The following is a 72,089-nucleotide window of genomic DNA, read 5'->3' as shown; positions in this document are numbered from 1 at the left end:
GGCTGGCGGACTGGCTGGCTGACTCACTGTCTACCTGGCTCTCTTCCTCTGCCACCAGGGTAGATGGAGGCAGGGTCTGCCGGGGGACATTGCTGGACGTCTCACGGTCTATGATGAATGGGGTTAAAAACCCCATCACTGCCATGAAACGCCAGGGCTTGTACCCCCCTGCAGACCCTGCCCCGCTTCTTTTGGCCTCCTTCTCCATATTATTTTCCTTGCGGAACCTGTCCCTCAGACTCTTCCATCTCTTCTTGCAGACATTATCTAATAAAATGAAATGAAATAATAAAGTTAATAAATAATAAAGTGAATTTACTAAATTATTCCTCCATTAATGAATGCTATTTTTATGCTACATTCCATGCTGGCTAAATATACTGTCTATGCTTGATAGCTGTGAATCAAATCAAGTTTTATTTATATAGCACATTTATAAACGATTTTCGGTCGAGCCAAAGTGCTGTACATATAATAAAATTAGCCTACAGTAGAGACACTTTACAGCAAATACAACAGCACAGATTGTTCAGAATATCAGTATGAGAAAAACGACACCCTCTGCATGTATTATATATTATGCTTATACTTATTATATTATATATAATATTTTTTTATTAATATATATTATATGTTATGCTACATTACTAGCTGGCTAAATATACTGTCTATGCTTGATAGCTGTGCATGTATTATATGTTATGTTATATATTATGCTTATACTTATTATAATGTTTTTTTATTAATATATATTATATGTTATTATGCTACATTACTAGCTGTCCATTCAATGCTAAAACGAAGTAAACTGGATATAAACTCCCCAGAAAATCTACCAGTTTCACCAACTGTCTCTGCCACCTCCCGCCATGCCTGGTTCCTCCGGTTTAGGTCCCGGTAGGTGAACAGAGTACAGTCATACAAGACTGGGACATTTGCCACGGCAATGATTAATTTGTCCTCCATTTTATGACATATGGAAAATAGTCAAGACCTGCGGGATCAGCATACACGCGGTTTGATTGGCTAGCGCTTGTACTGGCGGGAATTGCAAAAACGGGATTTGATTGGCTGACGCCAGCTTCGAGCAAGCATCGAGCCTCAAAAGTTGAACATTGTTCAACTTTTGACGCCGATAGACGCTCGCGATGCTTGCAACGCCTTGCCATGCTACCCACAATGCAGTTCGGCGAAGTTTGAAAATATCCTACGTCACTCCATTCAAATGAATGGGCGAAGCGTTGAAAGCATTTTTTGACGCCTGTAGTGTAGACGGGCCGAAAGACGCCCGCAGACTTGAGAGCGAGGCGGGATGGGAAACGACTCGCTGGTACAGTGCCTTGCGAAAGTATTCACCCCCCTTGCCATTTTTCCTATTTTCTTGCATTAAAACCAAAAATAATATAATATTTTTGGGGGGATTTTATGGCAAGACCCCACACAAAATCAAGCAAAATTGGTGAAGTGAAAGGAACAAAAGGCACGTTTTAAAACATAACAAAAAATGTAAAACTGAAAAGTGGTGTGTGCATATGTATTCACCCCCTTTGCTATTGAGCCCAAACAAAGACCTTCAGAGTCACACAATTATTTAAATAAAGTTCACCTGTGTGCAATCAAGTGCCTCATTATCTCTAATTATTATATTAATTAATTATTATTATACAACTGTTGTAGAAGGCCTCCGTCTTCTATACCACAGTAAGTGGCCTTTCTAAGCAAGAAAACGACACCATGAAGACTAAAGAGCTCTCCAAACAGGTCAGGGACAAAGTTGTGGAAAAGTATGAGACAGGGTTGGGTTATAAAACAATCTCACAAACTTTGAACATCACGAAGCACCATTAAATCCATTATTTTAAAATGGAAAGAATATGCCACGACAACAAACCTGCCAAGAGAGGGCCGCCCACCAAAACTCTCACACTGTGCAAGGAGAGCATTGATCAGAGAGGCAACAAAAAGGCAGAGGATAACCCAGAAGGAGCTGGTAAGCTCCACAGCAGAGAGAGGAGAATCTGTACATAGGACCACAGTAAGCCGTACACTCCACAGAGCTGGGCTTTATGGAAGAGTCACAACAAAAATAAGAAAACATGTTTGGAGTTCGCCAAAAGGCATGTGGAAGATTCCCCAAACATGTGGAAGAAGGTCCTGTGGTCGGATGAGACTAAAATTGAACTTTTTGGCCATCAAGGTAAACGCTATATCTGGCGCAAACCCAACACCTCTGATCACCCTCAGAACACCATCCCCACAGTGAAGCAAGGTGGTGGCAGCATCATGTTGTGGGGATGTTTTTCATCGGCAGGGACTGGGAAGCTGGTAAAAATAGAAGGAGTGATGGATGGAGCTAAATACAGGGAAACTGTGTTTCAGTCTGCCAGAGATTTGAGGCTTGGGCAGAGGTTCACCTTCCAGCAGGACAATGACCCAAACCATACTTCTAAAGCAATGCCAGAGTGGTTTAAGGGGAAACATTTAAACGTTTTGGAGTGGCCTAGTCAAAGCCCTCAATCCAATCGAAAATCTGTGGTATGACCTAAAGATGGCTGTACACGAGCGGAACCCATCTAACCTAAAGGAGCTGGAGCAGTTTTGCCAAGAAGAATGGAAACAAATCCCAGTGGAAAGATGTGACAAGCTTATAGACACGACATACCCCAATAGACTTGCAGCTGTTATTGCTGCAAAAGGTGGCTCTACAAAGTATTGACTTTGGGGGGGTGAATAGTTATGCACGCTAGGGCTGTGCGATTATGGCAAAAATCATAATCACGATTATTTGGGTCAATAATTGATATCACGATTATTTTGACGATTATTCATTGACCATTTATTGAACTTTAAAACAAATAATATTTGACCAATAAACAAGATCAACAAATATGTTGGAGCGCACTTCCAAAACCATACTAAACATATATTATTAATATGATAAATAAAAATAAATTAGACCAAAATAAATGAAATCAAACATGTTGCAGTGCACTGTCACAACCTACTGAAAACTCCTTAACATATAGCCAACATTTTGGTAAAACATATTCAACATATTCCACTCAGTTAAACGTTGAAGGCTGGCCAACCGTCATGGTCCAGAAGTAACAGGAAATAAATGTTGAACTACAATTTAAGACCAAATAAAAATGTTTAGGCCACCATGGCAAATGCTGGTAGGGCTGCTCATGTCATCTCTTAAAGATGTTTTGCAAGAAACACCAGCCTGTTTACATGGTCTGGTTTCAGAGATGAGCGCAGGCAGGTGACAATTTTGCCACCTGTACTGAAGACCCTCAGCCACGCCCCGACACATGGGGTGACGCCGGCCAATCACAAAGCTTTGATGCGTTCAAGTGCATTATTCTGGCACAGGAAGATTATGTTACAGGACATTAACGATAAAACAGAATATTGTTGTTCTATTTTTAGACACATCTCGCGATCGACTGGTTGGGCACCCCTGGGCTAGACCATAGGTCTGTTGTGGTAGCAAAGTAGTCAGCTGAAGCCACATCTCTCTCAACTTCCCCACGGCATTTGTCATATAGCGCAGGCAGCTCAGACCTGCTGAAATAATACCGAGACGGCATCGCGTAACGCTTGTCCAACGTGTTGACAAGTTGCTTAAAGCCCTGGTTGCTAACAGTGCTAACTGGGCACATATCTTTAGCGATGTGAAATGTAATGGCACCTGTAATATCTCTGTGTCTCTGCGAGCTCGTCGCGTAGGCCGTTGCTCTGTACAATGCGTCCAGAATCGATGACTGTGATGATGTGGTGGATGAAGTCGAGCGGGCATCTGCTTTTTGTTGTATTATTGCCCGGTCGTATTGCACTTTGTGGTTGTATTTCAGCTGATTAAAGAGATTGGTTGTGTTAGCGTGTGGTGCCAACACAACCTGGTAACAAATCCTGCACTGTACTTTGTTTTGCTCCACGTCGGACTCCTGAAAGCCAAAGTACTTCCAAATAGTGGAAATAGTTTTACCCTTCTTTTTAACGAGTTGCTGCTCTTGATCTGACATCTTCGCTCGCGCTGAACACTCACAACACATGTCACTCCCACGTGGCCGAGTGGGCTTTCAGGGAGGGGCGAAAGCGCACCCAGCAAAAATAATCGTATTTTGTCAATTATGCTGTTTTCATAATCGTCGCAAACCATAATCGTAATCGCGATTAAAATACGATTAATTGCACAGCCCTAATGCACGCTCATGTTTTCTCTTTTTCATTATTATTTCTTGTTTGTTTCACAATAAAAAATATGTTTTGCATCTTCAAAGTTGTAGGCATATTGTGTATATCAAAATACAAATTCTCCAAAAATCTAATTAAATTAAATGTTTTAAAGCAATGAAACAAGAAAATGCCAAGGGGGGTGAATACTTTTGCAAGGCACTGTATATCGAGCTGAGTGCTCATTGGTGGTTTTTACCCCGTGCTGGTGATGAAACTCTCCATTGGCTCAGCAAAAGTTTGTCTTTTTGTGTCAGTTTTACGTCGCCACTTCCATTCACATTTTTCATCATTGTTCCACAAAGTTTATCATCATGAAATGAATATCTATATATTTTATACTATACTTGCACTGCTTACCGTTGTCATACTTTATATATATTGGCATATTCATACACACTGTTAATACTGTTCATAATGCTCATAGGCTACTGTGTCAAATCAAATCAAGTTTTATTTATATAGCACATTTATAAACGATTTTTGGTCAAGCCAAAGTGCTGTACATATAATAAAAATAGCCTACAGTAGAGACACTTTACAGCAAATACAACAGCACAGATTGTTCAGAATATCAGTATGAGAAAAACGACACCCTCTATCCTTAGACCCTCACATCGTACAAGGAAAAACTTCCAGAGAAAACCCACAGTTTAAGGGGAAAAAATGGGAGAAACCTCAGGGAGAGCAACAGAGGAGGGATCCCTCTCCCAGGACGGACAGACGTGCAATAGATGCCGTGTGTAAATTGAAAAGATAATACATTTGCAACATAGGTAGTCCAAATGTTTGGAAATGCATGTGTGTATAATAGGAAGATGAATCCACGAGGATATCCATCCAGGACCTATGATCCAGGACCACAGCGACGACTCAAGATCCAGGACAGAGGAGCGCAGGATCATCCATGACTCCGGATCCCGGCGTATACAGACACCAAAAAGAAAGACATTTGGGGAAGCTGGGTTAATCGGAACATGAGAGTACACAAGTATAGACAGAGAGAAGGAAGAAGTAAGATGTCCCCCGACAAACTAAGCCTATATCAGCAAAACTAGGGGCTGAATCTAATCAGCCCTAACTAGAAGCTTTATCAAAAAGGAAGGTCTTAAGCGCACTCTTAAAAACGGATAGGGTGTCTGCCGCCCGAACACAAACTGGAAGCTGATTCCACAAATGTGGAGCTTGATAAGAAAAGGCTCTGGCTCCCATTGTACTTTTAGAGACTCTAGGAACAACCAACAACCCTGCATTCTTGGAACGCAATGCCCTAGTAGGACAGTAGGGTATAATGAGTTCTTTAAGGTAAGATGGCGCCTGCCCATTAAGGGCTTTGTAGGCGAGAAGAAGAATTTAAAATTCTATCCTGTGTAAATCGAAGAGATAATACATTTTACAGCATATAGACCGAATGTTAGGAAATGCATGTGTCTGTAATAAGAAGATGAATACACGAGGATGTCAGCTACAATCCTGTGGAAGCCATCAGGGAAGCAGCATGACGAGACCCAAGGCAGGACCGCAGAGACAGGTTCAGCCACGACCCGAAGTCCACGACTTAATCCAGAACTCAGGATAGAGGATCCAAGACACAGGACTACAGCAAGAGGATCAGCCTCGACTCCGGATCCCAACGTAGATATAGATACAAAACAAGAAAAAAGATTTGGCTGGGTTAATCGGAACAAGAGAATACACAGACACAGACAGAGAGGGAAAAGGTCATTGGATAAAAGTTATTCTTGATAACCCTCCAGAAAGATCTGAAACTGTAGCATGTGTGCGTTTTTCCTTCTTATTAGCTGGTCATGGGTGGCCATTGACCTCTGACCCTCTTACATAAGCGTCCTTATTCCACTCAATCTATCAAGACCCGAGCAGTTCTATTAGATATAGGATAAGAAACAGAGATAGGGAGCACAACAACCTACAGTGGGGCAAAAAAGTATTTAGTCAGCCACCATTTGTGCAAGTTCTCCCACTTAAAAAGATGAGAGAGGCCTGTAATTTTCATCCTAGGTATACCTCAACTATGAGAGACAAAATGAGGAAAAAAAAATCCAGAGAATCACATTGTCTGATTTTTAAAGAATTTATTTGCAAATTATGGTGGAAAATAAGTATTTGGTCAATAACAAAAGTTAATCTCAATACTTTGTTATATACCCTTTGTTGGCAATGACAGAGGTCAAACGTTTTCTGTAAGTCTTCACAAGGTTTTCACACACTTGCTGGTATTTTGGCCCATTCCTCCATGCAGATCTCCTCTAGAGCAGTGATGTTTTGGGGCTGTCGCTGGGCAACACGGACTTTCAACTCCCTCCAAAGATTTTCTATGGGGTTGAGATCTGGAGACTGGCTAGGCCACTCCAGGACCTTGAAATGCTTCTTACGAAGCCACTCCTTCTATGCCCGGGCGGTGTGTTTGGGATCATTGTCATGCTGAAAGACCCAGCCACGTTTCATCTTCAATGCCCTTGCTAATGGAGGAGGTTGTCACTCAAAATCTCACGATACATGGCCCCATTCATTCTTTCCTTTACACGGATCAGTCGTCCTGGTCCCTTTGCAGTAAAACAGCCCCAAAGCATGATGTTTCCACCCCCATGTTTCACAGTAGGTATGGTGTTCTTTGGATGCAACTCAGCATTCTTTCTCCTCCAAACACGTCTAGTTGAGTTTTTACCAAAAAGGTCTATTTTGGTTTCATCTGACCATATGACATTCTCCTAATCCTCTTCTGGATCATCTAAATGCTCTCTAGCAAACTTCAGACGGGCCTGCCCATGACATGTACTGGCTTAAGCAGGGGGACACGTCTGGCACTGCAGGATTTAAGTCCCTGGCGGCGTAGTGTGTTACTGATGGTAGCCTTTGTTACTTTGGTCCCAGCTCTCTGCAGGTCATTGACTACTGTAGGTCCCCCCGTGTGGTTCTGGGATTTTTGCTCACCGTTCTTGTGATCATTTTTATTGCGTGGAGCCCCAGATCGAGGGAGATTATCAGTGGTCTTGTATGTCTTCCATTTTCTAATAATTGCTCCCACAGTTGATTTCTTCACACCAAGCTGCTTACCTATTGCAGATTCAGTCTTCCCAGCCTGGTGCAGGTCTACAATTTTGTTTCTGGTGTCCTTTGACAGCTCTTTGGTCTTGGCCATAGTGGAGTTTGGAGTGTGACTGTTTGAGGTTGTGGACAGGTGTCTTTTATACTGATAACAAGTTCAAACAAGTGCCATTAACACAGTTAACGAGTGGAGGACAGAGGAGGCTCTTAAAGAAGAAGTTACAGGTCTGTGCGAGCCAGACATCTTGTTTGTTTGTAGGTGACCAAATACTTATTTACCGAGGAATTTACCAATTAATTCATTAACTGTTAAGCAAAACGATGCAGAGAAACTAGTCCATGCATTTGTTACTTCAAGGCTGGATTATTGTAACTCTTTATTATCAGGGTGTACCAAGAAGTCAGTCAAGTCGCTTCAGCTGATTCAAAATGCTGCAGCTCGTGTACTAACCAGAGTTAGGAAAAGGGACCACATTACTCCTGTTCTGGCTGCCTTACACTGGCTCCCTATAGAACACAGGATAGAATTTTAAATTATTCTTCTCGCCTACAAAGCCCTTAATGGGCAGGCGCCATCTTACCTTAAAGAACTCATTATACTACTGTCCTACTAGGGCATTGCGTTCCAAGAATGCAGGGTTGTTGGTTGTTCCTAGAGTCTCTAAAAGTACAATGGGAGCCAGAGCCTTTTCTTATCAAGCTCCACATTTGTGGAATCAGCTTCCAGTTTGTGTTCGGGCGGCAGACACCCTATCCGTTTTTAAGAGTGCGCTTAAGACCTTCCTTTTTGATAAAGCTTCTAGTTAGGGCTGATTAGATTCAGCCCCTAGTTTTGCTGATATAGGCTTAGTTTGTCGGGGGACATCTTACTTCTTCCTTCTCTCTGTCTATACTTGTGTACTCTCATGTTCCGATTAACCCAGCTTCCCCAAATGTCTTTCTTTTTGGTGTCTGTATACGCCGGGATCCGGAGTCATGGATGATACTGCGCTCCTCTGTCCTGGATCTTGAGTCGTCGCTGTGGTCCTGGATCATAGGTCCTGGATGGATATCCTCGTGGATTCATCTTCCTATTATACACACATGCATTTCCAAACATTTGGACTACCTATGTTGCAAATGTATTATCTTTTCAATTTACACACGGCATCTATTGCACGTCTGTCCGTCCTGGGAGAGGGATCCCTCCTCTGTTGCTCTCCCTGAGGTTTCTCCCATTTTTCCCTTTAAACTGTGGGTTTTCTTCTGAAGTTTTTCCTTGTACGATGTGAGGGTCTAAGGACAGAGGGTATCGTATTGTCATACTGATATTTTGTACAAACTGTAAAGTCCACTGAGACAAATGTAACATTTGTGATATTGGGCTATATAAATAAACATTGATTGATTGATTGATTAAAAATCCTACAATGGGATTTCCTGGATTATTTCCCCCCATTCTGTCTCTCATAGTTGAAGTGTACCTAGGATGAAAATTACAGGCCTCTCTCATCTTTTTAAGTGGGAGATCTTGCACAATTGGTGGCTGACTAAATACTTTTTTGCCCCACTATATCTCTTCGTCAGATGCACTCCTCCGCTTATCTAAGCGACTCTGTACCCTGTTACCCTCTACAAGGCCATAGACCAGCAGAGGGAAAATGGGGAGTGGGTAAGGGTAAGGGTTTTTAAGAATAAACCGCAAGGGTCTAAAGGGACAAAAGATGAAATATAAGGTACTATATTTTAAGTAATCTTAGGGTGCATTCACACCTAATAGTCCGTTTTCTGGTGCGCACCAGACGACAGTTTGTTACATTGTTTCATTTTTCAGAAGGTTCGGTTTGCGTTCACATGGGCAAAACTCAAACGGACTATAAACTTTAAACACAAGTCATGTGCACGGAAATGCTGTTCAACCATTGGTCAGACATTAAGGGGGTAAAAACGCAAATCCCGGCAATTTCTACCGAAGCCTCCGCCATGGAGCATCGGCACTTTCGGCAGGTTATTCTCATGCTGCTGTTAATCTGGAGATCAACAGACACTAGCGGCCCGCGCATATGATTATATAATCAGACAACGTCCGTTAAAAAACATTATAACATAATGAGAGACGTTCTGCAGTAAGGAGGAGGTTTCACAGACGACAGGTGTTCTTACTTTTATGTAGCTGACGGAGAATTTTTACTTTACACAACACTGTTCAACACTTCATTCTGCTTCACTCTTTAACTAAACAACCTTGAAAGACTCTTTCGCTGAAGATTTTTGAAGACATCCGCGTTCTTGTGACACGTAAATACTACGCTTCGTATGTTTTGGTGCGGACTGCGTTCACACCAGCAATGAACCGCTCCAGAGTTCGCAAGCAAGCGTTCCGAGACCACCTATTTTAGCGGACCAGAGTCCGGTTGTTTAGTTCACTTAAGAGGTCTCGGACTGCGTTCACACCGACCCAAATGAACCAACAAGTCCTCCAACTCATACAACCAAATGGGTCGATTGTTCAAGCCCTTATTACGACCAAATATGTCGTTTGTTCAAGCGCTTAATACGACCTATAATTACGTTTTAAAGTTGTCGGCCTCTAGTGCTCCCGTTGAATGCAAACGTTACAGAGGGTCGTTTATTCACAAATAAAATAACCCTCTCTGTAAAATCCTAAATTGTAGAATAGTTTGGCCATTAAAACGCTTTTTGATTAGATTTATAGCGAGAAGTATATATTGTACTTTTAGAATCCACGTCCAGTCGATATGTAGGATCTATAGTTTGATAGATATTACGAAGATGATTTGAGGTTTCGTCAGGAGAACGTGTATATGCGGCAGCCTCCATGTAAAGTTACGGGTTGAAAACAGTATTTCCGGTCTCGACGTTTTCATAATAAAACCAATGATCAAATGATTTAACAGTGATATCTGCAGTACTCATCCACTAAAAAACATCAGTTTATCCTAGTTAATTATACGACATTAATTGGTTTAAATTGTGTACAATGCTTTTGTGTTTTTCCCATAGGTTTTTCTCTTTCGATTCTCAGAGACACATTTATTTTTTCAGAGGTTTTGATCACGCTGCAATGCACGTTGGGATATGGTGTTTATGTGATATGAAATCGGAAAACATTTAAATATAAAATAACACTTTATTCCGAGTGTTCTTGCTTTTCTCTTTGGAAGTCATCACATAACGGCATTGTAATACACGGTTCGGCTGCATTAAATATTACATATCTGCCGTAGATATTTATTTATATAGCCCTGATCAGAAGACCTTTTGACAAACTGGAAGAGATGCCGCCAAAACTGAATACGTGACGTGGACCATAAATATATCAACAATTAAACAACATCTTCCATTTCTTTTCACACAATACGTCTCCTTGCAGTATCAACACTAATTCGGCTGACTTTTATATTTGATTCAATTAGTAGATAGTCTGTATTTACACCATAACGGTGCACAGCTGAGAGAAAGGGACTTTTTTGTAGTTTTTAAAGATATTACTGATTTTCTGAACTATCTTTCCAACTCCTCATGCAGTTGACTGTTACATGGTACAATGCATAAGCTTCACATCGAGAGACTGAAACTGTATTTTCCTTTACCGTTCTGTTTTAATTTCACAATAAAGTGAATAGTCATATTATGTTTGATATTATTATGTTTTATTAACTAGACCACTGGTTTTTTAAACCGCACCGCCTAGTGGTTAAAGCACGTTATTGAATTTAGTTGTTGAATAAGTTATATTTGATGACAACATTTAAATATAAGAGTAGCCTACATACAAAATAGGGGTCAATGATAGAAATATAGAATAGAAAATATCAAGAAGATACTGTAGTGATCTCTACAATAAAACAGTTTAGTGCAGGACGTCCAAAGATATTAACAGGAGGATGTGCAAAACAGACAAACTGATAAGGCTGAATTTTACTCAGGTGTAACTAAAGTCTGATTTAAGGGTTGTTTATATTTCACATCATTAATCAGAATCTGCAAAGTAACAAAAATAAATGTAGTAGAGTAAAAATACCAGGTTAACCTCTGAATTGTAGTGGAGTAGAACAAAGTAGTACATGCTGCTGTAACAAAAACATTTCCCAACTTGGGATCAATAAAGTATCTTATCTTAAGATGATCGATGGCTACTGCCATATTTGCTAAATGTGCATCTGAACCTTGACAAGTGCATGTTTCAGGCTTATCAATTAACAACAGGAGGGGTCACAGACATAAGACCAGCTGTTAAATAAAGCTCTTCTGACCTTAGCTGTCATGTGGGTATATTAATGCTGCCCATTATGGACACAAGCAATTTTCACCCATGTATTAATTATATGTTTTAAATTTGATAACACCAATGTGTTTCGTATCCCCTAAACCTCCAGGGATGTATACAGTTTAATACTGGCAACTTCTAATTGTGGGAAATACGAAAACGTCTTTTAAAATTACAATTCCCAATAGAGACGTGCCATAGAACATGTTGCGAAACACACAATATCCAGCATGTGTAATTCTGGGGGGGAGGGCTGGGCTGGACCCGTCCAAGTCCAGTTTTGGATAGTCTGGCGTGGTTCCATTACATTTCAAAGAGCTGTTTGACACTCGGCGTAACCTTGTCGCACTGCCACTCCAACATCCAATCACAGAGCTTGAGGGCTAATCACGGGGTTTGTAAAGCAAGGCGGATGTTGTAGTCCCAAACGATAGCTGGGGATTCTGGGTAGTGTAGTGTCTTCAGAAACTCTGTAGTGTCTAAACTCCGAATAAACAATTTGTTTCTCCGAATCGAAGGTTAAAAACACAAAAGCATTGTACACAATTTAAACCAATCAATATTGTGAATTAACAAGGATAAACTGATGTTTTTTAGTGGATGAGTAATGGAGATATCACTGTGTAATCATTTGACAGTGTGGGGAATACTTCCGGTTTTATTATGAAAACTTCGAGACCGGAAATACTGTTTTCACCCACGCTAACTTTACATGGAAGCTGCCCCATATACAATACACGTTCTCCTGGCGAGACCTAAAATCATCTTCGTATATCTATCAAACTGTAGATCCTACACATCCACTGGACGTAGATTATAAAAGTACAATATACACTTCTCGCTAAAAATCTAATAAAAAAGCATTTTACTGGCCAAACTATTTCACAATTTAGGATTTTCCAGAGAGGGCTATTTGTGAATAAAAGAACCTCCGGAGCGTTTGCAATCGACAGAAGCATGTTGTTTCTTACACGACCACTAGAGGTGCTACACTTTAAAACGTGACTCTGGGTCGTATTTAGCTGCTGAACAATCGACCTATATGGTCGTTTTTTGTAGGACAGGCTGAAATGAACCGCACCAAGCGGCTAAACGCACCAGGGTTCGATTCAACCGGACTATACAAGGCAGGTGGGAACGTACCCTTATCTACTATTCCTATATTCGAATAATGTATAAACTATTTTAAAAATACTTTATGAAATCCTATGTTATGTTATAAATATTAAAATAAAGAACTAAAGGATATCTAATGTATTCATACCCCTCACTGTTTATTCATCATTCAATTCATTTTATATTGTATTCTGTAGATTGTGTACATTACTTTTCACTTTACTGCTTTTGCACTCCTGGTTAGAAGCTAAACTACATTTTGTTGTCTCAGTACCTGTAATCTGTGCAATAACAATGAAGTTGAATCTAATCTTGAGCAGGAACAAATGTATTTACTTAGTGCATATCTGACATTAACGATTAAACACATTTGTGAATTCTTTATAAATGCAAACGGAGTCAAGCCGACTCCGGAGGTGGCGGTATGCACCTTAAAGTTGTTTGCAATCCGCCAAAAAACGAGAGAAGAAGAAGAAGCCGACTCCGAGCTGTCCGACTTCAGGCGAGCTTTTTGAGACCTCCCCCGGCCTTCTTCATTCTTATCTCCTGTCATAATTACAGCTCTTTCACTTTATTTGTCTTTTACATCCTGCTCTTTCTCTGCCCTTTTATCTTCACCCTAAACTCTTTCTGCCCAGTTAATCCAAGTTCACAACTTTTTCAAATATTATTCTTTCGGCCGTTTCCTCCAAGAGGTCAATTTCCTCTTGGTGTGTCGTGCATCCTCTGTAAAATAAATCCTCAGAAAGAACAAAGGGAAATGTGGGGAATGAGAAGAAGTGCTGTATTAGGAAGCAGATAAATAAGAGACATGTGAAAAGATAAGAGATAAACACAATGTTCTTTAGTTTCATTGAAGACAGATATGATAACCCACTCAAAGCCACATGGAAACCTAAGCTTTGACAGAGAAAGAAAGAAAATGGTGTGTTATTTTAGTATCAGGTCTTATCCTTTGAAGAAGGTTTGTTCCCATTTGTCTTTGGAGAGAAAGGCTAGTAGCCTCACTATGACCTTTCCAACTGATTTCATCTTCTTTCAACCTTCTACTCTTCTTTTTTCCTCTCTACATCACGATCTTTCCTGCTTTTTGACCTTCCATTTCTTTGTCTTTCCATTCTACTTCTTCACTATTCTCTTATCCCTCTATCTCTCCATTAAATTGTAGCTCTTGATGCTGCAACCTCTTCCATATTTTTAACCACTTCTGCCTCATGGTTACTTAGAGCAGAGGTTCTCAATTGATTTTCAGCCAAGGACCCCTTACAAGATAGAGAATACACCAAGGACCCCCCTCATTCTGATTTGTGATTTTGGGCTATATAAATAAAAATGTACTTGATTTGACTTGTATGTCCCTTGGAATAATCTGACGTAGCCTATTTTTTACACTTCTATAGTCTTAGTTATGTGAAAGAACAACACAAGAGAAATGTATTAGAAAGATATTGGATATGTATTAAAAATATTTGCACCATCTCAACACAGAATATCCATAAAACAATCAATCAATTAGCTGCAAGTAACACTGTACCTAAAGAAAATATCAAAGGGAAATCAAGAGAAAAGTGATTATTTGAAGTGCATTTCAGAACATACACACACACACACACACACACACTCACACACACACACACACACACACACACACACACACACACACACACACACACACACACACACACACAGGGGTTAAAGTGGGCCGGAACGATCCAGAACAGCGTTCCGGCACCTTCGATTAATAAGTAAATAAATCTGATTGGCAGTTTCATACATAATAATGTCAAGCGAGTTCACAGGGCTGCCAACTCTCACACAATTGACATTTTTCACACGCTCTCAGCCACAAGTCCGTTTTCTCAAGCAGTGAAAAACAAATTCATAACTGATAATGTCATGGTGCGAAAAGAAGACACTACTGCACATTGCGCAACAGCAGCACCATGACCATCTGAATAGCGAGAAATATACACAAATGTATTATATTGTAACTTATTCCCATGCATGTTGCTCAAAGTAATCAGTCTCACTTCTGCGTCTCTCCCTCTCCTCTCGCGCCATGCGCACCAGGCAGGAGTGAGAGTGAGTTACCATGGTTACGGGGACGCTCTCCCCGTAACTTCTCGCGATTCCCAATAATACGTTTTTAGTAATATAACATAATTTTACAGTTTTGGTTAACATTATACAGGGTTAATGTTTCTTGATTAAATCCAAAGAGGGCAAGGTGGTGTAGACATGTAGGAAATGTGTTTTAAATTACAATTTGTTCACACACCACACAGCACACACACACACACACACACACACACACACACACACATACACACATACACACACACACACACACACACACACCACACAACACACACACCACAACACAGAGAGAGAGAGAGAGAGAGTTTGCGTCATGGACGTAACCGTTTCGTGCCTGCTTCATAAAGCCAAACCGCGCGATGAAATCAGTTGCATTCATTTCTTATGGCTCTATCTGCAGAGTCATTTCATTTCTGTGGTTTAGTTATATTCTTATAAAAAAGTGTACTCGTGTCAATAAAGGTTTTTTTAAAACACAACTGCTTACCGAGGTCGGTCCTTATTTCTTAAGGTGAACTGAACCATGAGTGTGGAGTAACGTTGTATCTTTCATTTAGATGAACTGTAAACCTTCACCCAGGTATGTAACAACTGTTCTCAAATGAACACGTGAAGTAAAGTTTAGATATGTATAGTTTTTATAGATGTATAATGAGTTATAATGATGATCCAACGTGAATGCTCAAGTTCCACCTTAACACGCAGACACGTTGCTTCAACCATGATCAGAAACCTTTATATATACAGTCTATGGGCAGAAACACTGAAAACTCTGAAACTCTGGTTAAGTTTCTCCATCGTTGTACAGAACTGGATAAAACGCGGGCTTTTGTTTGTTGTTCAGCGAGTTGATCTGTCTCTGCCCCCTGCCCCCCGGCCGTCAACGTAAGCGTGACGTAAGGTGGGGTGCTTTTGCCTTCTGGGCCGGACAATTTTTTGGTGCTTGAAACGTACCGGAGTCCGGAGCTAAAGAGGCTGCTTGCTCCGATGGCGGTGTGAACAGGAAAACCCGGTGCTTTCAAGTCTCCAGCTCCGAACCGGCCCTGAAACAAACACCGTTGGAGAGAGGAGAGAGAGAGAGAGATAGAGAGAGAGATAGAGAGAGAGAGAGATAGAGATGAGAGAGAGAGAGAGAGAAGAGAGAGCATAGGAGAGAGAGATGATATAGATCGAGTCTCTCGCTACCTCTCTTCGCTCGATCTCGCTAGCTCTATGCTCGAGATCTATCTCTACGCTCGCTTCTCTAGTCTCTACCTACTACATAGCTCTTGCGCTCTACTCTCTCTTCTCGCCTCTGTCTGGTCTCGTCCTCTCGCCTCTCGTCTGCTCGCTCATTCGTTCCTGTCAGTTCTCCTACTAAACCTGACACCTCGTACGACTGAAAGAAACTGGCCTGCTTAATTGCAATACTGTAGCTTATGCAATTTAGGCCTATAAATTGTTTATGTAACTTATGTGCCAGTGTGTCCATGGTTTTGAGTCTGTCTGTGTGTTGAGCGCAGCGCCGTCTGCTTTTTGCAGTACAGTAACTAAAGTAAGTTAGGACTAAGCATACCGGTAGTTTTCTGTGGACCTGTCTGTTTTTCATTTACTTCATTTGTAGCCGTAACCGGTCGTTTTAAAAATCTGTCCATCTTCGTAGTATGCTAGCCGTGTTAAATATCTATGATGCTTGCAGCGGCGCTCTTTGACTGACGTAACAGTTATTGTTGTTTCCACGGTAACGCGCTTGATTTTTAAATGTATCTATTTGTTAGATTTGAACGTAATCTATGAAATATTTTAGATTAAAAAATATATATATTATTTGTTGAAAAAAAAAAAAAATGATATCATGATAATTTAAATTAATGAATCTGAAAACTTTTCACGGACCCCCTGGCAGAGTGCCACGGACCCCCGGGGGGTAGCGGACCCCACTTTGAGAACCACTGACTTAGAGGACAGGAAAAAACGTACATAGGAAATAGGAGTGATACGTTTAGTGGGAAATAAGCTGAGCCACTAATGGCTTTTTTCCACTGCAACACGTAGCATGGCCTCAGATCTACTTCATATAGTAAACAAGTCTCTTCACTCAGGTGTTTTTCCACAGGCCCTGAAAACTGCAGTCATTAAACCGCTTTTAAAAAAGCATAATCTAGAGACTTCAGTAATGAACAATTACAGGCCCATATCAAACCTCCCATTTCTAAGTAAAATCAAAAAGTAGTTTTTCAACAGTTGAGTAATTTCTTGCTGAGCTTCAGTCTGCAATGTTCAAAACAACAGATAAAGCCAGAAATCTAGGTGTAGTCATGGACTCTGACCTGAGTGTCAACAGTAACATTAAAACAGTTACTAAATCAGCCTACTATCACCTAAAGAACATATCTAGGATTAAAAGACTAATGTCACAGCAGGATTTGGAAAAACTTGTCCATGCTTTTATCTTCAGTAGACTCGACTAATGCAATGGTGTATTCACATGTCTCACTAAAAAATCTATTAGAAAGCTGCAGCTGATTCAGAACGCCGCTGCTCGAGTCCTAACACTAAGAAAGTGGATCACATCACTCCTGTTCTGAAGTCTTTACACTGGCTTCCTGTGTGTCAAAGAATAGATTTCAAAATAATGCTGCTGGTTTATAAAGCTTTGAATGGTTTAGGCCCAAAATACATTTCTGATCTCCTGCTAAATTATGAACCATCCAGATCTCTCAGGTCTTCAGGGACGGGTCAGCTTTCTGAGTCAGATCTAAACATGGTAAAGCAGCGTTCAGTTATTATGCTCCAAATATCTGGAACAAGCTCCCAGAAACCTGCATGGGAGCCTGCCTGCAGACCTCCACTCTCAGGACAGTTCCGGTGCAGACTTCCACTCTCAGGACACTTCCACTGTCAGTAGGCCTACAGGAAGTGACGATTCTGACGCGTTTTTTTCCCCGTCCACCGAAGGACTCGTTTGATGGAAGTTTTCAAATCACAATGGAGACTCATCACGGAGGTGATGAGTCCGCCCACCGTGCACTTTGGGTCGGCCTTGGTCAAGCCCTTTTGACCCCCCCCCCCACCGCTCAAATGACACCATGGAGAAATGTAACGGGAGTTGACAGGGGACTCTGCCCGCGTCACGAGTGCCTATTTTTATTTTATTTATTATTTTTTTGGCTATTTCACCCGGTTTCTACCGGGGACATTGCCCGGTCTCGGGTGTCCCCCCACGGCCTGTGTCCAGCCTCCCCCCCCACTCATCCATATATTAACGGATTTTGACCATGTTTGTTGCATTTTTCTCCTCTCCTCTCACTGATCGAATGGCAAATGCGACCCACTGTCGGAGGGCCTCCACGCCGGCCCGGCCTAGTGCCGGTGCTCTGGCGGTCGGTTCCTCCGAACTGCGGGTTTGACCCTGATGGCCGGGAGGGTGTGCTGCGTTGGGGTGGGGGACTTCCCCCACTCTGCGTGCCTCTTCCTTCCCGGGCCGGCCGATATGAAGCGTGACCAAGACGCACCGTGGGACCCCTTCCCACGGGTCCCGCAGCGGGGTGGAGGTTCCCAGCTGGAACCTCCCCACCTCCGCCGCGGTGCACCCGGCAAACACGGTTGTTTCTCGAACCTTCCACTGTTGTCTAGCGGGTGCAACTAAAATACAAGATGTCGTATTTATATATATAGATAATAAGTGTCAGTACGATTTTATTTTGTATTTGCGTGCATTTCCTGTTCGGAAAGTGGCGCTGCGGCTGTATTGATAGTAACAACAATACAAGGTGTCCGTATATATCTATATATATATATATATATAGATATATACATATGTATATAATAAGTGTCACGATCCGTCACGATGCGATTTTATTTTGTATTTGCGTGCACTTCCTGTTTGGAAAGTGGCACTGTACTGATAGTGGTGATTTTATTTTGGAATTCTTAGCGTGCACTTCCTGTCCTGAGAGTGGAGGTGTCCTGAGAGTGGAGGTCTGCAGGCAGACCCCTCTCGAAACCTGCAGGTCCGCTGCAACTCTTACTACTTTTAAATCCAGGCTGAAGACTTATATTTTTGTCGCTGCTTTTAATTGAAACTGAGCCGCTGTGTTCACCAGTACAGTGCAACAGTCTGTGTGAACTATTCATATCTTAAACTGCACTGTAACTTTTTATTCGTGTACTGTTTTATTCATGTATTTTTTCTTTTAATGTTTCTTTAATTATCTTTTACTGTTTTTAAATGCCTTTGTCTGAATATCTTTCATTTTTGTAAAGCACCTTGAATTGCCTTGTGTTGAAAGGTGCTATATAAATAAACTTGCCTTGCCTTACACTTGCTTATGTTATGTATAGTTGAAGTTCTATTTCATATATGGCTTCGCCCTCTAAGTCTATCGCTATTGGGTTATCCCTCTGCGCCCCCGCGCAGCACTGAAACACTTGTAGTCCACGCCCACCCGCCAGTTGGGCCCCACCCTCGGGCCTCCTTCCGGTATAAATAGGAAGGGTGCCCGGCAATCTGCTCCCTCTTTTCTTCAGCAACCAGCAGTTTACTGAAGCACGAGAAAAGCAAGATCATGAGCAACAAAGAGTGTGTCCGTATGTGTCCTTCGTGCAATACGGGGTACATTATGAGCTATGATTTGCACCCGATATGCGCAGCCTGTCTGGGGCCAGAGCACGCGGACGCGGCTCTCAGCCAGCAGGTCGCATGTCCACTGTGTGCGTCTCCCTTCATCCGACAGGAAGCGAAGGGCGGACGCTCTAGCTACTGCGGGTGAGGAAGACGTCTGGGGGGGGGGCAGGAGCCCATCCAGAACAGAGACAGCCTGTTTCTGGAGGCGAGTGGGGGGCAGGAGTCGGACGACTCCTACCCCGCCTCCCTCCATGGCTCACCATGCGGCTCTCCCCTTCCCCCTCTTCCCCGGACGGGGAGACGGGGTCGGAGCGAGAGTCAGAGGTGGCGGTCGAGCACGTGGTCCCCTTCTCCGTGGCCACGGCGCTACCGGCGTTGGGGGGCATCATGCTGGAGCTGCCGGAAATAATCGGCAAGGCAGCGGCATGCAGAGGTCTCCCCGTTCCCCGAGTACGGGAGAGGGTGGCTCTGGATGACATGGCGGGAGTGTTTTCCCGGGTTCAGACGGGCAGGACGGATCCAATCTGGCCGCGCTTCCCCGCCATTAGGCGTTACCAAGAAGGTGCAGCGGCGAACCCGAGGAGCTTAAGGGCTCCGGTGGCCACCTTTGTCTCCTTCACCAAGGTGGAGGGGTTCACGGACGACGTTTTTCCAACCACCCCCACTCTGGAACCGAGCTTAACGGCGTTTTTCGGGGTTAGACAGGCCAACTTGGTCGCCGGACGGCGCCCTATGTTGGCCGACCCCAAGGACCAGTATGTCGCCCGCCAGGCACCAGTGTGCGTTCCAGGCGTCGGCAGCGGCGAATAATATTGCATTGCTGACCAACTCGGTGGTGACGTTGGTCGAACGGTCACCACCGTGGCTCCAGAGGAGGCGGAGGAGATCGCTAAGGCGGCCAGCACGGCGCTCACGCTGTGCGCAGCCGTGGCGGTCTAGAGTGTGTTCACCAGGGATATTGGTTCACCTCTATAGACCTAAAGGATGCATACTTCCATGTACCCATCATTCCGCAACACAGGAAATTCCTGCGGTTTTCATTCCAGGGAATAGCGTACCAGTACAACCGTCTGCCGTTCGACTATTCCCTGGCTCCTCGTACTTTTTCAAAGTGTGTAGAGACGGCGTTGCAGCCGCTACACAGAGGAGGGATGAGAGTACTATTTTACCTGGACGACCTGCTGCTGCTGGCTCGCTCCAGGGAGGAAGCGGCTTTACAGACGGTACAACTCATATCGCATCTGTCAAAGCTGGGTTTCATGATAAATTGGAAAAAGAGCTGTCCTATTCCAGCCCAGAGTATTGTTTACCTGGGGGTGGAATTGAACTCAGCCCGCATGAGAGCATGACTCTCACGGCAGAGAGTGGAAACGCTGACAGCTCTCCTTCGACCTGTCACACCCCGCAGCGTGGTGACGAAAAAGCCCCCACAGTTCAATGGGATACAGGAAACACTCCTGTCCTCCCAGAAGCTATGTATTGCGCTCCAATCCGAGCTGCTGGAACTCCTGTTGAAAGAGGATATTTCCAGGGTTCCTCAAAGGGAGGAAAATCAGGGGTTTTCACTCCCGTTATTTTTCTAATCCCGAAAAAGACTGGGGCAGTGAGACAGTGAGACATCCTCGATCTGTCAGTATTCCACATGCTGACGATCAAACAGATGCTGGAATGTGTTCACCAGGACGACTGGTTCACTTCCACCTGAATGATGCATACTTCCACGTACCCATCATCCCGAAACACAGGGAATTCCTGCGGTTTCTCATTTCAGGGATTATCAGACCAGACAATCGTCTGCCGTTTGGATATTTCCTGGCTCCTCCCATTTTTGTGTAGAGAAGGCTGGAGCCGCTACACAGAGGAGGGATGAGAGGGTGGTTTCCTGTGGATGACCTGCTAGTTGCTGGCTCGCTCCAGGGAGGAAGTCGCTTTACAGACGTTACATCTCGTATCGCATCTGTCAAAGCCTGGGTTTCATAATAAATTGGAAGAAGAGCTGTTCTCTTCCCTCTCAGACAAACGTTATCTGGAGTGGAATTAAAAACTCAGCCAGCAGCAGAGCGCGCTCTCGCGGCAGCGAGTGGAGAAACTGACAGCTCTCCTCCGGCGTGTCACAACCCACACAGCCCTCTCCGTGACGCAGCTGCGCGGCATTAGCGTCAGCTGGTCAAGGGGGGGGGGGATTCCCCTGGGTCTCCCACAGGTGGAGTCTCCAGAGGTGCTTCATTCACTGCAGAAGCCTGCTGTTTTAACCTATTGGTTTATAAACTGCAGAGCTCGAGGCATTCCTCTGTCCCAGATATGCCTTACACACGGTCATAATAAATCCACGAGCACTGTTATAACGCCTCGTGTGGACAGCATACACACACCTCTCATCCTCTGGGCGTGTACGCGCCTCATGATGAGAGACAGAGTGGAATGCAGCGTGTGGAAACTCCCTCGCAGCCTTTTTGCTTCACGGGCAGCAGCGGCGATGGCGTGGCACGTCACCATGACGACCATTACGGCACATCACAGAGAAGCCTCTCCCCCCAGCAGTTCCATGGGAGACAAGAAACACTCCCGTTATCCCAGGAACAGTGTTATTCCCGGCGAATTAAACCGAGGGGCTCACAGAACGCAGCAGCCGTGGTATGCGAGGAGTATGGAGACTCAGACCGGTGTCACGCACACTGGCGCCTCAGTGGGATTTTGCTTTGGTGTTACGCACACTAAAGAAAAACCCCATTTGAACCTGATCAGGTTCCCCTTAACTGTATTCAGCCAAAGTAGTACTGCTTTTGGCTCCATCAGAGGAAAGGGTGATCTGTCTGCGCTCCCTGTGGCTCCGTCATGTCTCTGGATCCATGATGCAGTTCAGCTGTTTTACGCCCTAACCCGGCTTCATGCCTATAAGGTCATCACAACTCTTTTAGGTCAAGAGTGATCACCCTGGCTGGCTTCTTCCCCCCTCCTTACAGGTCGGAGGAAGAAGCAACATCTCATCTCCTCTGTCCGGTGCGCGCGCTGTCCTGCTATGTGGCGCGCATGGCGGCATTGCGCCGTTCTCAGCGCCTGTTTGTGCATTACAGAGAGCGCTCGATCGGGCAACCTCTGTCTACACAACGGCTGTCACACTGGCTGTGTGAGGCTGTGTCACAGGCATATGTCTCCTCTGGGGTGGAGCCCCCGGAGCAGGGGCGGATCTAGACAAATATTCATGGGGTGGCAAGAGGGTGGCAGGAGATTTTGAGGGGTGGCATCCCCTGACAGAAGTATATGCTGATTTAAATCGCAATCATATCAATCAATTAGGGGTGTAACGGTACACGTACCCGTACTGAAATTATTCAGTACGGGCCCTTCGGTTCGGTACACGTGTGTACCGAACGAATATAGCGTTAAACGTAAACAAATTGAGAACATGAACAACTTTCTGGAAGTAATCTCAGGTATATATCATAGAGCGACCAAGTAATTTCATTGGACGAGAGGCATACTATGAGAGCTGGTCACAGGGATGCGTTCAAATGTAGTCAGTAATTTGAGGAACTGTCGAAATGGCGAACGCAGATAAAGTTGAGCTGAAAATCCTCCAGCATCATTGAAGTCTCCGGTTTGGGAACATTTTGGTTTCGTAGTTACGTACAAGGATGACGGACAAAGACAGGTGGACCGAACCAAAGCTGTTTGTCGGTATTGTTCAACTAACATTGGTTACGCGGCTGGCAATACATCACACTCATTTGAAAAGGCATCACCCGAATGTGAATATCGCCGGTACCAAAAGAAAAAAGACTGAAGTGCAAACCCAACTCCCACTAGCATTTAAGCCTCCACCACTTGCAGAAAGTTCAGACCGAGCCAAAGCTATTACAAACGCCAAGTATCCTTATGTTGCCATGTTAGCAAAGCGCTACCTGGCTGTGCTACCTCTGTCCCTAGAGAGGGTGTTCTCCACAGCAGGAGACATTGTTAGTGCCAGCAGATCTGCCATTTCAGCAAGCAATGTGGACAAGTTAATCTTTCTTTAAACAACATGAAAATACAATGACAAGCAAGTCCTAATGTCAAGCTGGCTGCTTAGGTACTAGTACAGTTCAAATACAGATTATTTCAGTTCATCGAAATGCTGCACCTTAATGTTTATTTGACTATATTTTGTATTTATTTGAATACATTAGTCACAGTTTAATAATAATTAAAAAAATGTTTTTAATGTTTTGTGATAATTTTTTCTGCTGTACCGAAAACGTACCGAACCGAACCGTGACCTAAAAACGAGTTACGTACTGAACCGAAATGTTTGTGAACCGTTACACCCCTACAATCAATGTTAACTTGGAAAGCCACAATATTAATATTTTAACTCAATCACATAGGTGATATTATTGTGGCACATCAGTAAAGCCTTACATATAAGGTGGCAGACGTAATTTAATGAATTTTAACTGAACAATAACTGAATGAGTTTGTCTCACTCTTAGACCAGCAGGGGTTCCAAATCTATGCAGACTGCTGCAATAAGTACATTAATTAACTGTCTCATCGATGTTTGTCTGAATGAATATGATACTATTAACAATCATATTATTCCTATAAGCTGTCAATCACTGTTAATAAATAATAATAATAATAGATTTAATTTGTTAGCGTTTTTACAGGTGCTCAAAGACGCTTTACAGATATAGTGAATAACTGTTATGATTCACATATTCATTTATTATTGAATAAACTATATTTATTTTTTGGAGGAGTTAATGATGAATGTTCATCAAGATGCTTGCTCACCCTCCTTCAAATTTGAAAAACAAGTAATTATATCATTATTGATATACAGTTACAACCTTGACTTTACATCAGAAAGAACAAACATTAAAGAAGTGACTAACTGCATCAGTTAGGGTTAAAAAACGTGTATTCAGCTAAAACATCGCTGCAGTTATTATCCAGTGGAAGGTCCTTACCTACTGGCCTAGTTAAATCAAAGTGGTTACTTTCTGTTGGCTGGGCAGTGTAGTTTTACACACCGTCTTATTTTACTTGTTCAGGACTTACAATTGTTTTTGGGGGGCAGACCCCCTCAAAGAAAAAAATATATACACGCATACAAGGTCATCATCTTAACAGTTTGTTATTCTCATCGAGTCATCCGTGAGCAGAGCATCAAGTTGGCATGTCTATTACAGCTGAATGCGGCGATTACTATTTTGTTCAGCAAAACGCCTCACAAACTTATTAAGATCAACAGCTGTAGTGCGTTTTGATTCACTGCTGAGTACAGCCAAACTTGACATTCTCTTCTCTGTCATTGTAGACCGCAACTACCTCATTCCTTTAGTGCTTGGTTCCGAAAGGCTTCTCGTTTTGCGTCGTCCCGTTCAAATGAATTCGCCACCAATCATATTTCCACTCTCGCGCCAGGACCGGGGGAGGGGTTACATGACGTGCATCTTGTGCTGCATTCACTTGCACTCGGACATTAGAGACTTTCTCTCATAAATGTCCGATGAGCAACAACTTTTCTTTCAAAACAAAGATGCCAACTGGGGTGGCAGCTGGGGTGGCAAGGCTATTGTTTAGGGTGGCAGTTGCCACCCCATGCCACCCCGGTAGATCCGCCCCTGCCCCGGAGAATATCAAAGCGCACTCAACCAGAGGAATTTCCTCCTCCTCGGTGTTGCGCAGAGGAATGTCAGTGGAAGATATTTGCACGGCTGCATCTTGGTCTTCCCCCTGTTCATTTATTCAATTTTATTTGAGGGATGTCTCCCTTTCCTCTCTGACACGCCCTGTACTGGGTGTCCTGTCAGAGTGAGTGACGTCAGGGATCCAGCTGTGCGCCTCTCTCCTGCCTTGCGGCACACAGAGAGCGGCCCTTTTTCCCCTCGTAGGAGAGGGATGTTCCCCTTCCTCTGACACACTTCGTACGGAGTGCCTGGTCAGAGTGAGTGATGTCAGGGATCCAGCTGAGCGCTCTCCTACCTGGCTGACACGGAGAGAGCGGTTGTTCCCCCTCTATGATCGCAGGACAAGGTGGGACCTTCGTCTCTACTTTCTCACAGCGGTCGGTATGTATTGTTCCCAGCCTTCACCCCGTCAGGAAAATAGGTATGTTTTGCTATGTTCCAGGGACGGTGATGCGCCATTACGCATGGCACAACAGGCAGGGGGGTGTTATTAAGCAGGTATGTCTGTGCTTCTAGTGCTGGACGGACCCAGTGGGGCGCAGACTACACCATGCTTCACCCTTAACCCAATAGCGATAGCCTTAGAGGGCCAAGCCATATACGAAATAGAACTGAGGTTACCTACTGTAACCCAGCTTCTATGAGTATTGGCGCAGCCCTCTAAGCGCTGGGCCCCACTGGCTCTACGAATAGCTGAAGAAAAGTTATATTGTATGGGAGCAGATTGCCGGGCACCCTTCCTATTTATACCGGAAGGAGGCCCGAGGGTGGGGCCCACCTGGCGGGTGGGCGTGGACTACAAGTGTTTCAGTGCTGCGCGGGGGCGCAGAGGGATAACCCAATATCGATAGCCTTAGAGGGCTGCGCCAATACTCATAGAAGCTGGGTTACAGTAGGTAACCTCAGTTTTGCTGTGTTTTACACTTTTGTATTTATGTTTATAGTTTACTTTGTTATTTGCACTTGTTCGATGATTAAACTGTTTGTTTGTAACACGTATTTTTATCGTGATTTCCTCTGTGTTAATAGTAGATCTAAACAAACAAAACAAACCACAAAACAACTTTCTTAATTTATTAGAAAGATTTTCTTTTCATGATTTGTTATTTTCTCAAATGTTGTTATTATGGGGCAGTACTTACAGGTGCTTGAAATTCAAATATGTACTAAATGGTCAATTCTGATAAACATTTTTTTAAGGCGAGACACCCCAGGTGAATAAGGTAATTTTTTTAACTTAAAGGTATCAGCTAGAAATTTCTCCAGTTAATTACTTACAATAAGGCAATTGTTTTTTGTATTACAAGTTTTCTTAAATATGCAAATGAGTCATTATCTCATTAAATATGCACATATTTTAACACATTTCAGGAATCGAAATCTGAACTTTGGATAAAGCCAGTTTCAAAATTCTTGTTTCATTTTGTAGTCATATTAGTATCTAAGGCTTTTACAGAAGGGATAACGGATATCTCTTGTTATCACTCCATAAATCAGAAAATACTGTCAACAGCCCTAAAATATCAATTTTCGCCATGTTTTTAGATATACAATGTTGTATAATTCAGGCTATGAATGATATATGAACAAACCCTTCTGTAAAAGCCTTCGTAATATTAATAGTAATAAAACTGGAAGGTTTGGTGAATGTAAGATCTACTGAAGTTGACATTTCGAACTCAGAGTAGGAGAAAAAACTCATTTTGAGAAAACGACCTTTAAAGATTGCAGTGAGGCGCTAGCTAAACCCTCCTGTTCTTTGGATGATAGCTTGCGCATTGACGCACTCCGTGAAGGTATTTCATGTTCGGAGTCATTTGTTTTTTGTATAACCTTGCTTCGTGCAAGTGACAATTGTTGTCGTCTTCTCTGTGAACGTTTTTTTCGCCGTTCTTTTGCCATTTTGAGATTTCAATTTTTAGCGGAAAGCTAACCAGGAAGTGTTTTAGCACACCACGTGACGCATCTGAACGAATCACGTTGTCAGAAATTTACACCAGCCAATGAGATTTTGTTTCTTGGTTTAAGACCCCTTTGTGCTTTCACGATTTCTGATACAAAGGAAATGACCATATTTGGATCTGATGAGATTGTGCAGGAGAGACGGAGCTTTCCAGCGATACCTCTGTTGACATGGTGCACACAGCGGTCGCGGTACTTTATTTTACGTTAGAATGCTAACTTTTGGTGAATTTAGGAGAAATCTACAGACGCAAATAGACAAACTATAGTAAAATAAACACTTAAATGTGTATTTTGTACGTTTTCCTTCCAAAAACCTGAAAGAAAACATGTTATAGAATCAAAATAGCACAAAATCTCAAAATTTACCAGTACTTGAAAAACGATGTTTTTGCCTGACGTGTCTCGCCTTAAATAATTTGACAAACATGTATATGTGAAAGAGTAAACATATTTATTTATGTTCAATACAATTTACAATCAGTACAATGAATGTGTTGCTATTAAATTAGCGCATCAGACCCTCCCGTATGTCACTGCCCTCCTCCTCTGCACCTTGTGCCACTGCTATCCCAGGCTATGCTGCATCCCATTCATCATCACAGGCCTCTCCATGACATTTGTTGCAGATAGGTGTAGGTTTCCTCAGACGTCCTGAAGTTCTGCACCCACTGAGTGTAGGTGGGATGGAATAATCACACCCCACCACTCGGTAGAACGTCCAAGCACAAGGTCTGCGGCGGCAACTTTGCAAATGGTATATCTTCTGAAATACACATACAAAGCATACATATTTGAATACGTAAAAGTGGTAGCTAAAATTAATTAACTTGAAACACTGGTCGTATAGTCAGTGGTGATTCTAGAGTCTGTGGGGGCCCTAGGCAAACATTCACTGGGGGCCCCTCGAACTAGCTTTTCATCACCACGCACAGCCGACAGCCCCTCCCTCCCGGAGCAGCGCAACTGAAATTATGAGCTTTTGACGGCGCGCTATGCATAGGGACCCCTTGAGGGGGTTACCCTACATGTCGTTGCAGTAAATTAAAGGGTGTTTCATGTTTTCGTTGCTGTGGACCTTCTTAACACTAGAACCGCCAACGGGTAAATTTTACCCGCAGCTGTTCTTTGACTGTATGTAACTTTTTTTCAATAACATATTAAAGTCTCCCAGTCCGTGACTTTTCCTGAAAGTGTGTTATGTAGCACCCTCTGTTGTTAACAATTGTCAATATGAAGTCAGATTGAAAAACTCGCCAAAAAAAATGCCATTTACACCTATATCCGCCAGCGGGTAATATTTACCTCATAGAAAACGCAGCGTAAACATGACGTGTTGCTATAGCAACGCCTTTTGTCTACTGCGGTTCCTTATAGATTGAGAGAGAGATAAATAGATAGATAGATAGATAGATAGATAGATAGATAGATAGAGAGATAGACAGACAGATAGTTATAGATAGTGTAACATCTTGGAGAATACAAGATCTTGGATGACTGAGCTCACGTTGAGGACGTAATGCATGTGTGCAGGTTACGTGCCAGTTGAATAAAAATGGACACTCTGAATGAGAGAAGTAGTCCGCGTCGTCTGTTTGTGTAGACAATTATATGTCCATAGAACAGAACATTACAGATAGTTATAGATGGATAGAGAGAGAGATTTGTACCTAAACAAAACACAAGTCTAACACCAAGCGTTTAAATCAGCATTCTTAGCGATATTTTATACTTCATGCTATCTGCACAAACTATATCATATGAAAAGCTGAGAGTCCACAGATTCTATTGGTATAAGTTTCATCCCTGTGCGATCAAAACTCACTGTTCTGTATGATAAATAAAATAACATTGTACCTTGCAAATCAATAGCGGGTACATTTTACCCATTGGCGGTTTTAGGTATACAGCGACCTCTGGCGGTTCTAGTGTTAATCTACCTTCTTTGAGGGGCCCCTTCTGGTCCGGGGGCCCCAAGCAGTTGCCTGCCTTGCCTGTTCGCAAGGTGCGCCCCTGCGTATAGTGAGCGTGACCCTTAACACATTGCTAGTTAGCGAACGTTAGCTTACCTATAGCATTGTTGTTTTGTAGGTGGTGGCGAAGTCGATAGGGACTTGGCTTGGCAACTGGAAGGTCACCAGTTCAAGTCCCGGCAAGACCAAGTGCTAACGAGGTGTCCCTGAACAAAGTTCACGGAAACAACCGATTATGACTGAGAAATTATATCATGAAAGTTACGGTGCTTATTAAGCATTTTAAAACGTATGTGGTAAGTTGCCAAAGTGCTTTTTTCTGAACAGTATTATAATCAAAAAGAGAAATATGAACGTTAGTTTTTACTGAAATGATCAAATAAAGTCAACATCTCACAGTCTTTACTGAGCTTTGTGGGGTTTGTTCAACTTTTAAAAGATGTTTGTATGGTGATATACACAGTGATAGATGGTAAGGACTAACGTTTATAATAAATACATTTATGATTTTAAGATATTTTCATACAATCATACGTATTGGGATAATTTGTATTAATGTGGACCGGAGGGAGAGGGTGAGGAGCATAAGTTTCACTTTCCTTTTTTATTTCAATTCCAACTTTGGTCATGAAGAATATGTTTCTCTGTTGTCCACGTTCATAAAGCATAAAGCAACAGCATCAGAGCACGGTGCAGAGTCTCTAGATGAGTTTACAGTAGTCCCTCGTTCTTATTAAACATCCATGTTGTAGTCCGCTGTATAGAAAACTGTAGTTTCCATAGTTTCCCCACAGTAGCAGACGCACATTCATGACGTCCGCTGGCGCATCATAAAGACGTCGGATAGTGAAAGTGCATTCGGATTCTCTAAAGTACCGCGGTCTCTTCTCCTAAGTCCTTTTGAATTCTCCTATCCACTATCCCTTAACCCCGTGACGTTTCACTCAGAGGTCAAGGAATAGGAGATAGGGTTAGAATTTAGGAGCTGATTTTTGGATTATCGGAACGCAACCCTGGATACAGCGTCGGAGGCGGGGTCTCGTTCTTTCCTATGAGAGCTGCTCATTGGCGCATGAGGACAAAATGTCCCAACTTTTGAGAGAGCGAAACGTCACAGATTACCCTTCATGCCTGGCTGTCAGAGCAGAAGAACCCGTATGTGCGCTCACAGAGCATGCACCCCTCAAGCCCAGCCCCCGAGCTCCCACTCTCGGCTCAGTAGAATGAATGGAGAGAGAAAATAAATCTAGATTCGGCTTTTAGTGCATTTTACAACTCTGAGGACCAAATGATTCTAATAAGGACTATAAAATAGTTCATACTGGGTAGTTTATTTAGTTTAAAAAACATTATCCGCTGATTTACAGACGTTTCTTTCCCCATGTTAGTCAATGGGAAAAAGTATTTCTGGGCCCGGTGATACGGAAATTGTAGTACCGCCGTTTGGCCACTATGAATTTGTTCCTCAGAGTCCGGTGCACTTCCTTGGGGCTTGCGCTCTGCCCGCCGAACAGCCGATCACCCCGCCTACACTGCGTTACTATAGTTAATACCCCATTACTAAAGTGTAATGAAAAGGCAGCTTAAAGTGAGCCTGGCCTACCAAGGCCAAACTAAGCTGTGCTAAGCCATGCTAGGTCCTGCAGTGGAAAAGTGCCATAACCCTCTAAGCTAAAGTGAGGACAAGGGTGGACACATGCAGAGAAAGGCTGTGAGGATGATAAAGTACATTTTATACCACATAAAATGAAATCTATAGTGTCTTGAAGAATTCCCCACAGCATACAACAATCTAGCAGTAGTATGTCAAGCAATGGTTGTGTCCAAGGTCTGCTTTATGGTGCCATCTTCTTGGAATCTTTAAAAAGATAAACTGTACTGCTGCTGTGTGGCCAACAGAGAATAGAAGGACTCCTACATGTCACTATTACAGGCAAGACTTAAGTCTGGGTTTATGGCTCGTTACCATGGCACCGCAGTGACACCCACTGTACATCTGGCTAGGGTGCTAACAGGGAACATGCTCACACAAACTCAGTGTCTGAATGTGTTTGTCAGTGTGTGTATGTGTCTTTCTCTGCGGGGTAAGACGAGAAGTGCGGCAATGTTAGCATAATGGAAAGGATGACATTTATCCTGCAAATTGCCTTGAAGTCAGCAAGAATAAAATCCGGTCTTGGCAAAAAGTCTGTCTGGTGAAGGAAAGAGGAATCTGGGTAAGGAGAGAACACACTGACAAAATAAAGAACAGTGTAGTAAAGGTTTAATGACAAAGGGAACAACTTGTTTTCTCTGTTGGCGAGGGGGGCATTACGGTTACAGAAACCAACTGAATTGTAACTGAAAGGTTAAAGGTTTGATTTTGGCAACAGCTAGAATGGTAGCAATCAATTGCAATGTGTCGTTATAAAATGTTCTTGGGCAAGGTATGTCAAATACTACCTCATACACTTTGAATCTAAGGTGAAAGAGGATTTATTTTTTATTTAGAGATGTATTCTCACTCTGCTGAGGCAGAGACCATCCTGGAAACATTTAGCTCCCAACACATAGCAGTGTTGGGTGTTGTAGATATCTTGCCCCAATGAGGTTAGGTTGAACCTGTTCTGATAAAGGTAACATATTTTGTTGCATATGTCCACCAATGAAGACAGATCACTGTCTTAGTTCAAACCAACCTACCCTTTAGACCAGGGATGGGGAACCTTTTTCCTCTCTCAATTTTTACAACATCCTCCGAGGGCCGTACAAATTATTGATATCTTACCATGACTCGTGCATGCATGCATGTGCAATGTTGTGGCATGACCACCAAAACAGAAATATATGGTCCCAAGATGTCTGCAAATGTATTTAGTATCCTATCCATGTGAACATGATTTAAGTGGGGGGTGGACATAACCTTCTCTAGGGGGTTCCGGGGGCATGCTCCCCCGGGAAGATTTGTTTTTAAATGTTGAAGTTAAAAGCATCAATCTGGTGAAATTAAGAGATCTATGGATACATCTCTCAACATTCATTTGAAACAGAACTGTAAGCAGATTTATTTTTCTTTATGGATATTTTACAAATTACTCCCCTTTTAAACTGTATTCTTGTTTATTGATAACAACTTTTTCTTACTGTCATATAGTATTTTATACCTATTTTTAATTGATTCTCTTATTTTTTTATAACTATAATGATCATATAAAAGGTGTGCCTTTACCTCACTGAGCTTATCAGAACCTCTCACCCCTAGATTCCACCGGGTCCGTCTGTGTCGCTGTTACGTTCCCTACTGGGCTAGGGGAACCAAAGGGAAGTAACACAAATATAAAATAACCGGGCGAGAGAAAAAGGAGAGGAAACTGACCTCTGAAGTCACAAAGTGAGGTTTAATTAACCAATGATAGATAAACAGAAAACAGGCTCACCAGCCAACTTGCAAAGTAAACTATGGTACCAATATATGCTGGAACACACCTCCTAGTAATTGACAAAACACAGGTCCCACACAGAGACGAAGACACCGTGCTGCACCCATGCAGCCAGAGGAGAAGGAGAGAGCGACTGCAGCCTTTCTCAGGTCCTTTATGGAGGCCCTGATTGGGGATTGGGAGCACCTGGAGGAGAAGCGGCACCTGGAGACAATCTCAGGGAGAGAGAGAATAGAATAGAATAGAATTCCTTTATTGTCATCGCACCAGGTACAACGAAATTTAGAAAGACACACGCACACACACACAAACACCAGCACCCACTACGGCCCGTAACAGTCGCGTTACGGCTGCGCCGCGGCATTCGCACTGATCGCGGCCACTCTAGTCAATGGCTGCTATTCCACCAGCCGTGTTACGGCTCAGCAGCGTCCCAGAAGCGTCTCGGCGCTGGGCTCCGCTCAAAATCGGATTCAAGTCTATTTTTCGACGCAACGCAAAGCGTTGCAGAGGCGCCGAGCAGGAAGTGGACCGGTCAGAGCATCCGGCCCATCCCCAAAATAAACTAATTTTGCAGACCCTATCCCTCCGTAGTATCACTGGCCCCGTGTATCTCGTAATCGATATAACCGGCCTGCTCTCGTCTATCCCACATGCTCCACTGAGATCCAACATCTAGTTTCAGGTGGCCTGTGGAACTGCCAGTCAGCTGTTTCTAAGGCTGACTTCATCTCTGGCTACGCCTCCCTGCAGTCTCTGGATTTCCTTGCTCTCACTGAGACCTGGATTACTCCATCCAACACATCCACCCCTGCAGCTCTCTCCACAGCATATTCCTTCTCCCATACACCCAGACCCACTGGCAGAGGAGGTGGCACTGGTCTCCTGCTCTCTCCCAAATGGAGCTTTTCCCTCTTCAAGCTACCTAACTTCACTCCTTCCACCTTTGAATTCCATGCCGTCACAGTAACCCATCCTATACAATTAACCATTGTTGTTCTCTACCATCCACCAGGCGCCTTGGGGGACTTCTTGGAGGAATTAGATCATCTCCTCTCACACATCCCTGAAACTGGCCCTCCCGCTGTACTTCTCGGAGACTTCAACCTCCAGACAGGCAAGATAGCTGAACTAACATCTCTTTTAACCGCCTTTGCTTTCTCACTGTCTCCATCCCCACCAACTCATAAAGCTGGCAATGTCCTTGATCTCATATTCTCAAGGAACTGCACTACTTCTAACCTCTCTGTAAACCTGCTCCACACATCCGATCACTTCTTCATTTCATTCTCTCTACCCCTTTCCAAACATAACAAACTAATCTCTTCTCATCCTGCACCTGTCCGCCGTAACCTTCGTTCCCTCTCCCCCTCTACCTTTGCCTCATCGGTGCTCTCAGCCCTCCCTTCCTCTGACTCGTTCCAACTCCTGCCTCCAAACTCTGCTGCAGAAACTCTCCTCTCTACTCTCTCATCCTCTCTGGACTCTATCTGTCCTCTCACATCTCGGCAGGCTCGTCAGTCCCCTCCTGCTCCCTGGCTAAATGACGCACTGCGTGCTAATAGAACCGTCCTTCGGGCAGCAGAGCGGAAACGGTGGAAATCCAAACACCATGACGACCTCCTAACCTATCAGGCTCTCCTATCCTCTTTCTCTGCTTTGATCTCTCAGGCAAAAAGCACTTTCTTTCAAGATAAGATCCAATCTTCCTATTCCAATCCCAAAAAACGATTTTCCATCTTCTCCACCCTCTTGGACCCTCCCAAAGCCCCTTCCCCCTCCTCCCGTTCCTGTCTAAAACACTTGAACGCGCTGTCTTTAAACAACTCTCCTGTTATCTCCATCAGAACAACCTTCTGGATCCGCACCAGTCTGGTTTCAAGGCAGGTCACTCCACAGAAACTGCCCTCCTTGCTGTCACTGAGGAACTGCACACGGCTAAAGCAGCCTCCCTCTCCTCTGTCATCATCCTTTTGGACCTGTCTGCTGCATTCGACACGGTGAATCATCAGATCCTCCTTCGCACTTTCCAAAAACTTGGAGTTTCAGGCTCTGCACTTTCCCTTCTCACCTCATACCTCAAAGACCGCACCTACAAGGTTACGTGGAGAGGGTCGGAGTCCGACCCTTGTCAATTAACTACAGGGGTCCCTCAGGGCTCTGTTCTTGGTCCCCTCCTCTTCTCCTTGTACACAAACTTGCTCGGATCAGTCATTAGCCCGCATGGTTTTTCATACCACTGCTACGCTGACGACACCCAATTAATTCTGTCCTTTCCCCGCTCAGAGACCCAGGTCGTCGCACGCATCTCTGCTTGTCTAGCTGACATCTCTCAGTGGATGTCTGCTCACCACCTCAAGCTCAACCTTGACAAGACTGAACTGCTTTTCCTTCCGGGAAAAGATTGTCCCACTCTTGACCTAACAATCAACATCGGCACCTCTATTGTTTCCCCGACTCAGACTGCAAGGAATCTGGGTGTGACCCTAGATAACAAACTGTCCTTCACTGCAAACATAGCTGCTACAACCCGCTGCTGCAGATACACGCTTTACAACATCAGGAGGATACGTCCCCAGCTGACCCAGAAAGCGACGCAGGTTCTAGTCTCATCTCACACCTAGACTACTGCAACTCTCTCCTGGCTGGTCTACCTGCATGTGCCATCCGACCTCTGCAGCTCATCCAGAATGCAGCGGCTCGTCTGGTCTTCAACCTTCCTAAATTCTCCCACACCACGCCGCTCCTCCGCTCCCTTCACTGGCTTCCGGTAACTGCTAGAATCCACTTCAAGACAATGGTACTTGCGTACCATGCTGCGAATGGATCTGGCCCTTCCTACATCCAGGACATGGTTAAACCGTACACCCCAGCACGTGCACTCCACTCTGCATCAGCCAAACAGCTCGCTGCACCCTCACTGCGAGGGGGACCCAAGTTCCCATCAGCAAAAACACTTGGGTTTGCTATCCTGGCTCCAAAATGGTGGAATGAGCTCCCCATTGACATCAGGACAGCAGAAAGCTTACACACCTTCCGGCGCAGACTGAAAACTCATCTCTTTCGACTCCACTTCGAGCGATAGAACTATTAACAAAGCACTTATATACTAATAAAGGACTAGCTTATCTAAAGCCAGTTGAGTAGCACTTGAAATGTTTTTGCTCTATGAAACCTGATGTACTTATATGATTCTGTTTTCTTCAAGTTTGTATCTTGTTGGTCGAACGCACTTATTGTAAGTCGCTTTGGATAAAAGCGTCAGCTAAATGCAATGTAATGTAATGTAGTAGGGATGTTAAGATTCACCGATTCGAGTGCACCGGTTGAAAGAGTGCACATCGGCTACAGTTTGGGTAGAACTTGCGATGCATCGATTGTAGCGTCTTTGCATCGGTAAAAAAAACAATTCATTCATATAAAATCCTCTCATCCTGTCAGCACTCAGCAGAGACAATCTTTGATCTTTGCTTCGCACTACGGAGGCCGAAAGTCTCAGTTATCAACACACATGGAAGTCGAGGAGAAAGAGAAACACAGCGCACCGAAAAATACCTACAAATCAAACGTTTGGCAACACTTCGGATTTTTCAAGAAAGACGGACAACTTGAAAAATCGCTCCCAAATTGTTAACGATGCCGTGCCGCTTTAAAGTACACAAGTAGTACGAGGAACTTAGCGACGCACATAAAGAGGCGACATGGGGTCTGCGGCTGAAAAGAAAAACCTGAAAGTTAGACAAATGAGTTAAATCCCTCAGTGAGGTGTTATGTCAGAGAGAGTGGTTTAAATGTCTTCCTTACAATTGTAAGCAGTTATGAAATAACTGTTCGTGAAAGTTTCAAAGGTTTCAATTGGAAGCAGGGCGAAATAAATCTGTTCAGGTGCGTCTAAAGCAGGGGTGGGGAACCTCCTGCCTCCGGGCCGTATAAGGTCCACAAGACCATTTGATACGGCCCTCGAGGTAATTTATAAACACACGCAAAAAAAAAAATTAAAGAAATCTAGACCGTAAAATAATTAAACTGGCCAAGGACAAATTGAACACAACACAAGCCTAACGTGTCATCACGTGGTATATGTCTCATCTGACAGGGATGTAGTGCAGCCCTGCTTCCAATTGAAACAAAATGGAACAACTACAGGGTGATGTCATATGGGTCTGTATCACCAAGACTAAGACTATACAGCAGAAACTGATGGGAATGCACATATTATTTCAGTTATTTGCTCCAAAGAAAAATATGGACCATTAAAACACAAAAATACCGGATAATTGTGCAAGGTTAATTAGTCATCAACGTCTTTAGACACTTCACCAAAACTCACAGGTCTATAGCGCTAGAGCTTAAAATCAGGGGATCACCAATAAAAGAAGGCTTTATCCACTGGGGACAATGCATCTCTAAACAGGTGTGCAGTGCACACCTGTTCACCTTTTACTCTTTTATATCTAAGTGTGTTTGTTCTTTTATCATTGTTATTCATGACAGATAAGGTTGAGCTGTGGTCTCAACTGATTTCTGTATATGCATACGACTGCCGTTGGAGAAAAATAAAGACTTCACTGCTTGACAGCGTATAACTTTCTGAACCAATGTTACTGCATGGCTGATGGAGGATACCTTAGGAGGCTTAGGTCAAAAGAAACAACGGGTTTGCTATCTCCTGGTGTGGCAGGATCCAAGAGGCAACAACTAATCGTTGTATTGCTCTCTTTCATTCCTTCATCCCATGTTATCAAAATATCTTACTTTTGCTTGCAACTATTTTTTATATTTTTATGTTCTGGACTACAAAGATCAATGTAATCTCAGCATGAAAAGTAGTATCAGTTTAGTTTCACACACCATTTGTGAAATGTCCTTTCTGCAACAGTAACAGGTGCAATAAGCTACATTATGTAGGAGTTGGATGGATGTAAAAAAAGGACATGAATTGCCATCAAGCTCTAATTGGAGCAAAGACACAGCTAATGATCGTTAAGTGGGGAATGATAGCCCCAAGCTAACTTTTCTCACTCCATAAGGATATAATACATAATTCATAGTTAGCAGCTGAGCAAATGGGGACAACGACAGAGAAAGAGAAAACAAGGAAGGAGACGAAAAGGACAAAATGGATGAGGGCCAAGAAGGCACAAAAATATACATAGACAATGTTTGTGTGTGTGTGTGTGTGTGTGTGTGTGTGTGTGTGTGTGTGTGTGTGTGTGTGTGTGTGTGTGTGTGTGTGTGTGTGTGTGTGTGTGGTGGTGAATGATAGATGCAAGTGTCATGTGCATTCACGTGTGGGTGTGCATAATAATTTGGATGTTAATGTTTGCATGTACACACATGTGTGCACTATGTGTCTGTGTGTATAGTGTTTGGCAGGCTGCTTAGTGTGTGAAAATGTGATTGAGGTGACAGTGAGCCCGTGAGAATAGTTAGCATCCACCAGACGCACACAAACTCGCTCACACACACATGGACATACACACACAAGAACAGCAGCTGTTGCTAATTATTAATTCATGCTTAAATTCCTGTGAAAACTCGATGTGGCGTTGAACACTGGGGACAGGAAGAGAGGAATGAGAGAGAAAGAATTATAGACGAAATGGGAGAGATATGGCATGTGTGTGTAAAACTCTATGTTTTCATCATATCTAACAGATAAACAAGTATTCATTTAATTCTTTACCTTTTGTGAGTGTGAAGAAGCCTTGGATGGTACATCCTCCTGGGATCCTGACAGCACTGTAACAGTGTGACAAGCATGCAAAACCGTGTTGACAGAAAAGACTACATCTGTCTGGGATTACTACGACTCAAAAGATGATCATAGCCTCCAATGTATTGCAGTGTTTAAAAGTATAATGAGTTGTTTACTACATACATTGTGACTGTCATGTTATATTGAGGAAGGGCTCAAGTTACAATATTTGTTGTGGTTGGCAATAAATAGATGAAGGGTGCAAACTAATTGCTCTCGTATAGAGCTCTAGTGAGCATGCTAACTGTAGCATGCACCCCTTTTTTGTAAATGTTCCTTCAATTCAATGATTTTCAAAGCTGAGAACAAAAGCCAAGGGTGGAGTAATTGCAGACTAGTACCGGGAAAAAAAATAGTTATTGTGATTGATAAGCATTAGCATGTTCCAAGCTAGCTAGGGTATTAGCTGTTAGCTCAATAGAGACAGGGTTGCCAACTTTGGGTACCTGGCTGGAGTGAGATTTTGATATCATGGGTTTAATTACATATGCGCACGAAATGACTGCTATCGTGTTAGCAGCGGGACCTTAGCATATATATATATATAGGATATATATACAATATATACAAATACACAATATTGGACACAGTCTATAAAGGTCACAAAGTTTCATTCACTATTGAAAGTCAAACACATGTTTGTTTCCACTGTTTTATTGTGTACCTGTCGCGATAAGCAATTAATTGACGTATCGTAAATAAAAATGAACTCGATAAATTTCCATTTACATGAGGACTAGCAGTTTGAAAGGATGTTCTTGAATTATTATTATATATTATCATTATGTCAGTGGTCTAAAATGGTCATACAACGGTGCCGACAATATTATCGTTTATCGCAATCATTTCCTGGAAAATGTATCCAACAAAATTAATTATCGTGAGAGCTATACATGAAACACACACACACAAACAAATCTACAGACTTACTCCAAACTGCCAAATATATTAATTAACACAATCTCACTCTCATATACTCTTTGACTCTATTTTGGCCTAGTAGAACAATAAGCAGCAGACTTTTACTTTTTTATCATTTCTACTTAGATCTGCTCATGCGCAATACGGGTCGGCAGTTGCGAGAGAGTATTTGTATTGGGTAATCTATGGTAGGGATAACCCATACAGTGGTGGGGCTCATGTCAGTATTTGCAATGTAATTACATACACGCTCCCCTTGACAGTGAAACGCCACGCGTGAGGTTTAGATTATTTCCCTGTCTCAATCCAAATCCATTTGTCTTGTAGTAAATAAAAAGGGCGACCTGGAGCCAATCCTGCAATTTCTCCTCAGGTGAAAGAGTTGACATGCTGAAAACCCAACCCCTGCAGGGGGGTCTGGGGGGATTCTCCCCCAGGAGATTTTTAATTTTTTTGTTTTGAAATAGGCTACTAACATAAAATACACATTCTGGTACTCTCTTGAGAAGAAAAATAAATAAATCTATTACTACACGCAGTGGCGGCACCAGGGTATGGCTGGGGTAGGCTATAGCCATACCAAGAAATGGCTTAGCCCCACCTTAGCCCCACCATGAAAAATGATGTTAAAGTAAGCAAAATAAAGTCCACCAACTCGCGCGGAGTAAATTGCACAGACGGCAGTTAGTAAGATTGATTTCAGTAGCCACTTGTCTGGAAATACCGAAGACCAGAAACGGTTTTGAAAACTTTTGTCAGTAGTGATCGTCTTCTCAATAGAACATCTTTGATAATGTCTTCTGGCCAATCAGAATCAAGATAACGGCGTGGTGTTGTTGCAGGAAGTCCCGACGGAGAATACTTTTGCGGTAGTACATCTCTATATACATCGATACAACATTACGTGTTGATAGAAATCAACAAAAAACAAAAATACCATTCATTTTTTTAAATATGTCGTGTAGTAATAGATTTATTTATTTTTCTTCTCAAGAGAGAATGTGTATTTTATGTTAGTATTTCAACAAATCTCCTGGGGGAGAATCCCTCCAGACCCCCCTGCAGGGGTTGGGTTTTCAGCATGTCAACTCTTTCACCTGTGGAGAAATTGCAGGATTGGCTCCAGGTCGCCCTTTTTATTTACTACAAGACAAATGTGCCGTTTTATTTCATACAGTTCAATTTGGATTGAGACAGGGAAATAATCTAAACCTCACGCGTGGCGTTTCACTGTCACGGGGGGCGATATAGTGTGTATGTAATTACATTGCAAATACTGACTTGAGCCCCACCACTGCATGGGTTAGCCCTACAATGGATTACCCAACAAAATACTCTGGCGCCGCCACTGACTAAACGACATATTAAAAAAATTAATGCCATTTTAGTTTTTTGTTACTTTGTTCTGAAAGCTGAACCTGCTGCTCCTCACAGAGAGATGAGGCTGTGTGAATGACTTTACATTGTGGATAAGGGTGGATAGCCCCCATTGTTCTGTGTGTCAACATGAAAGACAGCCCACACACCTATCAATCATCAAACCGTGGGGTCTTATTTTATTACGTGTTGATTTCTATCAACATGTAATGCAAAAGTATTCTCCGTCGGGACTTCCTGGAACAACACCACGCCGTTATCTTGATTCTGATTGGGCAGAAGACATTATCAAAGATGTTCTATTGAGAAGACGATCACTACCTGACAAAAGTTTTAAAAACCGTTTCTAGTCTTAGGTATTCTTGTTTTTGGCGTGAGAATAGTTTGGGCAGCGTGAGAGCGTGAGATTGAGAGTGAAAGCGTGTGTCACACGCCAGATGCGTGAAAGTTGGCAACCCTGAGACGGTAGGCTAATTCAACAACTGACCCAATGAGTAATCTCTAAAATACCTCACCTAGCCTCAGGGGCGCGGGAAAGCGACAGGCAGGCGGAGCTCATCTGTCTGTATTACATTACATGTTACTTGTCACTTAAAGCGACACATACTCAATACTGTGGTCTGTGGACAATCCCCACAGGAGCAATTTGGGGTGAAGTGTCTTGCCCAGGGACACAACGACATGCTGACTGCAGTGGGGTTTGAACCTGTGACCCCCTGACCCGAACACCTACGGACAACCCACTACGCCTCCCTTCAGATTCAACACACTCTCACTCCATAATCGTCCAGGAGCGACGTTTGGTCAGTGTCCGTGGCGTGCAGTTGTGACGCTCCTAGGCTCCTTCAGCTTCATAAAGGGACGCAAATAGTTTTCAACTGATTGCAATGTATTCCCATCTGCAGCGGGATTTGACGTTCATGGAAGCACGGCATTCGTTTGTGTCGGCTGCCCTTAAAGGCAATGTGAGCGTCCATTCCCATTGGATAACGGAGAATTGTACACCCGGAAGTAAGTATTCCCCTTACTGTCGATTGATTTTACAGTGATATCTGCACTACTCATCGACTAAAAAACACCAGATTATCCTTGTTAATTACACAACATTGATTGATTTAAATTGTGTGCAATGCTTTTGTATTTTTCCCCTTCGATTCGGAGAAACAAATATTTTTTCGGAGTAAAGGATGGCAGAAGACACTACACTACCCAGAATCCCCAGCTATCGTTTAGGACTACACCATGTGCTCTGTTTGACAAGCCCTGTGATTAGTTCTCAAGCTCTGTGATTGGTTGACCTCCAACTGCATTCCATTCATTCCAATGGCTGGCGTCTATGTCAAGTGATCTTCAAATTTCTCCCTGCAGAAAAAAAAAACATGGCCGAACTTCGTTTTATTCTCGGTGGAAAATGCCTATTTTAAAGTTAGTTTGGCCATTAAAATGCGTTTTGATGTCATTTGATGTGAGAAATATGAGTTGTTATTTCAGATTATGTGTGCAGTGGATGTACATGATCTTTAGTTTGCTAGTTATTACGAAGATTACTTCAGGAAATTGCGTCCATAGAACGTTTTCATTGTTACCAAGGTGGTTGCTAGGGACGCTGCTATCGATATTATTTCTGTTATGTTGTGTAACTGTTTAATGGTGTTATCTTTATTGCTACCCCCTTCCCCGTCAATGTATAGTGTTGGTCCACAGCGCAAACGTATTAGTTTAACAAAATCCGCATCTAAAGATACGTTATTTTCCCCTGTGCAATTCCAGTCTCACATCTCACATCACATCGTCATTAACAAATACCGGAAACAGACCGAAAACATTTAAAGAAATAAATAATAATACTTTATTCCGAGTGTGCTTGCTTTTCTCTTTGAAAGTCATCACATAACGGCATTGTAATACACGGTTCGGCTGCATTAAATATTACATATCTGCCGTAGTTCTCTATTTATAGAGCCCTGATGAGAAGACTTCTAGACAAACATGAGGAACTGCCGCCAACACTGAAAACGTGACGTGGATCATAAATATATCAGCAATTAAACAACATCTTACATTTCTTTTCACACAATACGTCTCCTTGCAGTATCAACACTAATTCGGCTGACTTTTATATTTGATCCAATTGGTAGATAGGCTATATTTACACCATAAAGGTGCACAGCTGATATAAAGGGACACCTAGTGGTTAAAGCATGTTATTGAATTTCATTCTTTTTATTATTAGATATTAATAGGATCCCTAGGAAGTATATTCATTACTCGTTATTCTCTACTAATAGTTAATTGAAGACTGTATATATTGACTATTTTGCACATCCCTTTCAAGATTTCAAGATTTTCTAAGGTTTATTGACATATCATATTCACAAACGGTGTAGTTATGCAATGAATGAAAAACTTGGGTCGCAGGTTCCTCAATAGTTCATTACAAGACATCGATCAATATTTGTGCATGCCTCCAGCAATGTTAACTATGTTGAAGCACTTATTTTAACTGATATTATACATATGTATTATACTATTATAAGATGTATGTAGATATTTCATCTCTGGCCTTGCATTATTGAACAATCAATAAATAAAGAACACAGAATTATTAAATATAAAACACAGAATTTGTGTGATTATACTAAATGATTTACAAATAAACACCACTGCATATTTACAACTGTTACACATGCTGATGTAACGCAAATGTTTCCAACTTGGGATCAATAAAGTATCTTATCTTAAGATGATCGATGGCTACTGCCATATTTGCAAAATGTGCCTCTGAACCTTGACAAGTGCATGTTTCAGGCTTATCAATTAATGTAATGTAATGTAATGTAATGTTATCAATTAACAACAGGAGGGGTCACAAACATAAGACCAGCTGTTAAATAAAGCTCTTCTGACCTTAGCTATTATGTGGGTATATATATTAATGCTGCCCATTATGGGCACAAGCAATTTTCACCCATGTATTAATTATATGTTTTAAATTTGAGTGTTTCCTATCCCCTAAACCTCCAGAGATGTACACAGTTTAATACTGGCAACTTCTTATTATGGGAAATACGAAAACGTCTTTTAAAACTACAACTCCCAGAGACGTGCCATAGATAGAGAACATGTTGCGAAACACAATAGCCAGCATGTGTAGTTCTGGGGACGGGGTGGGGGGGGGGGGGGGGGGACGCGGTGGACCCGTTCAAATCCAGTTTTGGACAGTCTGCCGTGGTTCCATCCCATTTCAAGTGCTGTTCGACGCTCGGCGTAACCCTCGGAGCACACTCCAATCACAGAGCTTGAGGACTATCACGGGGTTTGTCAAGTGAAGCGGAGAGAATACTTACTTCCGGGTGTAATATTCTCTAAAGCAAATGAGCTGCTCCGACCCTCGGTCCTGACGGACTCTAACTTGTGTTTATTAATCAAACAAATAAATAAACACAAGGATAATTATGTGTTATTGTTGAGTAAATGGAGAATTGCACAGGGGAAAATAATGTAGGCTATCTATGCCACAATTTTAGATGCGGATTTTGTTAAACTAATACGTTTGCGCTATGGACCAACACTATACATTGACGGGGAAGGGGGTAGCAATAAAGATAACACCATTAAACAATTACACAACATATGTTGTAATATATTTAATGCAGCCGAACCATTTATTACAATGCATTCATGTGATGACTTTCAAAGAGTAAAGCAAGCACTGCTGAATAAAGTATGATTTTATCTTTTACGAAACGTTTTTTTTTTCATATGGAATGCAGTTGGAGGTCAACCAATCACAGAGCTTGAGCACTAATCACGGGGTTTGTCAAACAGAGCACATGGTGTAGTCCTAAACGATAGCTGGGGATTCTGGGTAGTGTAGTGTCTTCTGCCATCCTTTACTCCGAAAAAATATTTGTTTCTCCGAATCGAAGGGGAAAAATACAAAAGCATTGCACACAATTTAAACCAATCAATGTTGTGTAATTAATAAGGATAATCTGGTGTTTTTTAGTCGCTGAGTATTGCAGAAATCACTGTAAAATCAATCGACAGTAAGGGGAATACTTACTTACGGGTGTACAATTCTCCGTTATCCAATGGGAATGGACGCTCACATTGCCTTTAAGGGCAGCCGACACAAACGAATGCCGTGCTTCCATGAGCGTCAAATCCCGCCGCAGATGGGAATACATTGCAAACAGTTGAAAGCTATTTGCGTCCCTTTATGAAGCTGAAGGAGCCTAGGAGCGTCACAACTGCACGCCACGGGACCCTGACCAAACGTCGCTCCTGGACGATTATGGAGTGTGTTGTCAGATTTTATTTTTTTATTTCTTTATATATATTTTTGTTATTTCATGAGATATATTTCATATTATATATTATTATTCAAATGATAATTTTAAACTATATAATAAATTATTTAGCTTCAGGGACGAAAAATTAAAAAGATGTGGAAATATAGTGTTTTGTTAGTTTTTTGTCGGCTACTTTAAACGTGACGCACAACACAAGTGACAAGTAACTGACAAGGCGCAAAAACGTATCTCAGAAGTCTTTCTCACTAAAAACACAAAATCTGCTAAAAATATTGAAATAGAAGATGCAGGGGCAGGGCATTAATACGCAGAATCTGTGTAATATGTAGCCAGGAATTAGCAATGCCTTGATAGCCTACTTCAATGAATGTAAATTCCACATTTTTGGTAAAATAATATTTTACATCTTAATAGTGTGTGTCTACCAGCGACGTGCAGTCAGGTGAGGCAGGGGAGGCAGAGCCTCACCTGTCATACTCCTTTTAACGGAAAAACAACTAAAGAAAAACGAAATAGTAATAATAATAAAATGTCTCCACTGATCTGTGTTGTAACTTGTAAATGTGATTTATGTATGATTCCAATCGCTTTTTATAGTCAAAATCAGCAAATTTGCAGAGCTCCTCAACTACGGGTAGCGATGAGAAGTGAGGCAGGGACGAGCTCTGCCTCACGTAAGCCCACAGTACTGGCTGGAGCGCGGGCACTAATTTAACGCGGGCACTTATTTTGTGAGCGCGCTCAAGCCAGTTACTGTGTGGTGAGGTGAGGCACAGATGAGATCTGCCTCACCTCAGAATGCGTCACCCCACAGAAACTGGCTGGAAAGCGGGCCCTAAGCGCATGCCTGCACCATCTCACTGTATGTCACCAATGTAATGTTTGTAGATCCCTTTATTACATTTATCCTCACCATCCATAGTCTCTAAATAACTTATTTCACGTATGATATTTAGGCTCGCTGGTCTCATCATACAACGGCAATAAAAAAAGCACCAGGGGAGGCAGCCATAACCTCTGCCGCAATGAAGGGGGCGCAAGTGAGCCCACAGGTTCTTGTTGCTACTGTTATTCTACGTAGAGACGGGGTAGACGCGACGCAAACAACAAACTAGACTTTTGAAACTAGAGGAAGATAAGGAGGACTTTTACAAAAAAGTAATAGAGATTGTTGTCCAGAAGGAAAGCATGGACTTCATCTTCAAGTCAAGGTAAGACCCCAATTGTAATGAAAATGGGATCTTACTAAGAAAGAACAATCCAATATTTAGATTTTGGGTATCCTTTTGTTGAACGGTCTGTTTAAAATGAATCGAAGCATCAGACTAAAAAAGCTTTTGAAAATAACCGAATATGTCGATTATGGTCAAAATATGATATTTGTAAATCTGACCCTGAAAGAGTCAGTGCCTCACCAGCCATGAACCTCACCGCACGTCACTGGTGTCTACGGAAGATGTGTGTGTGCTCGCGCATTTGTGCTTGTTCTATAGAGTGGCGAAGTCACGTGCATCTACTTCCGGTCCATGGGACCTTATTTCAGAAAAATTATGTATTGAAGTCAATGGAGAGAGAAAACGTATCTTTCGATCCTGTTTAAATTGTGCCACGAATTACATATGATGTTTGTCAATCTTAAAAAATTATTTCCATGTCAAAAAAGTCACAGTTTGTTGTAAAACTGTTGAAATATAAGACTATGAAAAATACGCAACTAGAAAGTGTTGGAGTTTTGAGGTTTTTACAACCCCACTCGGCTCCGCGTGTCGTTTTGACGAGTCCTGCTTAAAATCATAACAGGAAGGAAATCAGACAGAGAACACCCAGATACCAGTTTAAACAATCTGTTTTAATTATCAAAGGTAATAATGCAATGCACTATAATACATTACAACACCATATAATACAATATACTAAAATCATATTGTAATGTTTTAAGAAGTAGCCGGCCACTTCTGCCCTGGTTCGCGTGCTGCGGAGATCCTTCCGGTCCTGACAGCATGTGAAGAGAGGCCGAACTCAGGAATCAACAGAATATATACCAGAAGACAGAAGGAAGGGGTGAGGTCAGCTGGTCATCTTTTCAGGTCCCCTCATTGGCAGACGCAAAATATGCTTTGTCACAGTGACCCAGCGCTGGCCAGCAGAAAACCAAACAGGCCCATTTTACAACAAAACACATCTTATCACCCAAGTCATGTGTTTCTTTATGAAAGCCATACTTGTTGGGAATATAACAGTCATTATCCCATGACATCCTCAGAACTAGCTCACCAACAAGCCTAACTGTCTTCATACCCCCCCCAATCATCTCTGAACTTTTATTCACCCGAAGTAAGCTCACCCTTAGTCTAAAAGGACCATTGTCTCTCTTAACTGTGTGACTAAATTCTCAAGGCCTGCAGGATGCGCATAATTAACTTAGAACGAATTTAGCCACTATATCTAATGGTTAACCAAGAAAAACACTCAAAAGGGTAATCTTTTCACTCAAAACAGAACTCACAAGTAATTCTGCATTTTACCCCTCAAAAATAGCCTAAAGCACCCTTTTGATGAAAAGGGTACAAGTGAAAGAAAAAAGACTATTGCGCTAATCTACTTTAAAGAAAAAGGGAACATTGTTTCAGGAATCTATAAAAAACCTCTCTATATTTAAGAGGAAAAATGTATTTTGTTCCTTCAACTATTAATACACAGGAATGTATATACCCACACATATATTTAGGGATAACATGATGCAATACACCTCTTATATATTGGTGAGATTAAAATGAATATACCAAAAATATGCTGCATCACATCTTCTGCATAATTCTCTTCATAAACTTCCGCAAAAGACTACAAATCCCAGAGTGATGTCATAACTGATGTCACAATTGTTTTCCTCCACCAAATAAGAGATAGCTAAGATAAGATAACTTTAACAAGATGCCTGTGTGCTTAGTGCCAGGTTGTTATCATACCAGCAATGGGACTTGCTCGTTCTTTCGCTTCCCGTCTGATCAAAGGACCAGGAGTGGCTGGCTGGATCAAGTTAGCTACCAAGCTAGTAGCAAGCACGTTAGTTAGCATTACAGTCTTAGCCTTGTCATTTTTATTAGCCTTAACATGAAATAACCCAACATGTTAAACAGTACGAGTAGTAGTCATATTTCGTGAACCCTTTGAAGAGTACTGTCACACCGGTGTGATCATTCTATAATACACCATTTAAGCCCGGGGTAGAAATGCTAACGCTAACGCAACATTAGCATCGGCAATCTGTTCTACTTCATGCTATCTGCACAAATGGTTGACATTAAACATTAAAAAGATCAGGCAGTTCAGAGAGAATCAAAGGCAGGCAGGCAGGCAGCTTTGCATGACATTCTTCTGGACGTGTTTCATTGTGGTGATAGTGAGGGTAGTCAATCACTTTTTTGACAAGACAGTAGTGACGGCCATCTTGGTGACGTGGGTTGTTGTGAGAGTCTGCGAGACCAGAGATGTAATTCATTAAGCGTTTCACACAAAAAAATGTGTTACTTCACAGTTTTACGACATATTTTTATTTGTTTCACTTGCAAAATTATCTTTTAAATTGACAAACATCATAGCCTATGTGTAATTCGTGGCACAATTCAAACGGGATCGAAAGATAATCTTTCTCTCTCCATTGACTTCAATATATAATAGTGCCCGTAATAGCGTGCACTGGAGTCCATTGTTATGCACTGTGTGTGTGTGTGTGTGTGGTTTTGCTCTGTGTATGTCAACGTCACACCCCCCCCCCCCCCCCCCCCCCCCCCCCCCGTGCGTAATTAGCGCCCCCAATCAAAATCAAAATACCTTCCCGCGCCTCTGCCTAGCCTCCAACAGCACTTTCTCTTTAATGTGGCCCCTTTTTGCACTGGTTGTGTCTTTGGAGTGTGTGATGTGTGTATTGTGTAGCAAAACAGGTATAGACTGGTTGAATGATAGACTACCCAGTAGAAAATCACTGTAAAATGTAACAAAAGGTGTCCTTAGCTTAACGGATCATCAACAACAAACATGGTCACCACTAAAATATTTTATATGCTTCATGTAGAACTTTAGGAAGAAACACAGACACTAACCCATCAAGACAAAGAGCATCCAGGTAGGCCCCTGTAGAGGTCTGATCTTTTTTATGTTCACACATTCCAGCCTATAGCAACTCCCTACCTTGTGAATCTGTAGAGGTTTTCACAAAACTGAAAAACATAATTATATCTCTGTTTGATGCAATTTTACCACCTTTAGGGCTGATTAAACCTTTTCAAAATATCACCTAATATAATTACAACTTCGGCGCACAATCATCAAGCCAGAAACAAAGATGGTAATCTTAGCTACTGAAAGGTTTGAAGTGAAAAGCTTTTCATTCAGGAGTGATAATATGTTATTGACCACTGAGAACACTTCTGAATCGACCTATTTATAAATTCTAAGCAAAATTAATAAAAAAGGAAATCAGCCATAAGCATTTTAAAATGTTCACCCCTGCTACGGGCTCTTTTGTGTTTTTCTGAAGCACCGGATAGAATCATAATAGCCTTTTCTTGACATTTCCAGGCAATCAATAATTACATGTGCCTGGAATTTTGTGAATTGCCTAAAGTGCAACACTTTTCACAAAGACAAGGGACCGGTGGTTGATTAGCTTCACAAAGTATGAGGCTATTTTTGCCTTATTCGAAAACAGAACAAAAATACAACTAAATGGTGACATTTGAGAATGCTGCAAAGTAATTTTTTTCCAATGACATTTCATTGTAACATCTACACACATAACTGTTATATTTTACTACAGCACTTTGGGATAAGAACATGTTATTTGGAAAGAAAAATAATGGGGATATTTTCAAGGTGTTTCTGTGTCAAAAAGGCCTCTATAAAGTTAAATAGTTAAAACACACACACACGCACACACACACACCCTCAAACACACACACACAGGCAGATTCTCAGTTCTTCTAGTAGGCGTCACATAATTCCTGTCATTCACCTTGAGGAGGTGGAAGGAAGACAGAACAATGAAGAAATGAAATAAAATAGAAACGATCAGTCAGCAAGTGAGGGAAATGGAGCAAAAGCTAATCCTAGGTCAGTGGGGTTCAAACAAACTGTTTCTTTGCTTTAATATTTTGTGAAATAGCGGCAAATTCGCTGAAAGCCATACATAATAATAATAATAATGCATTACATTTTTTTATTTTTTTATTAGTACAAGTACACATTACACATATTAGACATGTAAGAGTCATTACTGCGGACATTACCCACAGGAGCAATGCGGGTAAAGTGTCTTGCCCAAGGACACAACGGCCTGACGCAGTGGGCGGGATTCGAACTGGAGTTCACCAACGCCCCTTGATCTGATGACCAACGCTCTAACCACTGCGCCAAAACCGCCCAACATGCTGTATTAAGACAATTGATTGCGATAGAATACCGTTGGCTTCTATGTATCATAACGTCATTTTCTAAATCCCCATTCTAGAAGTTACATACTTCCTGAGTTAAACCTATAGGTTACTTACGTAACCCCAGTTCTCAGAGTAACATGAAGTGAGATGTCTCACTATGGGATGCGCCTCATCGCGGAGCAAACAGAAGCATCAATCTCATTACGCCAATCCTGATTGGCTGGTGATCTTGACGTCAGCGTCAGGGAATTCACCCCCTATAAGTAGCTTGCGCCACGACGCATTAGGGGTGTTGAAAATAATCGTTTCTACGATGCATTGCGATGCGGACGTGGACGATTCGGTCTCGATGCAGTGACGGAAGATAATCGGTTATAGCGTAGTAACGTTGCTTCCTGATTTTCTGGCCGCGGCTTTACTATAACATTTTTTTTTCTGTCACTTTAATATCAAATCGGTCGGTGACGCAGAGATCAGGGAACAGACGTGACAGCGGCACAGCAACACCAAACACGGAGCAGTCTGCTTTATCCACCAACACAAGAACACCAGTCCAGAACCAACAGCAGAAGGACCCGCTCTGAATCACTCCGTGTCGCTGCGGCTCAGAGACAGAGGGATTTATGTTTTTCAAAAATAATCGCGTTACAATCATGTCAGGTTTTTGGTGGATTTAATTAAGTCTTGGATTGCAAAGTATGAATGTCCTCTAGCAATTTTCAGACGATATATACGTGTGTAAAGTTTGTGAAGGCAGGAGGAAAAAAGCTTCCGCGATCACCGTCTCCTCTCCGTTCCTCCAAACCCCGCCCCCTCCCTGAAAATAATGAGTGACAGGCTGATAGTGACCCGATAGAAACTTTATTATTCACTTAATCACTGAGATATAATGAAGCTAATTTAATCTCATACATTCATGGGATTTATGTAACAGTAAGACAGAGAATGTAAGTGTGCACCCACATGCAGTATTTTTGTTTGTATATGCTATTGTAAATACTCCTGTTGTCTGCTGTGTTCAGACTCAAGTCCTGTGTGTGATGCCACATTCAGGACATTCAGTGTCCTTTTTTTAACAGAAGACCGTTGCTAGAAGCTGCAGCTAGACTGCAGAAGCATTATTTTTTTGTTTTTGAGGATGGAACAACTTCACACACAGATATAGGGAGGCTAGACTTATACAATTCATTTATTTTGGTTTATAAATTAATGTCAAGACATTTATGTTATTGATTTCTGAAGCACTTTCTAAATAATAAAAAGAGAGTTCATATGTATTTACTGCATGTATGCATTGATGAAAAATAAGCCATGTGCAGTAATATAGAAAATTGAGGATGCAACGCATTGGTATGAATCGTGATGCATCGGGATGCATCGGGATATCGAATTGAATCGAATCGTTGACAGGATAATCGTAATCGAATCGAATCGTGAGACCAGTGAAGATGCACAGCCCTACGACGCATGCGTCATTCAAAAATAAGCACCTCTTCTCGCTTCACCATAGCAAGGAGGGCCGTCTGGTGAGACATCTCACTCCATGTTACTCTGAGAACTGGGGTTACGTAAGTAACCTATAGTTCTCATTCATAACACTCCGTTCGATGTCTCACTATGGGAAATTGTAGCTCCCGTATTGTCAGATGAGCTTATCTCGAAAATCACCAAACCAACCAGAACTTAACAGGTAGAGCTCTGACTCAACCAGGTGCCCAGCACTGCTTGAGTCACACTGGGAGCAGAACGTCCAGCCTGTTAAGAGGCGGACAAAAGTGAGCGGACAGAGCCCAGGATGCAGCCAGACCCTGAGTCGAAAGAGCTCGCGGACCCGAGGGTGCCTGCGAACTCTGACTCGTATGGGCCCCAAAGCAATTGCTTCCACAAACCAGTGGGAGAGCCGTTGCTTAGTAACAGGCTTGCCCTTATAAGGGTTAGCCCAGGACACAAGGGGTTGGTCATTATGACGAAGCACCCTTGATCTGTCCCTGTATGTGCGTAAAGCACGGGCTAGACACGGCAAATCCGGCCGCTGTTCCCCGGAGGAATACAGTGGCGGGGAGGATGCCTCAATGTCAAATGTGGTACCTGAACCAACCGCCTTAAGATAAAGGCAGGGTTGGGCTTCAACCACACTCTGTTTGACCTGGGGCGAACTGAGTGCATGAAGACTGTACAGATAGTGCATGAGTGCCACTGGCTCGCTTGGCAGCTGCCAGGGTCAGCTTCATGTCACACTGTATTCAGATTGTACCACTCACGGGCCAGGCCCATAGAACCAAGCGCTCTGGGTGTGGGTGAAAGATCGCCCCCCCCACTTGGGACAGTATGTCCCTGCGTAGTGGGAGCTGCCATGGCTGCCCGCACAGCAGCTGATATATCTCCGCTAGCCAGTACATAGCTGGCCAGTGCGGAGCTATCAGGATAAGTGTGTGGCGTTGCTCTCTCACTCTGGCCAGAGTTGGGGGTATCAGAGCCAGGGGTGGGAACGCGTACAGAAGGCCCGGGGCCAATCGTGCGCGAGTGCATCCACGCCTAACGGTGCATTTAGATCGCGCATCGAAAATAACAGCTGACACTGAGCGTTGTCTTTCGATGCGAACAGATCCACCGCGGCTCTGCCGTAACGCACCCACAGCTGGCTCACAATCCTTGGATGTCGAGTCCAGTCTGCATAAAGTGGTATACCTCTGGACAGTAGATCTGCCCCGAGGTTCATCACTCCCGGTACGTGCGTCGCTCTCAGAGAGAGGAGACGTCTACCGCTCCATAGGATCAGTTTGCGCGCCAGTATGTGTAACTGGAGAGAACGCAAACCCCCTTGGCGGTTAATATACGATATTGTGGTCGTATTGTCTGTCCTCACGAGGACGTGATGTCCCCTGAGGAAAGGCAGAAAGCGTTTTAGGGTGAGAAACACCGCTAAAAGCTCCAGGTAATTTATGTGCGCCCGCTGGAGGTCTCTGCTCCAGAGACCCCTCACCGGGCGACCTTCATAAATACCTCCCCAACCTGTCAGACATGCGTCCGTGGTGACCACTTTCCGTGAAAGGACAGCACCCATAGGCACACCTCGTACTAGAAAAGTCGGGTGCAGCCAGTGGCGCAGTGCCATTACGCATTTCACAGTAACCATCACTCTCCGCGCGCCATGGCACGCGGGGTTTAGTTTTAGGGCGGCCACCCAGCGCTGAAACTCCCTCAGTTGTAAGCGTCCCAGTCGTACGACCAGGATTGCTGACACCATGAGCCCCAGCAATCGCAGGCATGATCTGAAGAGAACATGTTTGCGCAGCTGGAAAAGAGCGAGACAAGCTCTGAAAGCTTTCACTCTTTCCGCTGACAAGCGAGCTGAAAAGGGCACCGAGTTCAGGCGTAAACCCAGGAAGAGTATAGTGTGCGCGGGGCACAACATGCTCTTCTCTGTGTTTATTATGAAACCCAGATTGAGCAGGTGCTTTACGAGGACATTTGTCTGCGTAACAGCCTCCTGCTCCGACTGCGAGAAGCAGCCAGTCGTCCAGGTAGGTCGCCAGGCAAATACCCTGTTGTCTTAATGGGGCTATCGCGGCTTCCGTACATCGTACAAACACCCTTGGACTGAGAGACAGACCGAAGGGGAGTACTCTGTATTCATAACAGATCCCCTGAAATGCGAATCTCAGATATCTCACATTTCCTGTGTGGGTAATATACTGGGATGTGAAAATACGCATCTTTCAGGTCGACTGATGTAAACCAGTCGTCTTGTCGCACGAGCCGCAGCAGAGATGTGTGAGTGAGCATTCTGAACTTATATATTTTTAGATATTTGTTCAGAGCCCTCAAATCAAGTATTGGCCGAATTCCGTTCCCTCCCCGTTTGGGAACGAGGAAGTACTTGGAATAGAAGCCGCCCTGACTCTGCTCGGCGGGTACAATAGATATAGCCCTCTTTTCTAGGAGTGAGAGAATCTCTCTCTCCAGAATATGGGCTGACTCTCCTCGGGCCTGCGAATGCAGAATGCCCGAGAAGCGAGGGGGGGTGACGGTGAATTGGAGTCTGTAGCCCTGTGTTACTGTCTTGAAAACCCAAGCAGATGATGTGAGCATCTTCCACTGCATGCTCCTTAGAGCCAGTGGAGATGTCACGTCTCTTCCCCTCTGAGTCTCTATTTATTGTGTTATGGGGCCCTCTAGTGTCTGAACATTGTGGTACCCCATTTCGACAATCCCCACCGACACTGCGCATGCGCATGACGGTGGTGCCTTCACAACCCCAGCCGGCACTGCGCATGCGCGTGACGGTGGTGCCTTTAAAGCCCCAGCCGGCACCTTCACAGACCCGCCTGTAATCCGCCTTTTGAGAGATGCCGTAGCTGCTCTCAGAAGGGGAACAGTTGACGGGCTGTTTATTGGTTTTATTGTTTTTCATTTCATTTTTTTAGCTGCACCCTCGGCCTGAAGCCTGGATGCGTCAGCGGCAAATGTTTTATGACAGAAAAATCAACAAATGTGTGACATGTGTTTGTGCGGACTTGAGGATGGTGTTGAGGCATCTCTCGAGGCGGCGGGAACACATTTAGAGCTGGGGAACCGTGGACTTCCAGCTCTGTCACAGAGGGGAGAAGGAGGGGCTGTCACGCCGCTCGCTTATTCTTCCTCGACTGCTGGCCGAAATTCTGGGTTGGCTGCGCCTGAGCTGGAGCCGGAACCGGAGATTTTCTAGGCCAGCTCGCCCTCGTCTCCAGCCTGGGCTGGGGACTCGGGGCGGGCTGCGACCTCTGCGTCTTCGGTGTTTTAAACCGAGCAGGGTTCGAGGCAGCTTGGGCGAAGGACTGCTGCTGCGAAGGACTGCTGCTGCGAAGGACTGCTGCTGCAAAGGACTGCTGCTGCGAAGGCAGCGGCTGGACACTTTGAGGGAGGCAGAGGTGGAGTGCCTCGTCCTCCTTCTTTTTCGACTCACATCTCCTTTGCATGGAGGCGAGAGCGGAGCCGAAAATTCCCTCGGGAACGATGGGCATATCCAGCACATCCTCCTTTTCCCGGTCTGGGAGGTTGGTGAGGTTGAGCCATCTCGCTCTTTCCTGCACCACCATGATCCCCATTGCCTTGCCCGTGGCCTGGACGGCGCAGCGTTGGACAGAGAGACAAATGTCCGTGACCGCTGCCATCTCATCCAGAGTGGCTGCCCCCGGGTTACCCGACAGGTCCTCGCAGAGCTCCGCTTGGTAAGCGGTTAGCAGCGAGGACACATTCAGGGCCCTGGCGGACAACGCTGCGGCTTTGTAGGACCGTTCAGTCATTGTCGACTGAAATCGGGCCGACTTTGCTGGCAGCGTGGGGTTCCTGCTTGGTGACGGGCCCATCCTCGGTAGGAGGTGGGCCGCTACCAGCGGTTCCATGGGCGGTATGCGGAGCAGGCCGAGCTTCTCCATTCCGTCACAGTCTAGGGAGGAGGCACCCTGGATTGGGACCTTGTTGCTGAAGGGCCGGTCTCTCCACGAGACCGACACCTCATCCAACATCTCCGGGAAGACCGGAAGGAGTTGCCTCTTCGTCCGCGCTGCTTGGGGAAAATGTTTCCCTTCGTAGCGGGACCTGGAGGTCTCCTTGGCCATTTCAGGCCACGGGATGTCGAGTCTGGCCGCGGCGCGTTTACACACGGCCTGCAGGTCCATGCTCAGACAGGGCGAAGCTGGTGTGCTATCGCCCGGGAGAGCAGCCCTCGCTCCAGGCTTTGCAGCCTGAGCCGATGACATGAAGATGTCCTCTTCATGTTCATCCGACTCGGACAGGAGGAACACCGAGAAGTCCTCTTCGTCCTCTTCGTCCTCATCGTAGTCCAGCTCGAGGACATCCTCCGCGGGTGAGACCATGGTGAGGTCTAACCGGGAGCCCCAGCTCGGTAAAGCGTGGGGTCCCGTTCCCGCGTGTCTTGCCGTCACCGGGTCCCGGCCTGCCAGGGCGCGGGATTCCGGTTCTGCAGCCATCGCAGATAATGAGCCCCAGACCGACACGGAGAGGGGTTCACTCTCTGCGGCGGACGCCCCCGCGTCTTGACTGCCGGCCGGCAGGTCAGTGGACATGGGGGGGTCCTGCTCCGACAGGCTAGCTTGGCGTGCTAGCCGTCGGCGGAGGCTCTTCACGGTAAAGCGGACACAACGTCCGCACGAGCCGGGGTTGTCGATCGCGCCTCGGGCGTGTTCCAGCCCGAGGCAGGAAGAGCAGACCTGGTGTGTGTCTGTGCCCGAGATCTTCAACCCGCAGCTGCCGAGTCGAGCCACCGAGTCCCTGACTCCTCTGGTGTGAGGGAGAGAGGCGTCCATCTTGTTCGCCTCGTGGCGTGGAGAGGACCCGCTCTCAACAGGTAAGTTGGGAGAAAAAAGGTGTTACCACCCTGTCCTTAATCCGGAGAAAAGGACGGTGTGGGTCTTTTATTCCCGGAGAATACTGACTGGTGTGACAGTATGCTCCTTTAATCCTTTCCTCCTCCGTGGGGAAGAGAAAATAAAAAGCTTCCTCGCTACCGTGGTGTCGATAGTGAGGGAGCGAGCTAGCAACAGGTGTGTTGCTAGCTTGAAATAATCAGACCTACCTTACTTTCCGGGGAACTGGCGTTAGTATTACCGTCTTCCTGCAAAGCAGAAGGAGTAGCCGGCGAGCGCCCGTCGACCGAAATGGTTATATTTGGGTTCAGTTTGTGGACCGTTAAGCTTGTCCGGCTACTATAGAGATGTGCTCTGAAGCGAGAAGAGGTGTTTGAATGACGCATGCGTCGTGGCGCAAGCTACTTATAGGGGGTGAATTCCCTGACGCTGACGTCAAGATCACCAGCCAATCAGGATTGGCGTAATGAGATTGATGCTTCTGTTTTCTCCGCGATGAGGCGCATCCCATAGTGAGACATCGAACGGAGTGTTATGAATGAGAACTGATTATACGCACATACACAGTTAATTTTTTTCACAAATTCGAACTGTGTCCCTGAGTGAAGCTGAACGTTCATCTGTCTCTGTTTCTCTAACCTTTTTCCTCCATTTATCCAATAGCCTACTTTAAGCTTACAGTTTACACTGTTTATTATTTCAAGTCAACTGTTTCGACATTTCTATTTTACTCAAACCTATCTGTTTAAATGTTTCTGTATTACTCCAAGCTAACTGCTGTTTCAACCGTTTATCCATTTGGCTACTGTAAGCTGTTTACCAACTACTTTAAGATATAATTATACCATTAGCCATTACTTAGAGCTAGTTTCTATACATTCTTACATAACTGCAACATGCAGGCTGGCCGAATACCTGAAATGTGAAAATATTTGTTTTATTCAAAACGTGTTTTTGTTCATATTTGTGCCACTCTACAATCATGGCATCGAAAACCCTGGCATCTCTAGTAGTAGCCTACGCTGATCCCCAGGTTGGCAATCACTGGCAGCGCAAATATTTGCTTAGTTACTGTTTTTAGTGCACAGCTCCCATAGGAACAGACAGAAGGTAAACGCTAAGAAATGAAGGGACACAGGAGATATAGTTTGTTACTGAAGAAGTCATACAAAACAGTACTGTAGTACAAATAATGTGCATTAATCAGAAAGAAGGGTCTGAGGAGTAAAAAGCAGCCTGTCCTCCTACAAAAAACGACCATATAGGCCGATTGTTCATGCCCTTATTACGATCCAGAGACATGTTTTAAAGTGTATGTAGTTTCTTATACGACCACTAGAGGTGCTCTAGTGGTCGTGTAAGAAACAACATGCTCCCGGCCCGTTCGTTGCAAACGCTCCGGAGGGACGTTTATTCACAGATAACCCTCTCTGGAAAATCCTAAATTGTGGAATAGTTTGGCCATTAAAATGCTTTTTGATTCGATTTCTGGCGAGAAGTGTATATTGTACTCTTAGAATCCACGTCCAGTCGATGTGTAGGATCTATAGTTTGATAGATATTACGAAGATGATTTGAGGTCTTGCCAGGATAACGTGTATGCAGCTTCCATGTAAAGTTAGCGTGGGTGAAAACAGTTGTTCCGGTCTCGAAGTTTTCATAATAAAACTGGATATATTCCCCTCACTGTCAAATGATTACACAGTGATATCTGCATTACTCATCCACTAAAAAACATCAATTTATCCTTGCTAATTAATAATAATAATAATAATAGATTTATTTTGTTAGCGCTTTTACAGGTGCTCAAAGACGCTTTACAGATATAGTGAAAAGAAAAGAAAGGAACAACAAATAAATATATAGTTAAAGTTAAAGTCAAATAATACAAAAACATTCACACATTAAAAGCCAGATTGAAGAGGTGAGTTTTTGTGAGTTTTTGAAGGTGGTGAGGTCAGTGCAGTCTCTGATGGGTTGGGGGAGTGAGTTCCAGAGGGAGGGGGCAGCGACGGAGAAGGCTCTGTCCCCCCAGGTCCGGTGATTGATGTGGGTGGGGATGGATAGGAGGTTGGCTTCTGATGAGCGGAGGCAGCGGGAAGGGGTGTGGTGGTGCAGCAGGTCTGTGAGGTAGGGGGGGGGCCGACAATATTGATTGGTTTAAATTGTGTACAATGCTTTTGTGTTTTTAACCTTCGACTCAGAGAAACAAATAGTTTTTTCGGAATTAAGACACTATAGTTTCCGAAGACACTACACTACCCAGAATCCCCAGCTATCATTTGGGACTACATCCACCTTGCTTTACAAACCCTGTGATTAGTCATCAAGCCCTGTGATTGGATGTTGGAGTGGCAGTGCGACAAGGTTACGCTGAGCGTCACACAGGAAATTAAATGGAATGGAACCACGGAATTCCAAAACTGGAATTCGACGGGTCCAGCCCCCGGGTCCAGCCCCCCCCGTCTCTTTATAAGACTTTTCCGTATTTCCCACAATTAGAAGTTGCCAGTATTAAACTGTACACCCTGGAGGTTTAGGGGATACGAAACACAGTGGTGTTATCAAATTTAAAACATATAATTAATAAATGGGTGAATTAATATACCCACATGACACCTAAGGTCGGAAGAGCTTTATTTAACAGCTGGTCTTATGTCTGTGACCCCTCCTGTTGTTCATTGATAAGCCTGAAACATGCACTTGTCAAGGTTCAGAGGCAAATGTTGCAAATATAGCAGTAGCCATCGATCATCTTAAGATAAGATAATATATACTTTATTGATCCCAAGTTGGGAAATGTTTTTGTTACAGCAGCATACTACTTTGTTCTACTCCACTACAATTCAGAGGTTAACCTGGTATTTGTACTCCACTACATGTATTTTAGTTACTTTGCAGATTCTGATTAATGATTTGAAATATAAACAACCCTTAAATCAGACTTTAGTTACACCTGAGTCAAATTCAGGGAAGGTGATTGTCAAGTGCCAAAATAAACTATGCAATATATTGGACGTTAAGTACTTTGTCAGACTTCATTTTTATCTGTGGATAACCCCAACGTTTTTTTCTTATTCAAAAGAAGACCTTAACTTAAAGTATTCTTTAATGTTTGAATAAAGCCTTATTAGTTTGTCTGTTTTGCACATCCTCCTGTTAATATATTTGGACGTCGTGCACTAAACTGTTTTATTTTAGAGATCACTACAGTATCTTCTTGATATTTTCTATTCTATATTTCTATCATGCCTTCTACTTTCCCCCAATTTTGTATGTAGGCTACTCTTAATATTTAAATGTTTTCATCAAATAAAACGTATTCAACAACAACATTCAATAACGTGCTTTAACCACTAGGCGGGGCGGGTTTAAAAAACAGTGGTGTAGTTAATAAAACATAATAATATCAAACATAATATGACTAGGGCCGGGACTTTAACGCGTTAATTAAGATTAATTAATTACACAAAAATTAACGCATTTTAATCGCACTTATTTTTGCACCGCGGAACGTTTCTCACTGGATGAGTTTCAGGCGTACCGATTATACTGGAGCACCAACTAACGTTCATGATTTCAGACAACAACAAACCACAGTGAACAACAGTGGGAAATGTTGTTTTAAAAAACGGACGGATGGAAGCGATAAGAGCACGGTTGTGTGCAAATCATGCAAAAAGGAATTCGCATATCACCGCAGCACATCAAGCCTCAAGTATCACCTCAATGCAAAACATATAGCAGCCAGCGTGGAAGCTAGCGTGGACTTTAGCCTCTTTTATCGCGTTCACACCAAAAAGAGCCGGTGTTGCAGTATAACGTGAGTCATGACAACTGGCGACATTCTATTATTTTCGTCATAGGAATCCGGGGCGTGTACATTGAGGACCCATTGTTGACTTACCATGTCGATCGCCTCGTTTGTCGTTTACGTTCATCTTTTGCTATATCTGCCTTCCTAAGATCACTTTGATGCACATTCAGTACTCGTATGTGAGGTTGTGGGTGAGAGGTGGATATCGTTCTTATTATACATCCATGATCGTGACGCTTACAGGGAGGTATCGAACATTACAAAGTAGGTGACTGTGTGGATGCCTGTTCAAAATATTGCAAACTTGAATAAATCATTTAAATTATATATTTGTGTCCGACTTTCATTTGTACATCGTTATTAATGTGATCTATAGTAGCTTTGATAGCTGCCCATACCTTCAGACAGCCTAAAAGTAAAACACAAGTCGTTTATTCACAGCCCGAACGCTCATCGAGATGACTGGATCACTCATGACAAGTTGTGATCAGCTCCGATTCAATTGTGATATAAATGCTGTAGCTATTCTCCAGGGAGCCCGTTTTTTTTATGAAATACCTGTATCCCTCTCATCACAACAAGACTCTACACTGTGCAGGAAAAACAATTACATACATGAAAATAACCTTGATGCATGGGAATGAATCACACAAACTATCTTCCGTGGCTATACTGATATGTCACAGTAACGGTCAACCACAGAAACGTAAGTCCAGCGGGGCACAAGTTGAATACATATAAAACATTTGTACATCGTTCTTAATGTGATGTATAGTAGCTTTGATAGCTGTCCATACCTTCAGACAGCCTAAAAGTAAAACACAAGTTGTTTATTCACAGCCCGAAAGCAGCATCGAGATGACTGGATCATCTGCAGTGTTGGGCAAGTTACTTCCAAAATGTAATACAGTACATTACTTATTACTGTCTTTTTTAAGTAATAGGTTACGTTACATTACAATATTACTGTCTCTGAAATGTAATGATCTACACTACTTTTATATTAGCCTACTTTTGATCACAAATACATGGATCCTGAGATTGAAGCTCAAGCCGGTGACCAGTGAGATTGTTCTAACAATTTCCAATAAATGTTATTCTGAAACATAACTATCAATGTTGTCTTTCCTTCTATAATTGAAGCGAAAAATATGTCAAGCTGGCGCTTAGCCCTCCAAAAAGTGCATGGTTGCAACTTAGACAGTTAAACATTTTATATCAGTAGGTCCTCATGGTGCAACACGGAAGGCAGACAGAATTGCTTAGACACAGGTGTCACATGAACTTTAAATGTTCTGGAAAGTTCCTTATACAGCTTTAGCCTTTTTTATCTCATGAAGTCCCTAAGTGACACACACTGAACAGTCTGGTGGGTTATGGTCCTTGTCATTTGCTTTTGTGTTCCCATAACAACATGTCCAAGATGTCCATGTGCCAGGCTAACACATGTGACAGAACTAGCTACATTTGGAAAGGTTTTTTGTTGCTAAAGTTAACATTCAAGCCATTTAAGAATACAAATGCTTACATGACATGTCATTTGTTAAACATTAAGCTGTCTTCGGCTCTTTTCTGATTCTGATTACATATAACCTATTGTGGAAACATTTATTGATGAAATTGATATGAAACAAATTCCATAAATATTGATGTGACACTGATGTCACATCGGGACATTAACCCTAAACATTCACAGTAAACCCGGAGTGACATATATGCACAATTACAAATATGATTATGATCTGCTCAGTTAATTTAGCTGATTCAATTATATTTAGTTAACATATTCTTTATTATTCAATTTAAAGTATGTTCAAACAAATGGAAAACCAAAAAATCATCCTCATTCATGAAGTTATAAATAAGAGTTACTTTACCATTAAAGCCCAATGTGACACATATGTCACATTTCAGCTATTTGACACTAGGGGGGGTTACTTGTCAGAAATGTGTTCTAGGTCTATTTAGGTCTATTTAGTCTAAATGACGTTCCCCTTAATTTCACCAAAAGTAGAAATGGGTCCGGGTTTTTATGGGTTAAACGTATAGGCTTAAAGGCATAATAGAACTACTGTATTATATGTATTCAACGTGTGCCCCGCTGGACTTACTTTTCTGTAGTTTACCGTTCTGTGACATATCAGTATAGCCACGGAAGATAGTTTGTGTGTTTCATTCCCATGCATCAAGGTTATTTTCATGTATGTAATTGTTTTTCCTGCACAGTGTAGAGTCTTGTTGTGATGAGAGGGATACAGGTATTTCATTAAAAAAACGTGCTCCCTGGAGAATAGCTACAGCATCTATATCACAATTTATTCGGAGCTGATCAAAACCTGTCATGAGTGATCCAGTCATGTCGATGAGCGTTCGGGCTGTGAATAAACAACTTGTGTTTTACTTTTAGGCTGTCTGAAGGTATGGACAGCTATCAAAGCTACTATAGATCACATTAATAACGATGTACAAATGAAAGTCGGACACAAATATATAATTTAAATGAGTTATTCAAGTTTGCAATATTTTTAACAGGCATCCACACAGTCACCTACTTTGTAATGTTCGATACCTCCCTGTAAGCGTCACGATATCCACCTCTCACCCACAACCTCACATACGAGTACTGAATGTGCATCAAAGTGATCTTAGGAAGGCAGATATAGCAAAAGATGAACGTAAACGACAAACGAGGCGATCGACATGGTAAGTCAACAATGGGTCCTCAATGTACACGCCCCCGATTCCTATGACGAAAATAATAGAATGTCGCCAGTTGTCATGACTCACGTTATACTGCAACACCGGTACTAAAATTAGTTCATGAGAACCTTTTTACCCCCACGAAAGTCCCTGCTAGAGAGCAGAGAGCTGCTAGAGAGCAGGGACTTTCGTACGGCTCTCTTGTGAGAAAAGAGCTATATTTCTGATTGGCTGGGCGGATTGCAAACCACGCCCCGTAAAACTCCCAAAAGTTTTGTGAATTTTATTATCCTCGCATTAGCATTATTAGCATTAGCCCAGCGCAGAAACGCAGAGAGACTAATTTATGGCAACACAAAATAAAACATGGGAGCGGTGGAGATGAGGAGGTGTCGGCGTTCTGTCGATTTACTCGGAAGGCTGCTGGGAGTCCCAGCAGCTTCTACTGAAGCCAGTCCCCAACTCCGGGGACTTCCGGCCGGGGACTTTGGGCGGCAGTATACGCCGTGAAGTGGTTTGCGGCCTGCCAGTAAACCCAAAGCAGAAGAAGAAGAAGTGACGTCAGCGGCTTCATTTGCCTAATCCACCCCCAGGTTCAAAGAGTTCTCATGAACTAAGTTCTCATGAACCTTTGTGGGAAAAGTACTGCGGTGTGAATGCGCCTAATGGTATACTAAAATCTATGTGAAAAAAATTGCTTCTCACTGTTCTCAGGTCAAATATTTATATGTGATTAAAAATGCGATTAATTTCGATTAATTAATTACAAAGCCTCTAATTAATTAGATTAATTTTTTTAATCGAGTCCCGGCCCTAATATATGACTATTAACTTTATTGTGAAATTAAAACAGAACAGTAAAGGAAAATACAGTTTCAGTCTCTCGATTTGAAGCTTATGCATTGTACCATGAACCTGTATAGACCTGTAACAGTCAACTGCATGAGGAGTTGGAAAGGTAGTTCAGTAAATAATATCTTTAAAAACTACAAAAAAATCACTTTCTATCAGCTGTGCACCGTTTTGGTGTAAATATATCTACCAATTGGATCAAATATAAAAGTCAGCCGAATTAGTGTTGATACTGCAAAGAGACGTATTGTGTGCAAAGAAATGGAAGATATTGTTTAATTGCTAATATATTTATGATCCACGTCACGTATTCAGTTTTGGCGGCATTTCTTACAGTTTGTCAAAAGGTCTTCTGATCAGGGCTCTATAAATAAATATCTACGGCAGATATGTAATATTTAATGCAGCCGAACCGTGTATTACAATGCCGTTATGTGATGACTTCCAAAGAGAAAAGCAAGAGCACTCGGAATAAAGTATTATTTTATTTAAAAAAAATGTTTTTCCGATTTCATATCGCATAAACACCATATCCCGACATGCATTGCGGCTAAAACAATCAATGTTTTTTTTTTCAAAACCTCTGATGAGTACTGCAGATATCACTGTTAAATCATTTGATCATTGGTTTTATTATGAAAACGTCGAGACCAGAAAAAATGTTTTCAACCTGTAACTTACATGGAGACTGCCGCATACCTCCAATCATCTTCGTAATATCTATCAAACTATAGATCCTACATATCGGCTGGACGTGGATTCTAAAAGTACAATATACACTTCACTTTAGAAATCTAATCAAAAAGCGTTTTAATGGCCAAACTATCCTACAATTTAGGATTTTACAGAGAGGGTTATTTGTGAATAAACGACCATCTGTAACCTTTGCATTCAACGGGAGCACTAGAGGGCAAAAACTTTAAAACGTAATTATAGGACGTATTAAGCGCTTGAACAAACGGCCCATTTGGTCGTATGAGTTGGAGGACTTGTTGGTAAAAAGTCACTCTGAATGCATTCCATACAGTACAATGTGTGCAGAAATGCATCTTTGTTTCCTGACCTCTGCTTCCAGGCATGTTTATTAGGTCTGCAAATGTACAACCTGTGCAATTTACTGCTGGAACTCCAACAGCCACATTAAAGTCATTTGCGAGCCCCTTTTAGTTATTTTAAAAACGTCATTTTGATAGTTCCCCCGCTAATTTCATCGAGACATTACTAAACCCTGTTTGGAGACTGGCTGCCATAATCTGCAGTCCTTTCTGTTCCGGCCCTGCACTTTTGTTTGATTTGTGATTTGGTTTATGAACCTGCAGAGGCTTTAATGGAATAGACACACACTCTCTGATCCCCATTATCTACCTTCTGCGGCACACAGAGGCAGATAAGAGGAGGAGGAGGAGGAGGAGGAGGAGGAGGAGGAGGAGGAGGAGGAGGAAAGAGGCTAAAAATGAAGACCAAGTCATGGCCCTCATTATCAAATCAAATCCCATCAATGGGGCGAGAAACAGGAAAGTAGGAGAGGGAGAGGGGGTGTATTTATGAATTGAACAAAGGAGAAATTGGTGGGATGTTAATGATAAACTGAGAGAACAGAGGTAGTGATTTACCAACAAAAAGAAAGTGCGGGTCACATATGGAGCGAAAGATAATAGGAAGTACGACCAAGCCTCTGATGTGAATGTTCGATGGGATGAAGGAGCCCAGTCAGCCTTCATAAGCCATTGATTTACACAATCCAAGTCACCACCTAATATTTCACCTGTGCTACATTTGCAATCCCCCATCCGCTGAGGACATGAGCCATTATCGATGGCCAAGATCACAGCATGGTGGCCCCGTCGGAGTAATGAGATAGAGAGAGGTGGAAAGTGAGAGACGGGGCAGGGATGAGGAGGAGGAGGAGGAGGAGGAGGAGGAGGAGGAGGAGGAGGAGGAGGAGGAGGAGGAGGAGGAGGAGGAGGAGGAGGAGGAGGAGGAAAGAGTAGAGGAGGAGGAGGAGGAGGAGGAGGAGGAGGAGGAAAGAGTAGAGGACAAAAAGGGGGATGGAAGAGAAGAGGAGGACGAGGATGATGGTGGATGGAGGTTTCTCAATATGCCATTATGGAGCATGAAAAGGAGAAAATCAGAGATGGGCAGCGAAAGAGTGATTGAGATGGGGGTTGAGTGAGAATACAGGTTGAGAAAGACAGAGAGAGACATGGAAGGGAGATTGCTTTTCTCTAATTATGTCCCTTTTCACTGTCACAGAGACGGATATAAAGCTAATTCCACCTGCCCTCAGTCCCATCCCCGCTTTTCTCTAAAAGCCTGCACTCGTTTTCTTTACCCCCTTTAACATGGAGCGCGTTAGAGGCTGTTTTCATGACACACAAGTGAACAGATAGCAATATCGGACCATACAAAAGAAACATTTTGTGGTTTCTATCACCTTGACAACAACTCTCGACCACCAATGCACTTCTAAGGCAAAGCTCCGTCTCCCTCCATCTGGGTCTATATCTGTCCATTGCTCACCCTCAGTCTGTATGATATCTCTGATTTAACTAATCTATGCAGCTTTTCGAATCTTAAAATTAAATTGGCTGTTCAATACTTCTCTTGTTAGATACTAAAACCTCTTTAATGGATAGCAGAAACACAATGTACAGATGTAAGATACCAGGAATGCAAATTCACACGTTTCATTTATATACTTGAATAAAGTATGCGGCATAATCTTCCCAGCATACATCAAGCCCTGTAATTGGGGCAGTTCTTATTAAAAAAAAAAAAGAATCACATTATATTGTTACTCTATGCTACAGATAAAAGTCTTAATTATTCCATTCTGATTATATTTGATTAAGTCCTTCTCTTTTTGCACTCTTTGAAATCACACAATCTCATTGAAGGGGTAATTTTCTACTTCAAAAGCTAATTAAGCCAATCAGAGCACAAAGGACTGGCTTTAGCCCTGACCCAGCATGTACTCCATTTCACAACCCAAAATGTTTCACGAAGTTTAATCTTTTTGCAAGTTCATTTGTGCTGAGTTTGCCTGAATAACAACATATTTAGGCTAAAGTTTAAATTAAGTTAATTATCTATCTACCTATATCTATCTATCTATGATTTGTTTTAACTATAAATAACAGTGAATATTCAAACTACTTTTTATTGAATGAGACTTATGAATTACTCACTGATATCAATTGTACATAAGACATTTATTTGGGAGGTGACGGTGGTCATAAGATGGAGCAAAACAATTGGAGTAATATTTGAGATGTGTGATATTGCTTTGGCCCCAGCAACGCGTGCTTTTCACAGCAGCCCGGTTCACCGCTGAGAACTATATAAATGAACTGCAAACTCCTAGCAAGGGAAAGCCCCACCGAACGTGCCCAGAATGAGTGGCAGGATGCTCTGAACACGGCTCCGTCTTGCCATCGCCGCATGAACAGTGGAACCTGAACGAAGGGGCTCTGATAGGCCCAGTGGGGAGGAGATTGCTCTGTCCCTGATTGAATGATTAGGGGCTGCGGGGGCTCAAATCAGCCGTTTTCAGGAGGAGAGTGGTTTGGTTAAGTGGATTGGCACTGTGTGTGCTCTTTGTGTGTGAGCGCCCTGCTTTTGGTGCATGTCTGTTTCTGTGTTTAAAAGGAGTGTATGTGCTAGCTTGTGTGTCTGCATCTGTAGGTGTGTGTGTGTGTGTGTGTGTGTGTGTGTGTGTGTGTGTGTGTGTGTGTGTGTGTCTTTGTGTGTGTTCCGAAAGAGGTGAGTCCAGTTCATTTAGTGAGGTAAATTTGCAAAAGGGAAAGGGCAGGGCCGAAAAACGTTTGAAAGAAGGAAGGAGGTCTGCTTCCACAAAGAAAAGTGTATGTGTGTGTGTGTGTGTGTGTGTGTGTGTGTGTGTGTGTGTGTGTGTGTGTGTGTGTGGTGTGTGTGTGTGTGTGTGTGTGTGTGTGTGTGTGTGTGTGTGTGTGTGTGTGTGTGTGTGTTGTGTGTGTGTGAGAGAGAGAGAGAGAGAGAGTGTCAAAACAGGTAATGATGAGTTAAGGCTAACAATGCATGAATGATGGATGCATGTAATGATAGAGGGAGAGCTGAACTAATACAGATCTCAAAATAAATCTAAAAAATAAAGGAATGCATAAAAATAGTGGTGACTGAATATTACAGATGTTTGAACAAAGAACAGTAGTTATTTTAGTCAGCTGGTACCCATGACAACTGATGGTGTGTGTGTGGCCTAGCATTACTATACTTGTGGGGACCTAAATCTGTTTACACAGTCACGTGTGGGGACTCGCCTCCCTTAAATGTGGAGGTCCCCATGAGGGGAATCATTAATTTTAAGGTGAAGACTTGGTTAGGTTTAAGATTAGGGTTAGGGTAAGGGTAAGGTTAAGGGTAAGGGTTAGGGTTAGGCATGTGTTGGTTATGGTTAAGGTTAGGATAAGTCTCCAGGAAATGCATGTAAGTCAATGTAATGTCCCCTGAAGTGATGTATACATGGTGTGTGTGTGTGCAACAAAGCATTGTTGTAATATTCCTTAGATAACTGCAGAACCATAAGCTGTTTTTTCCCCATTGTAAAGAATATTCCAATGTATCGTTATGCTCTAGATAAGTCCTAATTATTCCGCTCTGATTATATGTGATTAAGTCATTCTTCTCACACTCTCAAAAATCACACGATCTCACTGAAGGAGTAATTTGCTACTTCAAAAGCTAATTAAAACAATCAGAGCACAAAGGACTGGCTCTTGCCATGACCCAGCATGCATGAATTATCTGAAATTGCTAACAAACTTTTAATTTTCTTGTCTTCTCTTTGTGATGTGCTTCATAGTTATGTGGCATAATAATGTGTTTTATAAATTCCAGCATGAGTTTTCTACTAAACCTTGAAGCTTTTAATATGGCAGTGCATAGTTGGAAGCTTGTTGTAATAAACCAAGTTCAATCAGGCCTCTACACAATACATGAAAAAAGGGAAAAACAACAACAAACAAAACAACCTTCAATCTTAAAGTCTGCTATGTTTCTTTCTATGTATGTCCATTTACATGCCCATGTGGGGACATGCTACTTGGTTAGGTTTAGGGACTGATCATGGTTTGGGTCAAAACAACTACGTTTGTTACTTACTAGAGTTACATAAGTAAATAATCCCGTAGAGCAGAGGCTCTTTAGCTTTTTAAACCTGCTCTGACGTGTTCCCAGGCAAACCCAAACATATGAACAGTTTACAGTTACAATAGGGATTTAAATCAAATCATTTGCATTTGTTTGGACCACCATAACGTTGGCAGTGTTAGAATGTAGTGCAATACGGGGCGAGAGAGAACTGCGGCTTAACAGAACTCCATTGTTTCTTTATGTTGCCGATCGATTGGATGGATGTCATGTCAACATTATTGGTTAAAATAGGTTGTTACCCTTACTGGATAAACAGTCTATGGTTGTTACTAGCTCACGTAAGGACATGTTTTTTTTTGGTGCATATTTTTAAAAACGTGCCTGAATAGACGAAGAAGGTGATCTTAAAGGGTTATGTCCAGTTTTATTTAATCTGGACTTTAAGAATGCAAATGAAATTTACTTATTTACGCTTCTTAAAATAGATCATCATGAAGTGTTGGTTTAACACAGAACACATATCCTATAGGTCCTGTGTTTGTCTGACCAGAGACCTTGCTTGCTTGGTTGAGTTGTTTGTTAATATCAATTTTACTGTGACATTTTTCATGTTAAAAACGAATAGCTTTTGGGAAATGTTTTGAATCAAATGACAGAATCTTAACCTGCTAAGGTAACTTGACCTTAATGTTTTGATCAATGCTTTTGCATCTCCTGATTCATGACATGTCCTTTCGCACGCTTTATAATGTCAATATACAGTGTTGTGATGTGAATGTTTGGGTGTACGTTGTTTGTGTGGGAAACAGAGAGCTTGTTCCGCTGTGCTCTGCCTGTATGTGTTAAAGTGTGTAATTTTCTGCTTTGTCCTGTTCTGTTGTACAGTTTCCTACAGTAAACATCTGTTCATTCTATCTCTCCAGAGGGACAGTGGACCCTCTCAGTACCTACTGCTGCGATTCTACCAGCTAATGAGCCTGTCTGACAGACACACACAGCACAGTAGTGTACAGACCCTAACACACACATATACACATACAACGATACATGAAAACAACTCACAAATGCTAGTTACTACACACAGAGACACACATTGCATTCAAAGTAATAGTATGCATGTCTAATCCTCTTAAGGATTCAGAAAACATTCTTACGGGGGGGGGGTAATACAATCACATGTTCAGTCAGTACGGTATGTGTTCTGCATCATCAACATCATCAAAATACAACTCCTGTGCCTCATGTGTCTTATTCATCACATGTTCAACAAAGCGGTCAATTAACTCGAGGGAAGGATGTGTCATTTAATCTGTTCAGCTGTGACAAGCACAGAAAGAAAAACAACTGTTAACCAATAACATGGTTTTGTTCATGTGACTATCTGAGTTTATAGTCTTGGGTTCATTAGCAAAGATGACAGTTTGCTACAGTTGCAGTTTTATGTAGCTGTATGTGATGTTTTGATGCATTTCAGACAATATGTGTGCAGGATTAGAGTCTGAGGCTCGTCCACGTAAACACTCATTTATAAACAACGGTTCAGTAGGTTTGTAATGAATGCCTATAGCCTTGTTCACATTATACATGCAGCAATGGAGAAACAGCAAACAGAGGCAACATCACTGCAGAGTCATTTTTGTATTTAAAACAATCCAGTGGAGGTGGTATCCAATAGCCATTCTGTAGTGACCACGATAGCCATTGTTTGACCCAATGTTTGTGATTCACTCCTGGCGTGACTGATTAATAGAAGCTTGTTATTTAGAAAAAACGAATGTCCGGATGCAATTGAAAAATTCTTGTTTATTCCATACAGTTAATAAAAAAAAAAAAAAATGACGTGAATGAAATGATTTCCTTAATAAACTTGTATGGTAAACACAAAATAAGGTCACACGCTGCCAACAAAGCAAGGTTTAAATACTTTTCGCATCAATCAGCCACGCCACTAGGCTGCAGCACCTCTCCAAAAGCCGCAAACCTGACATGTGGAGGAGCAACACACTGAAAATCAATCAATACACACTACACAATCTCATGCTGTAAAAAATGTGTATTAACAAAGGAAATGGCTCCTGCAGATATTTCCCATCTGTGGAGTTATTGTGGACATTGGAAGAAGATTCAGGGGCAGAACCAGAACAAACTTCAATGATTCCATGTTGTATTTTACATTAGAATGCCCCAAAAGGAGATACATGATGTGGTTGAAGAAGTGGCAGTCAAAGTGACTATGCACCCCTGTGTCTAGTCTGCTACAACAGGGGTTCCCAAAGTGTGGGAAGGTGAGCCTCCCCTCAGAGAACATAATCACAGCCACGCCCCCCAATTATTATTGCTATTATTATTATTGTTGTTATTGCTATAATGCAGGGGTATTCAATTGCATTTCAAAGAGGTCCAGTAAGAGAAAATGTCATAAAATGCTCTGTTTTCGCTACCTTTCTCTTTTTTGATTGGCTGAGCGTCACCTCCACCTAAACACATTAAACAATAGCTTTTTCAAACCTCTTTATCTTTATGTTTTAAACATGTTGAGGCAGCTTCCTCATACGTTGCACTCGGAGATAAATACTTGAGACGGAGATGATGAACTATTTAGCCCTTGGGTGTCATGTCTAGGAAACTAATAGTGAAAGTGTATTCTTTATGTTAGTTTTGTCATGTCCCTTTGCCCTGTGCTTTATGTTTATTCCCTTAATTAATCATCCCTCTCATTTCAGGCCTCCACGCTCCCCGCCCCCTTCTGTCTCCTGCGTCCTTGATTGTTTTCCCCGCCCTGATTGTTTCCACCTGTGTCCCCTTTACCTGTGTATATATTGTGGTAGCTTCCTCCTGTTCATTGTCAGTTCGTTGTCTTACTATGACCCACGTTCCTGATTACCTCACGGACTTCCCACGGATCTACCTCATTGATCACTTGCTAGTTTTCCTCGAAAGAGTATATTTGTTTTCCTTGTTTTGATTACTGTGCAAAATTCCAGTAAAGTCTTTATTT

The sequence above is a fragment of the Gymnodraco acuticeps genome, unplaced genomic scaffold (genome assembly GCF_902827175.1).
Source record: "Gymnodraco acuticeps unplaced genomic scaffold, fGymAcu1.1, whole genome shotgun sequence".
NCBI lineage: Eukaryota > Metazoa > Chordata > Actinopteri > Perciformes > Bathydraconidae > Gymnodraco > Gymnodraco acuticeps.
The sequence above is the reverse complement of the archived record's forward strand: the minus strand, read 5'-3'. Positions refer to the sequence as shown.